The sequence below is a fragment of the Chenopodium quinoa genome, unplaced genomic scaffold (assembly GCF_001683475.1).
Source record: "Chenopodium quinoa cultivar QQ74 unplaced genomic scaffold, ASM168347v1, whole genome shotgun sequence".
In the NCBI taxonomy this organism is placed as follows: Eukaryota; Viridiplantae; Streptophyta; class Magnoliopsida; order Caryophyllales; family Amaranthaceae; genus Chenopodium; species Chenopodium quinoa.
In genome coordinates this window covers 4,291,525-4,363,613 of record NW_018744268.1, presented here as the reverse complement: position 1 = coordinate 4,363,613, position 72,089 = coordinate 4,291,525, and the positions used below count along the sequence as shown (strand labels likewise).

General features: G+C 38.4%; 4 protein-coding genes and 1 long non-coding RNA gene across 10 annotated transcripts; 4 read left to right on the top strand and 1 right to left on the bottom strand.

Moving 5' to 3' along the window:
• Positions 1 to 14,525: 14,525 nt before the first annotated feature.
• LOC110694894 (kinesin-like protein NACK1) lies at positions 14,526 to 20,231 on the bottom strand. 2 transcript variants are annotated; one of them, XM_021872096.1, is made up of 15 exons: positions 20,037 to 20,188; positions 19,135 to 19,421; positions 18,958 to 19,047; positions 18,738 to 18,838; positions 18,521 to 18,637; positions 18,335 to 18,416; positions 18,178 to 18,245; positions 18,039 to 18,098; positions 17,828 to 17,952; positions 17,390 to 17,591; positions 17,170 to 17,277; positions 16,992 to 17,081; positions 15,946 to 16,887; positions 15,513 to 15,844; positions 14,526 to 15,393 (listed from the first exon to the last, which is right to left on the bottom strand). In XM_021872096.1, the coding sequence occupies exons 2-15, from the start codon at positions 19,412 to 19,414 to the stop codon at positions 15,069 to 15,071; spliced, it is 2,922 nt and encodes a 973-aa protein (XP_021727788.1). In that variant the 5' UTR covers positions 19,415 to 19,421; positions 20,037 to 20,188; the 3' UTR covers positions 14,526 to 15,068. The 2 variants fall into 2 exon arrangements, with proteins under 2 accessions (XP_021727788.1, XP_021727786.1); XM_021872094.1 differs by having other exon boundaries at positions 14,528 to 15,393; positions 19,135 to 19,425; positions 20,037 to 20,231.
• A 3,933-nt stretch (positions 20,232 to 24,164) lies between these two features.
• On the top strand, positions 24,165 to 27,691 carry LOC110694893. Of its 5 annotated transcripts, none has more exons than XR_002505972.1 (3): positions 24,179 to 24,641; positions 25,707 to 27,132; positions 27,393 to 27,691. It is a non-coding gene; the product is annotated as an uncharacterized LOC110694893 (long non-coding RNA). The 5 variants fall into 5 exon arrangements; XR_002505970.1 differs by having other exon boundaries at positions 24,183 to 24,641; positions 25,707 to 25,985; positions 27,026 to 27,691; XR_002505969.1 differs by having other exon boundaries at positions 24,165 to 24,641; positions 25,719 to 27,691.
• Positions 27,692 to 37,987: 10,296 nt separating this feature from the next.
• On the top strand, positions 37,988 to 58,836 carry LOC110694856. Its single transcript, XM_021872021.1, has 15 exons — positions 37,988 to 38,503; positions 38,602 to 38,672; positions 42,941 to 43,226; positions 43,336 to 43,542; positions 54,709 to 54,801; positions 54,895 to 55,032; positions 55,155 to 55,830; positions 55,915 to 56,099; positions 56,262 to 56,519; positions 56,740 to 57,047; positions 57,135 to 57,320; positions 57,415 to 57,525; positions 57,632 to 57,716; positions 57,833 to 57,931; positions 58,259 to 58,836. The coding sequence occupies exons 3-15, from the start codon at positions 42,945 to 42,947 to the stop codon at positions 58,391 to 58,393; spliced, it is 2,763 nt and encodes a 920-aa protein (XP_021727713.1). The 5' UTR covers positions 37,988 to 38,503; positions 38,602 to 38,672; positions 42,941 to 42,944; the 3' UTR covers positions 58,394 to 58,836.
• LOC110694858 lies at positions 39,495 to 40,385 on the top strand. The gene has a single exon (XM_021872023.1). The coding sequence runs from the start codon at positions 39,495 to 39,497 to the stop codon at positions 40,383 to 40,385; it is 891 nt and encodes a 296-aa protein (XP_021727715.1).
• On the top strand, positions 40,671 to 42,716 carry LOC110694857. Its single transcript, XM_021872022.1, has one exon. The coding sequence runs from the start codon at positions 40,671 to 40,673 to the stop codon at positions 42,714 to 42,716; it is 2,046 nt and encodes a 681-aa protein (XP_021727714.1).
• Positions 58,837 to 72,089: the final 13,253 nt, after the last annotated feature.

The window sequence follows — 72,089 nt, the reverse complement described above, 5'->3', positions numbered from 1 at the left end:
AGGGCAGGTGGCTCCCGCTTCCTAGATTTAGGATGAGGAGTCGCCTCTCGCCCTTAAACTGGCTTCCTCTTCTGTGAAGTGGAGGGTTTCTTAGCCGACTGCTCCTTGTCCAGAGCAGGCGGCTTCTTGTTGATCAACTCTTGAATTTCTCCCTTGAAGTCCCTCATGAAGGTCATGAGTTCGTTCCTTGTGATGGGAGCAGACCCATCAATCGGCTGCCGCCGAACAGGCGGTGCGCCTGCTGGCTCGCTTCCAGTTTGAAGATGTTCCCGTTCCCTCCTTTCGATATGACGGGTACGTCGGGCCCTTAGGGTCCCGTCTGAAGCTGTGTGAGCTTCAACTTCAAACTCATTCTCAGTATCCTGGTCCGACTGAACTTGAGGGTCGTCTAGGGGAAGCCTCTCTTCAGGATTCGGTACAGACTTGGATGCCATCTCAGAAGTACTCTCCCCACAGACGGCGCCAAATGTTTCGGGGTTTTCTGATGTCCTGCGGGAGAGTTACAATTCCGAGACTGGAACCGGACGCCTGTACCTGCAAAACAACGGAGACTCCTGGTGGTGGGAGCTCCGCCTCCAACGGTCAAGTTAGTACTTGATTAAGGAGTAATTAATGCGGAAATTAAAGTGATTGGGTCTCTCTAGATGAGAGTGTTTAATGTGAGTTTTTAGTGTAATCCCCCTCAATGAGGATTAAGGGAGGTATTTATAACCTTGGGAAACGTGCCCATCCTAGGTTTAGGTTAACCTAGGGCTGATTGGGCTTCCCTCGGAAGTTGGGCCTGGGTGGCCGGTTTCTCCATTAGGCATGGAGTATGCCACATGTCATGACATAATAGGTCCAAGGTGGACAAATAAGCGTGTGCCACGTGGCAAGCCCTGACAGTTCCAACTGGGGGACACTTGGCAGGACCTGATTGGCCCACGTGGCGCATTCCGATTGGTGGGAGCAAAATCCCCTAATCACATATCATTGACAAACTAAACTAGAATTCACGTATTTCATAAATAAGGTAAGAAAAGAAATATTTTCAAAAACAGAAAGAAGAGATATTTTAATAAAAACATCCTCATCACTAGAATTTTCACACTTTCGTTTCGTTCGATAATCAAATGACATGAAAAGTATTCATCACTGGGTTTGGTTTTGGGGAGACACATTTGGGTGTCTACAGTTACTAATGCTAATTTATTTGTAACCTGCATCAACTATGTCAGTTACTAATACTCTTTTAGTAACTTACGCTAGTTACTAATAGGGCGTTACTAATGAGGTTTTTTTCTACTAGTGATGAAACCTTATTATGTGCATCTTGTTTTCCTGTACATTGAGCTGCAATCTTGTAGTTGATGAACAACTTGAACTCATCAACTAGTCCCACAAGAGGGTTCCCTTGGTTGTAATTGCCATCGTCTGGGTTAACACCAGGAAAATTGTCCAACCCATAATTTAATACACACTCCTCAGCCGAATTCATAATCACCCTGCCTTTGTTAATGTTTGAAGCAGCTGCTTCGCGTTTCAATTGTCTCTGCCTTTGCTTCTCAATGGACCAGTTCTGAAGCATGATTTTCCTAAGGTTTCTTTAATGATTTTTAAAGAAAAAAGTCAATTCGATTCTACATATTAAAGTTATCGATGCCACCACATTGCAAATCAAGCACAATGCTCACCGAATTGTATTTCAGGTTACCCCGGTCAGTAATTGGGCTTGACTTCATCTTATCTGCACAATATAATTTAATTATAAAATAATTATAATCGCTGAACTGTAACAGATCGTGGTTGACAATAAATCCGTTAAGCGCAGCTCAAAAAGAAAGCATAAATTCAATTAAAATTGGCTGCTACAAAAATTAAAACGACACAAAACTTCAAAAAAAAATCCATAACAAAAACCCTACACTGCATTACAAAAACCCTACACTAAATTACAAACAATAATCCAGGACAAACATAACATCAAAAAAGTGAACGGAAATGGAAGGTGAACAACTGGAGGACAAAAACATGTACCTCACAAATAACTCAACAGAGATGGAAGGAGGACCGAAGAAGCTAAAAAACATATTAACTCTTTACCTCGGTGACTTCAAATAAAGCAATAAAAAATAGACAGATGTTCGTTCAATTTATACCCTTGAGTCAATGAGTAAGTATATTCTACATTTGACAACACTGTGCATGTCAACAATGCAAATCAGTATACCAACAATAAGACGGTGATTAAGAAGTATATCACCAATGCTAATCAGTATACCAACATAATACACAAAAATACAAACAATAACAGGGATAAAACCACAATAATGCGCATTCAAATTCATATGACAATGTTAAAAACTGCAGTTTAGTACATATTTCTAAATTCACTTAGTGATCCTTAAATACGAAAAGAGATCAGAAAAAAAAAACAATGAACATCATTGACAACAGCAAGCGTTTCACAACAGCTAATTTCCCCCGAATATCCACCACTGAGTTCGCTATTGGAACCAGCCCAGCCTCAACGATGTAGGGAGAGAAATAGAGATAAATACATTTAATGATGTAGTGAGAGAAACAGAGTTAAATGAGAAAAATAAATCTAATGAAAGGTGATTGATAAATTAGAGAGAGAAAGAGAGGAGATGTCATTTCTAGACAGGGTTTTTTTTTTATTATTATTAATCATATTTGACGAAATGACACGAGGTAAGGTTTACCAAGTAAAATGTAATGCACCTATTAATTTGTAAGGAGTCATGCCACTTTGACTTTAACCCAACAATTACGAAAAACAGGCCAACTTCTGTACCATTTTTGAGAGAGGAAGTATGTCCATATTGAGGTGTCATAAATTAATTCATAAAATGGAATTTGCAAAAAAAAAAAAAAAAAAAAACAACTTTTTAATTAGTTTTACGAAGTATATTACTCTAAAAAATGTAAAAATCATAAAAATGGGTAGGTAAATGGTATATATCACGTAATAAATAGTACAAAATTGAGAGTTCCCATGTAAAATCTGATCCCTCTACCAAATGTAATCATGAATCATGACCATTGAAGTGAAAATCACGAAATATTTTCACTAAATGTTCTATAAATACTCATCACTCTTCCCAATTCTTTCACTCATGTATTTATTATCTTAAATTTTTTTGTTTTCCTTCGTTTTCCTCGTAAAAAAAAGTTAAAAATAACCAACTTAATGGCGGAACAATCCAACACCGTCGCCGCTCCACCACCACCACCAGGCGATGATGAAACAAACCCCATCATCATTCCTGATGATGCGGAGGAGGCCCCACCCCCACCCCTGCCTCCGGTTCAGGAGTCGAAGTCGTCAGAATCCTCCTCCAACTCTTCCAAGTCGTCCAACTGCAAGTCTTCCTCATCATCCACCTCGAACTCTTGCCCACCCCTTGACTCAGGCAGCCCTGGAATGTCCTTGACTACATCTGGTGATCCTGGTGGCTACGACAACGATGTCAGCGACGGGGCTTGTTCGGAGAAGAGCACGGACACGTGGAACCTGGAGGACTGGACGATGATGTTAGGGTAGGAAGTCCCTGAATCCGCTGTCAGGAAGTCGTTGTTTTAATAATTTGTTTATAGGATTATATATGTATTAAGATATTACGTTTAAGTTTATAAGTTTATGTTAGACTGTGCTAGATTGGGAGTTTTTTATGTAAATTTTTAATTATGAATTATGTGAAGGTTTAAATTGGAACTTTTGGTTTTAATTGTTGAATTATTTCAAAATCTTAGTGTTGGATTATAGTACTTCTTTTGGCAATGTCAATGAACATTACGGTTGTTGTTTTTGCATGTTTTGGTAATGTTAAAGTATATTTTAATGTAAGTTTTTGCTTGTTTGTTTTGCGTACATTTTAATGTAAGTTTTCGTGACTTTGATCTATGCGAATTGTTCACATTCGAATGTTGTTGAATTAGTTAATTCGTATGTCACGTTCATGTTGTATTAATGATTTTAAGTGAAAAAGTCGAATCCTAATAACTACAATGTGTCCTACGTTATTTGCGTCAATTATGCTACACTTGTGTAAAGTATACAATACTATACTACTATCTCACCAATTGATATGAAAAAAAAAGATCCACCAATTCATCTAAAAAAAAATGGATTGTTCTTGTAACAAAACCACAATGTAGAATTTGTTGGGGTGACGGGTATGTTTTTTTAGTACAACAAACCACTCAGGGGTCATCGTTTCAATATCTCAACTAACAATTGGCTTACAAAAACAAACAAGGATAGAGTCCCATTTAAATACCAACATGTGTCCATAATAAACCAACTTGAGAGAATGCAATGCCTAAATTACAAAGATGGGGACATCGTCTCTTCTAACACATCTAGGGGGTCTTCATCTTCATTCAAAATGGAACCTTCAGTCTCCTTTTTTCCGCCCTTCATTCCAGCAACACCTCCTCCACCAGCTGCTTTAGTTTTGGTGCTAATAGACAAATAACCTGCAACCATTTACCCATCAAAGCCACTCACATAATTCATGTACTTATCATGTAGACTTGGGTATTGACTTAGAGAAACACCTTTTCTGTAAGTTGATCTACCGTAGTCATGTGGTCACATTCTCTAGGAATCAATGGATGATACTTCCCATACGCAATATTTAATGACCGCAAATCACATTAAGAAAAAGTTGTGAGAGACTCACATTACTACCCCCTAATCAAACCAAGATGTGAAACAAAACTTATCATACCAGCATGTTACCTCACAAATCATCGCCCTTCCTGTCCTACAACACAACATTTTTCACTTTGTCTTGGGTCCAGACGACCAGTCTTGGGTAGACACCCCATTTAACAGGAACACACTTCCAATAATCCAAGTAGAAGACCTGTAACCAACAAAACAAAGAAGTGAACAGAACACAGCTTAATAAAACAAGGATGAATCTCAGTTGAAATCAGATATGACAACAGACCAGCAGAAACAAGATACAACCACCACAACCAGCACGGTGTCCATTTTTTTTAAAACTTCATTGAAACCCTTTTTCTGTGTCAAGAACCCAGTCAAATACGAAAGAACACCAATCATATTGCGTAGTTTCCCCACCAAGACTTAAGCAGTGAAGTAAAGCAGTCGCAAGCTTCAATTCATTTGTTGTTGTGCATAATAAGTGACCAAGAGCAACTACTAGGAACGTGTCCCTGAATTTCTCCTTATCTTGTGCAGTGATCAGCTCCAGCACCTCACCCTCTTCATTATCTTTCTTGAAGGTCAGCAAAGCATCAACTGCAACAGTGACAGGGATACCATCACTTTTACTATCGCCAAATCGAGCAGCAACCTGACGAATCTTACGCACCACTGCACTGTTGCCGGCATCGATAAGCCTAGGGCAGGCTTACAACCCATAGGAATACCAAGTACACATTGTATTTGTTCCGGACACAAGGCCAGCATCTGCCCATCGCCAAACGACATCGTCCCATCACCACAGACCCTCGTCATCAGCAAGTAACAAAACTGACGGGGTAAATGAGTTAACTTCAGATCAAGCAACCCTTCAAACCCCATAGTTTTCACAACCTCCCTCCTGGACTCATCAAACTTGCTGACCAATTTGGAAAAAGCATCAACCTTACAAACCAAATGTGGTTGCTTTCTAGTCTTCTCCCAATGACTCCTCATACTCCCTACCACACCATCTTGGGTCGGGACATGCTCCCCTTCAGTCAAGACATCCTACAAGTGCAAAATATACTACGTTGCTGACAATGGTAAATCAAACAAAGACACATAAAGAAGACTGGCATTTAATGAAACCTTATTATGTGCAGCTTGTTTTCCAGTACATTGAGCTACAATCTTGTGGTTGATGAACAACTTGAACTCATCAACTAGTCCCACAAGAGGGTTCCCTTGGTTGTAATTGCCATCGTCTGGGTTAACACTAGGGAAATTGTCCAACCCATAATTCAGTACACACTCCTCAGCCGAATTCATAATCACCCTGCCTTTGTTGATGTTTGAAGCAGCTGCTTCACGTTTCAATTGTCTCTTCCTTTGCTTCTCAATGGACCAGTTCTGAAGCATGATTTTCCTGAGGTTTCCCTAATGATTTTTAAACAAAAAACGTCAATTTGATTCTGCATATTAAAGTTATCGATGCCACCACATTGCAAATCAAGCACAATACTCATCGAATTGTATTTCAGGTTACCCCAGTCAGTAATTGGGCCTAACTTCATCTTATCTGAGCAATATAACTTAATTCGGAAAACCGTACATCTGAAAGAGTAGAGACATAGAATGGGCATTGATATTTTCTGCTCAAACCGGGACATTTGATTCAATGTGACTTGTAAATTTGTATTTTTGTTTTTGTCACTGAGATTCAATTGTGTTCATATACGGTTTAAGTCAATTATGCTGTTTCAGGGTTTGGACAGTCCATTCAACCAATTTTTCATTTTGAGATTTCATGTATGCCATTTCCTTTTTATAGTCAGCTGAAATCTCAAGGACGCGTTCAAAATTTAGTATCAAAAGTTTAAATTTTTGGCAATAGGAAGGGAAAGGCGGGATTTCTACCGCGGCGTTTAAAATTTAAATATGACATGCTCAACTTTGATAACTAACGACAACGGTATACCAAACACATATACTTTAAAACTAACAACAACTTTTATATATCAAAGGGTATATTGATATATACTGTTGGTTCGAAAAATACACCAACAAGATACTTTAGTATACCAAACGTATACGGATTTGCCTTATATGTTGGATGGCTTTGACTTCCATCTATATCAATGGACTCTCCATTGCCTAATGTGTGATTGAATTTGACTTTCACCTATATCGAAGGACTCTCAATGGTTGAATTTGACTTTAATCTATAACAATGGATTCTCCAATGCCTATTTTGTGAATGAAGTTGACTTTTATCTATATCAATGCCTAATGGGTGATTGAAGTTAACTTTGATCTATATCAATGGACTCTCCAATGCCTAATTTGTGATTGAAGTTGACTTTGATCTATATAAATGGACTCACCAATTCCTAATGTGTGATTGAATTTGACTTTGATCTATATCAATGGACTCTCCAATGCCTAATGTGTGATTGAAGTTGACTTTGATCTTTATCAATGGACTCTTCACTAACTAATGTGTGATTGAATTTGACTTTGATCTATATCAGCGGACTATCCAATGCCTATTATGTGATTAAAGTTGCCTTTGATCTATATCAATGGACCCTCCAATGCCTAATGTGACCTATATAAATGGACTCTTCAATTCCTAATGTGTGATTGAATTTGACTTTGATCTATATCAATGGACTCTCCAATTCCTAATGTATGATTGAAGTTGACTTTAATCTTTATCAATGGACTCTCCAATCCCTAATGCATGTGTGATTGAATTTGACTTTGATCTATATCAATGGACTCTCCAATGCCTATTGTGTGATTGAAGTTGACTTTGATCTATATCAATGAACTCTCCAATGCCTATTGTGTGATTGAAGTTGCCTTTGATCTATATCAACGGACTCTCCAATGCCTAATGTGATCTATATAAATGGACTCTCCAATGCCTATGTGTGATTAAATTTGACTTTGATCTATATCAATGGACTCTCCGATGCCTAATGTGTGATTGAAGTTGACTTTGATCTATATAAATGTACTCTCCAAGGCCTAATGTGTGATTGAAGTTGACTTTGATTTATATCAATGGACTCTCCAATGCCTATTGTGTGATTGAAGTTGACTTTAATCTATATAAATGAACTCTCCAATGCCTAATGTGTGATTGAATTTGACTTTGATCTATATCAATGGACTCTCCAATGCCTATTGTGTGATTGAAGTTGACTTTAATCCACATTAATGCCCTATTATGTGATTGAAGTTGACTTTCCTCTACATCAATGGACTTTTCAATGCCTAATGTGTGATTGAAGTTGACTTTCCTCTACATCAATGACTAATGTGTGATTAAATTTGACTTTAATCTATGTCAATGGACTCTCCAATGCCTATTGTGTGATTGAATTTCACTTTCATCTATATCAATGCCTATTGTGTGACTGCGGTTGACTAACATCTATATCAATGGACTCCGTTGCCTAATTTGATTGAGTTTGACTTTTTTCAATATCAATGTCTATTGTATAATTGTAGTTGACTTTCCTCTATATCAATGCCTATTGTGTGATTGAATTTGGTTTTCATCTATATAAATGCCTAATGTGTGAATGAATTTGACTTTCATCTATATCAATGGATTCCATTGATTATATTTCAATGATTTTGTTTTTTCTACTTGAATTGAATCCATTGCGTGTGTGTGAATAAATTTGATTGTCATCTACATCAATTGAATCCATGACTTCTGAGTTCCCCCCTACTTCAATCGATTATATTGCGTATATGTGTTGACTTAGGTATTACATAATTGATGACTTTTCACAAAACATTGAATCTTCGTTTATATGTGTGATGAGTGAATTTGAATTTTCCATCTACAACACAACAAGTAATCGAATTACGGAGGTCTGTTTTTGAATTTGACTTATCCGTCAAATTCTACTTTGGTGCTATTAGTGTGACTTGAGTTATGACAAAATTTGTAATTGAAAAGATCGATATCCATCTAATTGAAAAATCGAATTATGTCAACATTTGTAATTGAAAAGATCGATTACGAAACATTAACAAATAGTTTAACCAAATTAATGTCAAACTTAAAACTATTAAATCACAATAACCCACCAATCACACACAACAAGCATAATTTTCAGAGAATAACCCATTCATTTAAGATTAGAACCAACCATTTATGCTTGTTTTTTGGTTACTCGGTCCATTATGTACTGTAATTTGATTTCTTTAAGTCATGAATACCCGCCCAAATTTCAATTAGGAATACATTTTCAATTTAGGAGGGAAAAATCCCGCCCAAATACCCATCACTGTCATGGGTCAAATCACACGTACTGTTAACTACGATGTTTAGCTCCCTACCAAAGTCATACGATTTTAAACCAACAAATGGTGATTCAGGTTCTCAGTGGTTATCACTTGTCTAGTGAATTTGGTAGCGATTTGTAGAAGTGAATTTTGTCTATATTAATATCATTTCCATGGTTTTATTTACCAAATGAGATACACAAACAAAATTACAAATCTTGAAGTCATAGTTGTATCAAAAATATTTTTGAAATGCCTTTAGCATGTGTTCTCTTTTTAAAACATGGTTACTTGATTACCATGATAACCTTATTTGTTTTTTTTTTTCGCACTTAAATTGTAAATTGGGGTTACGAGTTCAATAAGTGTCATCAAATAAGTCAATTCATTAAACCCGTCAATTCATTAAACCCCTTACATTCATATAATTTCCCTAAAGACGAGCAATAATAACATTGCCTTAAAGTATTACATTCCCTTTTGTTTTGTTTTTTTTTTTTCTAATTAAGGAAAATCAGAAAATTAAAAAATCGTTAACATTTGGATTCTTTTAATGTGTGAAAATTTGAAACTAATAGATGGTTATGGTTTGAATTAGGTGGGAAAATTCCCGCCCACTCCTTCGCCAGTACAAATCACTGTCACGGTCTCATCAGTGGTACGAATTCCTCGTTTCTCCCATCCTATTCCCCATCTGTAATTTTACAAAATTAAGTCCCAACGTTGGTTTCTAACATACCATCTAAAGGTTTTACATCAAATATGGTATATGTTGTCATTGTTTTGGTATATATATCACACAAAACGTTAAGCACTTAAACTGTCCTGTCTTCAAACACACTCTTCGATGGTAAGTATATAGTCAGGTACATCATATACACTTTAACCTTCCCCCACCACAGTGTAAAATAATCTCTCAGCCACTGTAAAAAGTAAAAATGGCTAGGAAGCCAATGTCCATTACCCACCGTCTTTTCGCCCGACAAATTAATAGCAACAAATTCGTGACGCTGAAACTACATCCGAAAAACTGCTGCTACTTCCAAACAATCAATCCAAATAACCCAAAGCTCGACTACACAAAGTGTAAGTACTACGTTAGCGAAGCTGCAGCGACGTTGGATGACGCCATTCCAAATGAACTTGTGCGTGATGAAATATTGGCGTCGCGGGAGGTTAAGGATTTGTTAAGGTGGTTTGGAACGACGGCCAGGTTCATGAATGCAGGAGATGATAAGGTCGAACCTTCCCATGTACCACACATGGAGGACCTAGGCGATTATACAGGAAAACTTGTCGATTTTTTCAAATTGGTGCTTTGCAAATAGTGTGGAGGACACAGTGGTTCCTGGATTCTTACTTCCCTTGGTTGATCTAGAGCCCATAGTTCAGCCGGAATTGACTACTTGCTACAGGTTACCTCAGGCGCCCGCCTACCTATTCATAGGATCATTTATAGATACGTTGCACGTAATGGTTGTGGACACCGAGGTTTATAATATGTACATCAAAGTAGAATCACTTGAACTGAGCAAGAGAAAAAGAAGGTACTTTGCCTTGAAGGTCAGTTCTATTTCACTTGTTGCAGATAACAGAGACCCTTTTGAAATTGAATACCACATTGTGTTCTGGAATGCAAGAGTCTTAACTAGACGGTCTTTCATGGACAATTTTTGGAAAATAGATGACTACTTCAACCTAGTAGTCATTATAATCACGGAAAGCCGCTTTCTAAATTCACTTACCAACTGGTTGTGGCAACAATTACCTCGTTTCTACGCAGTAAAAGCGTATGGAGATGACGGACCTAGAGGTGTTGTTATGGTATGGAATGCAACTGGGTTTAAGCCACGATACATGCACCAAGATATAGGAGTGAGATTTGGTCTGCCGCTGGAAGTGGAGTTTAAGGTAATATTTTGTTCAGTTAATCAAAAACTTTTTGTAATCCCTACCAATAAAAGTAACTATCTTCCTTATTTATTTTAAATCATTCGAAAACTCATATTCAGCCTTTAAGATGAGTTCATAGTACAAATTCATTATATGTTACCTGTTGTTAGTCGTATGCATTAATAAGTTGGTACAGGAAAATTAAACTGGAATACCGTGATGTGATTATCTTTTTTATGATCGTTTATGGTATTGTTATCGTACTTGTTTATTCTGGCTTATCATATGATGGTAACGTGCTATTGAGATTATTCTGGTATTGTTATCGTACTTGTTTATTCTGGTTTATCACACTGCTATGTTGGTATCGTGATATGTTAGCTTATTTACGATCGTTTTTGGTATTGTTATCGTACTCGTTTATTCTGGTGTATCACATAGATAAGTTGGTATCTAGTCCTACAATGTCTACTAAAGTTTGATTATCACATTTCGTTAAACTACTTTCATTTTTTTAATATTTTCTAGTCTTCCTTAAATACAGACATACAAGAATGATGGCACTGAGAACTACAAGCCAGAGCAAGATGATGTAACAGAGATTATGCAAGAATTAGAGGAAGAACAACAGAGTGGGTACGACCCAATGGAATAATTGTTTGAGAACACCGGATTGTTTGACGAGGAAACTAATCTGTTTGAACATGACCTTTGAATCTGTGAATGTAATTCGTATTTTAATTAGTGTATCCGCTATCCTCTACAGTTCTAAATTGTTACTACTAATTTATATACAGCTTAAGTTTCTTCTGTGTAATTGACCAACAATTTATATAACTATATATATAACTATTACTGTTGATCCATTGACTCATTAACTAAATATACATTTTACACTATAAAACTGCATTGTTTTTCCTCTACTAAAACATTGTACAACTACAATTTAGTTCATCTGCTAAAATTAATAGTAAAATATTAAAGTGTGGTTGTGTTCGATATTTGAATTCCTCCCACGGATGAATAATTTATTGGAGGGGGACCTTGAACATTGTTATAGGGGACTTGAACATTGTTATGGGGGCCTTGAACATCGGGGGTAAAAAAATGCGTTGGTTACAGTTACCACGAGCTGTTGGATTAGGTTGGCTGGGACCAATAAACATATCTACTGGGCCAGTTACTCCACCACAATCCCGCTGCTTCTTGCTTACCACCTGGTGGTTGTTGTGTTGTTGATGGGAAAATAGTTGTTGTTCAAATAGCTAGCTGCTGCTGTTGGCTCTGTTGTTGATAGACAAATAGATGCTGCTGTTGGCTTTGTTGTTGATAGACAAATAGCTGCTGCTGTTGGATCTGTTGGTTGCTCTGTTGTTGGCTCTGTTGTTGACCAAAGAAGTGCTGATGGTTCTGCTGCCCAAATTGCTGTTGTTGGTTCTACTACCACAACAGTTGTTGTTGGTTCTGCTTCCTTTGCTCTTTATTTTGCTTCCTCAGTGTATTAAAGAGTGACTGAAACTCCGTTTCCCATTCTCATCACGTGACTCCTTTTCCTTTTCCATCATTTTGCTTTATTTTTTATTAACAGGAGAAATTACATTGATACCCCCGGCTAGAGACATACTTGTATCTAGCTGCTAGAGGCTGAGAAGCGGTGAACTTCGTAAAGGTTCATCACCAACCCTTTGATGCAATATTACTAGGAGTATATTACTTCCTATAATACTACTACAAAAAACTATTTTTTCTCCGGATTGTTCAATTATACCATACTAAAGGAGCTTATACTAAAGTTGACGTAATGAATAAACTAGAGTGCGAGCAAACCGCGGAGAAATGGAGGTTGAATTGCCAAACTTTGTCAAGATGACGACAAGAATAGTATAATATCTAGATAATTAAGTAAAGGAGATAGAAACGATGGCGATGGTCGGCGTCAGAATTGGGGAAAATTGTCGGGGAAATCGCCCTTAATGGAGGAGAGAGAAAGTAACAGAGAAAAGTATTGTTTGGGAGGGGATAACAATGAAAGGTGGGTACCGCCGTACGAAGTATTGGGTAAGACTTGCCTGAGCGAATACTTTTATGTTTCAAAAACAATATCTATTTTCAATTAATTAATGAAATCTAAGATGTATTTCTTCGTTTCAAGTCTCTGTTTTTAAAAGTCTTACGTTATCACGTGGCGGTAATACTCCTAAGTTACTATCTTATCACGTTTTATAATCATTATTATTAGTGAGTAATTTGGCGGTGTTACAAGAAATAAGTCATGGAATCACATTCGCTCATATTGGCCTCTTCTTGATTCTTATTGTTAAAAATATTTCCTGCAATCTCAAAGGCATACAAACAAATATTCAATTCGCTCCAAACTATTATTAAACTAATTTGGTTGAATATTAATGCAACATATAATTCTAAAATATTGTGATCACTTCAATTAATAACAAGATTAAAAAGGAACCTAAACCGGTCGTCCAAATTATCTTATTAGGCGTGATCTTCGATTACATATTCCCTTAATTATGTAATATGGTGATCATAATAACAATAGAGTAAACATTAATATTGGAAGAAATTTAACTATAATATCGTTAGTCAAAATCAAATAATAATAAACCTAATCATGATATTATCAATATTAAAATAAAATAAGTAATTAAATTAATTAATTACTCACATTTCGCGCACTCCTTTAAATTGCTACATCACGAATGAATTGTTAGTAACTTCAATAAAAATTTAAATCAATTAAATTAAATTAAAAGTAGAGTTGATTTGGTCCAAACCCTCAACTATACCTTTCACGCCTTGGTTTAAGGACGGAACCTCGGGTCAAGTATGAACTCCTTGGAGTGCTTAAGGAATGTATGGTGGAAAAATAGGGAAGGCTAGAAATTAGGTTTAAGCAAGAGAGAGAATAGAGAAGGTTTTCATGTACAAGAGAGGAAGAGAGAATGATTTGGTCCCCCAAATTGATGACATTAGGTTCGTATTTATAGAGAAAATGCGTAGTGTGAAAAACGAAACCCTAGAAGTGAAGCGCCATGAAGATAAAACCTTAGAAAAACACCGTGTCACAGGGAAAAATACCGTGACACAGTATAGAGTGCCGTGACACGACACAGAACATCGTGGCGCGACATTTATGCCGCGACGCGGCAAATCCACTTTTTTACACGTTTTTAAAACTATGATAATTTTTTATCTGTAATCGGAATAAATCATATAATATATTGTTGGAAAGCTTATCAACTCTCTTTCCAACCCAATTAGAATCAGGTCAAAACCATTTGTAGATTTAAAGATATGGCCGTATTAGTGAAAGGGTATCGATTTTGGGCGGAGTTTAGCATTTTGCTCATACCTTTTTCGTTTTAAATCGGAATTGAGCTTATGATATACCATTGAAAAGCTTATTGAAATGCCTATCCAACCAAATAATATTTGGATCAAAATTATAGGGCCACAAAATCTGTTTAGATCGGTTTTATAGTGTGGACACGAAAAGAAGAAAATAAGGAAAATGAGCTAAGAATTAGGTTGGTTTATTGAATGGAAATATGGATTAAGCACTCCAAAGATTAAATACTCAACCAGACAATGGTGGTGAAAGGTTGTTCATCATCGGGTTCGGATTTGTGGAAACATTTTTAGGTGTCTACAAGTACACTCTAGTTATCAAGAATTAGAAAGAATTATCTAAGGTAAGAGAACAAGTAACCGACATTCTAAATCTATATACAATGTAAGAAGAGCATGATTCAAATAATAAAAAATTACACTAAATTCATATACTTTGCATTCCTCCCATAAAAACAAAAGCCCACCAACTTCCATAATTTCTATTTTCTAACATATTCTTCTTCTTTTTCTTACAAAAATAATATTAACTAATTGTGAAGGGGAGAATATCCCAACATTCTCATCATTTAGATTCTAGTTGAGAGGTGAAACGCTAAAAAGTTGTAACCAAGTGTTATATCTAAGATTGAGGAATAATAAACACAATTTAAGAACAAAATGTTTTTTATTTTTGCAAAATGGCAATTCCAAAACTGGCTATAGCAGTAACAGTTATCTCAATAACCAAAAAAAGAATGAAAGAATTGAACAAGTCGTGGAGAGAACTCCAAAACTTCTTTAAGTACATTTACAAAAGAGATGATTTCTTGTAACAAATATATAAAACCTCTCAAATCTCTCACAAAAGCAGGTTGGAGATTTGATTCCAGCCTGCCATCCATGGTCTTTTATCACTTGGGAGTGCAAAGTTTAGCTCAAACATTTCCCTTGCTGCCTTTCCACTTTCGCAAAATCCAACAAGCTTAGCCACAATTTCCGCGCTTTCATGTACATGAAGCGAGTCATGGGGATTTGTCCAAAGCTTACTCACAAATTGCAATCTCCTATGTTTTCCTTCTAGAGAGACTCCCCATTTTATGTACAATGCTTCTCTTTCCTCAGCACTTAGGCGTGAGCTTACCCTCCTTGCAAGGAACTCCCTTTCGCGCTTCAATGCTCTGATACTACATTATGGATAGAAATAGAAAAGGCGGTCATAATTAACTTCTGACATTACTTATAGTGAAAAAAGATTAGATTGTGTAGGAATAAAGATGTAAGCAGAAGTTGATTAAGAAAGTACCTGGAAGAAATAGAAACTGTGGGTTCATCTCCACCAGGTCCACAATGAGCTGGACTTGCATCTCCGGTTTCTGCCAAGTGCTGGTGCAACCAAGTTAACCGCCTAAGCTCAACTTCGAAGTAAATTTGGTCAGCTGGGTCTCCTTTAAATAGCAGATAGAATTGAGTTCTGTGAATGATGGAAACATAGCAAACATCCCATAGTTCAATTATTTGCTGTCTTTGCTCCTTGAAAGTTACTTGCCATGAAACCTCAGGTTCATTTTCCTCGTAATCATCTTCATCATTCTCAATATCATAACCAGCGGCTTCATTTGCTTCCAACTCAAGCACCTGGTGAATTAATATTTTTTTTTTAAACAAGTATATTATAAATGCACATTACAATAAGATCTGTTTACAGTAACGCTATATGGAAGGAGTATTATAACTACCTGGCAAACAAGCAACTGCTTCTGATATTGCAGCTTTGCGACACGTTCTTTCAGTTCTGTAACATAAGCTCTTATGTTTCTCACATTCTCTTCTGCTGCATTCTGAAACATCTGTTTCATTTTCTTCATGTTAACTGAACTCGATCTTCTGTATCCTGAACCTTCCTTCGATGAAACATCACTAACAGCTTCTGTTTTTGTATGTGTTCCTTTCTCGACACCTTGTGCAGCTTCAGTAACAACAATGTTATCATTTACTGGATTCCTATTTTCAATGCCAGTCTCCACAACTTGGTCAGCAGCATACAAATGGGAGCATGGAGATCGTAAGAGATTCTGCCTGTTGGCACCATTGCTTGAACTTAAAGGAAGCAACTTTTTCTTTTTCGATTGGGATTTTGAGTTCTGAGTTACTTCACCATTAGGTTCATCGTTATTTGGAAGAGACAGTACTAGTTTGTCTATAGACTTTTGTACATTTTCAAGCTGCTCTTCAAGATCAGCTATTGTACTCCCTTGAGTATGAAGTCTAGTAATTTCTTCCTTCAGGTTGGCGCTCACACTTTTATTTGTGGCAACAACTGCTCCAGCCTCATCCACCGTGAGATCTGGCCTAACAGTACGCATTTCCCTTATCTCTGCCTGCAGCTTAGCAATTGTCTCAGCGGCATCTTGATTACCTAGCCTATGACAAGCAACCTCTTTTTGCAGCACTTCTAGAGCTCGATTGGCTTCATCTCCAAGCTGCTCCTGCAGTTGCTCAAGTTTCCTAATTTCGTGCATGAGGGTGAATGGAGCAGTAGATGACTTCCTCATAGATTGCCTGATAATTTTATTTTGTGTCTGATATCCCTGTTGCTTCCCATTTAAGTTGAAAGGCAATGTGCCAGAGAAGGAAAGACATTTTACAACTGGTCGAGGTGATTCATAGGGACCAATAACCTGAAATAGTCATCAGAAAATAGTTAGGAAAAAAAAAAAAAAAAAACTTGATTGGACAGAAGAGGGTAGGAGGGTGGAGAAGGATCAAAGATAAAGTTGAAAACCTTTTCCTCCTGCACCTTTTGTCGAAGCTCTTCTACTTCGGATAAGGCAAGATCTCTTTGACGTCTCAACTCTTCAATCTCCTTTTCCATCTAGAATGTAAGAAGAAAAATAATTTAGACAACAATTCATCAGCACCCAATGCCTTAAGCATCCCAATGAAGCAGAAAAAATAGTCACCTGGTGAATCTTCTGGTCCTTGTCTGATGCATCAGGGACACGTAACTCTGCTTCTAGTCTGGCAACCTCCTTCTGCAACTGTTTCACTAATTGCTTATCAGAGACAACCTGAAAATCAAATAGGATATATTATTAAGCCTTTGTCCAAGGAATTAAGATAGTTAAATGTTCATGAGTACATTATTTATATAGGTTCATAAAGCTTTAATCTCATCCATACCATGTTCACTTGAGCATTGTTGGTCACCTCCTTAGCTCGAGTAGCAAAATATAATGTGTTCCTTGTCTGCTCAACATGACTCGTTGCTGGACTCAACGTACAAATGATAGCAGTACGAGCATTCCCACCAAGAGAGTGTTGTAAAATTCTCGTAAGCTTAGAGTCACGGTAAGGTATGTGACCAGCACGCTTTGCTCCAGCACTGCATTGCAATATGAATGCCAAGCAATATCAGCAGTAGATCAATTACCTGGCACCCATCCTAGAGTCCCATTATGGCCAAAAAGCCAGGAAAGTTCTACGATTGTTACCATGTTTAAGAAGCAATTTTACTAGTGAAAAATTTAGGAGAGGAGGACATAATTTTTGACACACTAATGTATCAATCTGCGCAAAAAATGAACCAACTAAATGCATATGGGAGGAAAACCCCTTTACCTAAGCTTCCGAATCACTGTTGTCAGAGTCATCAGGCTCAGATTAATATGACAGCCTTCCCTGAGTCTGGCACCATCAGCATGTGTTTGTGCAGCTCTCTCACTTCCAGCAAGGTCGACAAAATTCTGCAAAAGCAAAAACAAATTCATAACACTACAGCAGTGAACATTACTGAAGAATGCCATAAAATAAATCTATGTAAGGTATTTACCAGGCTTGCAATGAAGGATCGGATACAGCCTGAATTTTCACGCTGTGTACTTTGTATTGTCTGCATTGTTAGGCACGTAATTAGTTAGAATCTGTCATTAAAATCCTGTCAGAGCCAATGAAAGATTCTTGAAACTAACCAGCCTAATAATTTGGTGAGATCGTGAACTATTATCATTGAGTGCAGTTTCACCCACTTGTCTTTGAGCTGAGCAAAAAAAAAAGAGTGTTTTCTATGGTAAGATTTTTAGTAAAACAATCACAAGCTGAAACAAGCTTTTCGAGCAGTTATCTTACCCTCGCATATGCTAATCAAGTGTCTCAGATGCCGGTCATCAGTAGCAGTTTCTTCAACTAGCTTCTCAACAACAGTACCTTTCTGCAGAGAAAAATAAAAACAGAATAAGAATAATACATATATTTTAGCAATCTAATGCGAGGAATCACTTTTAATGAACTAGTTTTGTTATAGTGAACACATACTTCTGGATCATCCAATAGCTTAAGGTTGCGACCAGACTCAGAATTCAGAAGATCCCTGACATTTTCATTATAGATTTCTAATCCAGAAATCCTAATAGTGAATTCTCTTTCCGGGGTCTGTATTCATGGAGCAAGTGTTTAGTTTTATAGCATATCAGCAGCTAGAAACATACTAATCTTAAACTGAACTTGTACATGATATAACCAAATATCTTACATTCATTATGTGGTTGTAAATATCTGTTACAGCTTTTTCTGTGATTCCTCGCATTGTATATGTCTTGCCACTACTTGTCTGTCCATAAGCAAATATAGTTGCTGCAAACAGAATTAAAGTTTAAATTTTCAAACCACCGCCAAAAAGAACCACACAATTGAAAACAATTAAAGCAATGCAAATGAAAACTACTCGTATTAATCAATAAGTAATGCATTACCATTGATACCCATCAAAGAGGACAAAGCCACATTTTTCACCCCATCCTCATACACAGTCTCAGTGATGGAGGCAGGACCAAAGACTTTATCTGAAAAGGTACACAATTTTCGACTCAGTCAACGAAAAACAATTGGTTTTATGAATCCGATTACTTGGATAAAAGGGATAAGTATACCGAATGTAAATGAAGATTGCTGCAAAGAACGATCATTATTAACAGTAGGCTTATGAAAAATTGTGTGTTCATCAACACATTCCCAAGCCACTTGGTCTTTAGCTGCCTGCTCTCGTCTGCTTAAAGGCCTCAACCTTACAGTCACGACGATTTTGTCTTCCTTGGCACCAGCTCTTGGTCCACCTGGTGTCGATGCAGGCGTTCTAGGTCCACCAGGTGTTGATGCAGGCGTTCTGGGCCCACCTGGTGTTGATGGTGTTGAGGTACCCTTTACTGTCATAATGTTTCTGCCTTTCAAATCAATCCAAAACAAATTCTTCAGTAATACTTAGTATATGATGATCACTTTAACCTAGTAATACATACATACTTATCCTATTAATTCATATATCCCATCAATAAATTTAAGTAGCGACATATCAGAAAATCTAATGATAAAAAACTACGACAGTAGCGATGATTACGCCAACTTCCAACTTCATTAATCTCAAGCTATAGTCATACTTGTTCTCTTATTTATATATCCCATAAATTAATTTAAGTTGTTAAATGGGGACACATATTAGAAAATCTGACATACAAATACAACTATGACAGTAGCAAGGATGAGTCCGATTTCCCAACTTCTTAAAAGTTATTTAGTATGATCTCCCATCAATTAATTTAACTTTGAGATTTAATCTATATCATTGATTAACATAAATTATGCAAATTGCTTACCCTTTACCTAAATTAAACAAATAATAACGTTCCAAATAAAGAAGTTGATCGGTTTGAATTATCCTCTTCCAAAATCAGAAATTGTACAAAACTTCTATTATTGAAATTTGACGCAACAAAAACTGAATTGAGTATTTGAGTAATCAAAATCAAAACAATAAAATTATAAATAATTAACTTACTGCGTCAACAATGGAAAATAGCAGCGGCAGAGAAGGAGAGGTGGTCGGAACTGAAGATGGTGGTTTTGTTGAAGGAGAGAGAAAGAGTAGTAAGGGTTTTTAATCAGATAAACAAAGAGTTTGAGAGAATGAACATCAAAGGAGAAAATACACTAAACAGATACAACGGCTCTTTTTCAGCGCTTCTGATATTTAATCGTTTTAAACACACAAACGGCCATTTTAAATTGTAACGGTTGTATTAATAATAAACGGTAATATGTGTATAAGACTATAACTCTATCAATTATATTTTAACTTTGTTGACCTTCATTTCGCAATTGCCTACATGCGGAATGTATATTATGTTGTATCATAATGTATATGGCTGTAGAAAGAACATATTGTTCAATTCTAATGTACACGAGTTATATTGAGTTTTTTTTTTTTTTTTTTTTTTTTTTTTTTTTTTTTTTTTTTTTGTTAAAATGGCAAAAAGATAAATAGTAAATATTTTTTTACCTTACAGTAATTTCAAATAATTTTATTTTTCTCTCTCTACAAGATTTAACTCCCAAAAAAGAAAAAACTGAAAACCACTTTACGTTCATCAAACCTTAATAAAGAAATAGTTAATTTCAAACTTCTTGGTGCAAAATTGTTCAAGATGGCTGACGAAAACAAAAGATAAGTACAATTTCGACATGCGTAGTTGTTCAATTTGAATTCGATTGGTAGTTTTTTTTTGCAAGTTCTTGGTGTAAATTTGTGATTTATGTGGTTTTGGTATTGGAATGAGAAAATATATGAAGTTCTTGAAGAAAACCGACCAATTATTACATTTTGAAAAAAAGAAAGCAAAAGCAAATTCAAAAAAAGTTGTAGATCTAAATAATACAATGTACATCAAAATATAGTAAAATGTTCTTTTCAATATTTATAAAGCGGATGTACATATTATAGAAACAAAATGAACATATCTATATTGTTACAATGAAAAGAACATACTATTAAAATACAATTAACATATACCTTAAGTGAAAAGAACCTACTATTAAAAAATAATGAATATATACCTAGAGTGAAAAGAACATGGGGCTATTTAATAATTTTCTTTATCTTCATGTTCTTTGATTGTCAGTATAATGTACAATTATTTGTGACATAAAATTAATTGTTTATTTTGAAATGTGCTTTAAATTTTTTTTTTAGATTATGGCGGTTGAATACAAATAATATTCATTACATTATATTATCATGTTCTTTAATAATATTACAAATGTTCTTTAGATATATATAAAGAACATATAGCTATGTTCTATACAAAACAAGTATATGTTCATTACAAAACAATTATATGTGATGTTCTTTATAAGATAAATATATGTTCTTTGCAAAACTACTAAATGTTCTAAACTGAACAACTATATGTTCATTCCGCCTTTTTTTTTAAAAATAAAACTGGATGCACGAAGCATCGTGCATTCGCCTGCAGGGAAAAATTTTCATTCTTCTTGTTCTTTTTCTGCACCTTTTACTTCAGCTGTTAATTTTGTCTCTCAGTTCTCACTAAACAAACCATCCATTTATAAAATAATTAGTTATAAGTATTTATTTCTTGAATCCTTTCGTCATATTTTTTTTCAAACGAGGGGCTAGGAAAACAAAACAAAATAAAAAAAAAACTAAGGGGGAAAACACCTACTAGATCATTATGTAAAATACGCCCTAGAGCTCTAGGGGAGACTTGAATAAATTCAAATTTGTTGTTCTAATGGACTCCTTGGTTTGCTAATCAATTAGCAACATGATTTGCTTCTCGATAAATATGCTTGACTTCTACTTCCCATGCTTGACTAGCAACAAGCTTCTTGCAATGAGCGATATCATGAAGGCATTCACCATTATAGTCACTCGTTTTGGCAAAAATCTGAACAACAGCTTGATTGTCCAATTAGACTTGTAATTTTTTTAATTCCCATTTTTTTTTGCCAACTCCAACCCATGTGCCACTGCCGAAACTTCTGCCTTAAAGGCAACACGGCTACCTAACCTTAGAGAATAAGCACAGCACAACACAACTTTCTTGTAGCATCCCTTATTAAGCCACTACCACCCCTTCAGGACCCGGGGCTCCCTTAGCCTCTCCATCAACATTCAATGCGTACCAATTTGTAGGAGGTGCATTATTCCATTTAATAAAGGTCTCTCTTCTTACGGGAGTTGAGAGAAACTAGTTATGCCATCACTAAGCACGCGCCAGACCTCCTCAAATCTGTCTAAAAATATTGTTTTATCCACTGAGATTTCACCTGAATGATTGAAAACAACCGCACTTTAATGTTCCTATTGATCCATTGTCTAAGAGACCCTCTTCTAAAATAAGTAGCATGAGCTGCTAGACCTGCAAGGATCATTAGTGAGTGATGATCGTTTAAAACGGTTTGCATTACACATGATTTTATCATGTAATACAAGCCATAAAAACACTCTAACACATTGCTGCACTCTCAAATGCCAAATCAAGTTCCAAGAACCATCTTTTTGCTCACCATTATCTTGTCTTATGATTTGTAAGGCATAATCAAACGATAGCCGACCCTTTGAACCCCCAGCCCAATGAATGAAGTCACCTTTATCTGGGGTTTTCAATCAAAGCATGAGCTTCAGTTTCTCGCAGAAAAAAAAAAAAAAAACCCACTTCCGCTCTTCAATCGCGTCCCACATTTTAGCCAGGGTGTCTCCTTCAATGTCCAATGGAATAAATGCAATAGCCACATCGCGCAACGTCTTCAAATTTACCCACCGATGGTCCCAGAACATAATATTTGTGCCATCAGTAACCGTTGTACGAGCCCCTTGATAAAGAATATAAGCATTCTCCTGGATACCCTTCTAAACATTAGACATATTAGACTTCGTTTTGAACATGTCCACATCACATCATCCTTTAGAATACTTACTTGTAAGTACTCCTGACCATAGAGCATTTGGTTCGGTAAGTAGACACCATATGAGCTTTGTTAAGAAGGCTGAGTTTGCTTATCTTGACAAACGAATACCCAAACCTCTCATCTCTTTCAGCTTCTGTAGGTTCTCCCAAGAAATAAGATGAATTCTTCTTTTTTCATCATCCCCTCCCCAAATGAATCTCCTAGTTCTTTTATCAATGTCGTCACAAGTAGTCCTCGGGATTCCAGCTGTTTGCATAGCATACGAATGAAGCCATTATGGTTAAGATAGTTTAATAAAGGGTAATACGGGTGGGCAAGCGAAAGGTGTATTGATTTCCACCCTGCCAAACGTCTATCAACTCTTTCACACATGTACCCAAAGGTTGCTCTTGTTACACGACTTGTTCAGGCTGGCATTCCCAAATACGTTCCCAAATGTTGGCCCGGTGTTACCAAGCAACCCAATAAACCTAGGGTATAGCCAAACACTCAAAAATACATCAAGAAGCAAGCAGCATCCTGATTGATACAAGTATAGCAAAGAAGATCATAAGCTCAATTAAGAAGATACTTGCCAAGAATACCCCTACTGATCAAGGAAAAGAATAAAATCAAGAAGATCTCCCACGTTCGAATATATTGTGTTATCTTTGTAACCTTAGCTATTCCTAGGTATATATAGCATAATTAGACATTATAATACTCATGTGCGCACACTCATACATTAATAGAAACGGATTACTCTACTTATTCTCTCGGGACCGTGACGTGTCCTTGCTGAACAAGGAAGCCTGTCCTTTCTCAATATTGTATCTCTAAACTTAATATTCTTTAATATAATCATTTACTTATTGCTTTATTGTTTCTCTTGGTTATAGTATTTGATATTTGTGGCTTGATTGTTATTACCCCTAAATCCCCAAGCAAATTCCTAGATGCCTTTCTTAAGATTTGCCTAAACACCAAATTTTTCGTTGCTTCAATCTCTAAGGTCCTGGCGATTTCAGAGGTGGCTGCATCATTCATGTTTTGAGAAAAATACACCCTAGACTTCGATCAACTAACTTTTTGGCCAGAAGAGTCACAAAAACGAGCTAAACATTGATTGATATTAGCTGCTTGGTCAATAGAAGTCTCTGCGAAACACTATAAGAAAATAGATCAAAGAGGACGATTTTATTCTGACAAAGAGGGCGACTTTAATTTGCCTTCTTAAACACCATCAAATAGAGCATATAGAGTTCGCCCTATTATATTGTTATCAAAAAGGGCGAAAATTTAGTCGTTGTCTTAGAGCTGATCAATAAGGGCGACTAAATTAAATTCGCCCTCTTTGATCAAACAATAAGGGCGACTTAAACAATCGCCCTCTTTGATAAACAATAAGGGGGCGAATTAAAAGAAGTTTTCGTCCTTGCTTGCACAAATAAACAAATACTTCTACTGTACTCCGTAAAACAAACCCCAAAACAAAAAATTGTAAAACCCCTCTCTCTCCTCACAATGCGATAACTACACTTCGAATTCTCCATTGAAGCAAGTTTGAGCTTTCTCGATCCTCCATTGAAGCGAATTTGAGCTTTCTCGATCCTCCATTGAAGCGAATTTGAGCTTTCTCGATCCTCCATTGAAGCAACTTTGAACTTTCTCCTTCATTGAAGCGACTTCTCAGGTAGTATTAAATTATGGACTATCAATTTCACAATCTAGGGTTTATTGCTAGTTAATTGCTCGAATGTTTTTGTTATTGAAATTTAAATTGTGTTTTGGATTCGAAATTTGTTGTATAACATGCTACTTTTGTCGAGTCAAGCAATCTTTCGATTTTTCCTGTTAAAAAATTGATGAAATACCTATAATAATCGTACTTAAATAATCCGGAATGGTGCAAATATAGTGTTTGATGAAATGCCTTAAAGAATCTGGGAAAAAAGAAAAGATTATAGTTTTCAAGTAGTGCAGATAAAGTGTTTGATGAAACGCCTCAAAGACTGTTGATTAAAAAAAAAATTGTTTTGTATGAACAAGTGTTTATGATGCATGATCATTGGAGATAAGTATATGATTAATTAACTCATTATCTGATTTCAAAATGTAATGTATAAGAGTAGTTGATTGCAGTTTGATTACAGATTACTTATTGATTGTGAAGGTATTCATGTTATGTTCAGAGCTGGTTTATGATTTGGTACTTTTCATAAATAAACTCATAATCATTAACCTGTAATCTTTAAGCGTTCCTGTCTTAAGTTTATTGGACTAAATTAGTTTTCGGTTTTGAAGATTGTGAATTATTTAGTATTATCCAACTTTTGGATTTTAATGGACTAGATTATAATTTTTTTTCAAACACATTGTGATTCTTATTTATTTAGAAAGGATAGACAGGCATTGATTATGCTGTGAGTCGGTGAAAGGTCTATCAGTGATAGATTCTCTGTCATTTGAGGGATAGAAAAACATAGGAAGTTGTGCTGAAGATGATCATATAGTCATGGTGTACGAGTTTGTAGAAGGCAGAAGCTTAGCTGCATTATTAGATGATAAAAATTCCAGTTAAACTGATCTATGAGAGCTTCTATATGTCTTGGCATTGCTTGTGGTCTTGAATGTGTTAATGTTTTTTTTGTTGCATTGCGACCTTAGGCCTAGCAATGTACTTCTTGACAATAGTTTCTATTCTAATTAAAGTTGTTGGATTTTGGGATTGCACATGTATTTACTGACTATGCATCAGATGCTATGACAGAATATTCCCAAATAGCATAGGTTATATTGATCCGAAATACATGTTTACTAGACGTTTGAGCTCGGCAATTTGGTCAAGATGGTAGGTTTCTGGAGATAGTTGATCCCACTTTATCTGAATTTTCAGAAGAGGATATGAAATGCTTTTGTGTCTGAGGTTTCACTTTTGCTCTCCGAGTCTCCAGATGGCTGTGGTTTCAATTCGGTGCAAACACTCAAAACATTCCTAGTCCAGCACTTCAAATGAAGTCAAACAGTTGCCATCTTGGTGAGCATTTTCAGCAATTACTTCATTTTTTATTCCCCTTTTTGATCAGTGATGATGCTTTGAGTAATCTCTTAATTGCCTTTGTGGATTCTGAAGGTGCCAATGAACATAATTAACTCATATATACTACGTATTTGATTAAGAATAAGCTTGCTTTATGTGCATATTGTCAATGCTATAAAAGAAAAATTGTGGACAGATTACTTGTATGAAATGATTTTTGACAGAAGAGTTGCAATCCACTTCTGCCTATTTTTCGTAACAATTACGGAGTACGAGTACATGCAAGCATATTTATCTTGATGTTTTTGACAGTCTTGTAATTGGCTTCCGTGTTTTAATTGTGTCCACATGTATGCAATTGATCATGGTAGATTTTTAAAACCATAGAGCTTACTCTTTAATGTATGTTTGAAGTGTCTCACTGTGCTTATTAGAAGATAAACATGTGATCTCTGTAGGACCTTGTTTTTGAACACTAGTGTGTGACAACTAGAACAGATATACAGAAAATTACAAGAACCCCTATTAGAAATTCAACTAAGAAAAATCGAAAAATCAAATTAAATATTCAGAAGAGATCCTCAATCAAGATTTTTTGTCATTTGATTATGCAGTGAGTGGCATAGAATTATAGCCCATGTTTGCGTTCCCAGGTTGTCCGTTGAGGCACCTATTTTAGGGTATACTTCTGTATTGCTCGATTACCGGGTAGGTTGGGACATCTTACGACATACTCCCCTCAAAAAGTTAAAAAGCTACTCTTTGGCCATATGAAATCTGATGATAGTGTGCACATCATGAATGTTTAGGCACTGCGTTTACTTTAAGGGCATGTTATATAGATTATCTGATTAGCTTGAGACTTATTAACTTTATGTAATTATGAATTATGATGCTTATGCCGAGAATTGTAGTGTTTAGTTACATTCCTGAAGCATATTGTAGTCAGTCCTTGATTTCTCCCAAAAAGCTTGGTTGCACTTTCCTGTTAGTTTTTGAGTTTAAATGTTTTTGGTGCCAATAATTGCATTATCTAGTATTTTACATTGCGAGCTGAATTGGAAGTTTCTAAGAAGAAACAAGATGACCTAGACCAAAAACTTCGGTTAGTCGTGGAGAAGATTGGCCTTGATGCTTGATAGAGGTAATATTTTCTAGCTTACTCTTTTCATAAAATTGTCATGTGGATGCATTATCATGCCATGGTTATGTTAGCTTATGTAATTCAGTAGGTATAAGGCATGGTGCTCAGAATGATGCCTTTCTACATGCTGTTATTTTGGCAGTAGTCGATTAGTCAATCAAACATTCCATTTTAGTATCTTATTCTTGAACTTGACTTTTGTGAATTGTAACGTTCCCTTTCTTCTTGAAGAAGATTAACAGTTACATTAAAACCTGCAGGACTCTAAACCGTTTCTTACCTGTTTCTATCAAGTTTGCAGTCAGGGGATCAAGTCAATGTGCTGATGTTTTGGAGATGGACACCAAAAGGCGGGTTGCATTATAGATGGAAAAAAAGGGGATGCTAGAAGCTGCAAGAATGAGAAGATTGCTTGATAGTTCATATCCTAGAAAAAACATTATTAAATTTTAGTACTCTTTGGCTTAGCTATTTGCTATTTAGAAAAACTTGGTTAATACTTTTGTATATATAATGACAAAATTAGAATTTATGCCTATTAAGACCTTTTTTTTTTTCCCTAAATGTACCCTTCTAGAATTCTTTTTTAAAAAAAAACTAAAAATTGAACAAAGAGGGCGACTTTAATTTTGCCCTTAGATTTTAATTAAAGAGGGAAAAATTTTTTGTCCTCTTAGATTTTGATCAAAGAGCGCTAAAATTTTTGTCCTCTTAGATTTTGATCAAAGAGGGCGAAAAGCTTTGTCCTCCTTGATTTATTTTGATCAAAGAGGGCGAAATTTTTTGCCTTCTTTGATCTTAAACAAAGAGGGCGAAATTTTTTGCCTTCTTTGATCTTTAACAAAGAGGGCGAAAGATTATAGTTGCCCTTTGAAGCTAATAGGACGAAGCTAAAAGGGCAACTTAGGGGTGATTTTAAAATCGCCCTCTTTGCCTAATAGGGCGAAATTTTAACCTAAGAGGGGGATTTAAATCGCCCTCTTTGATCTTATTTGTTGTAGTGAAAAGTATTATGTCATCAGCAAAGGCTAAGTTTGAAAGGCTTGGCCCGTTATGACTATATATCCTTAATTTTTTTCCATGTATCAAGAATTATGGATCCTCAATAATATTGTTCAACCTTTCCATACAAAGCACAAAATTAAATGTAAGGTGATAATGAGTCTCCTTGACGCATGGCTCTACTTGGGTTGAAAACTTGAATTGGTTCTTTGTTCCACAACACTCTCATCAAGGAAGAAGAGATACATTCCATTATGACATCCACCAACAAAATTGGAAAATTAATTTCCATCAAAGTGTCCTGGATAAAATCTCATCTAAGCCGATCACAGGCCTTTTCAAAATCAATCTTAATAGCCATATAACCCTTAGAATCTTTCTTATTCCTCATAGAACATGAATAACTTCTTACACAATTACAATGTTATCAGTAATCTATCAGCCAAGCACAAAACTTGTTTGCTAAGAAGAAGTGAGATGCGGCATCATAGGCTTATTCGATTAATAATAGCCTTAGTAATAATTTTATACACAACATTGCACAGACTAATTGGCCGAAATTGAGATGCAAGTTCTGAGTTATCAACTTTTGGGATTAGCACAAGAAAAGTGTCATTTAGATGGCGAGGCAGCCCTTTACTCATCAAAACTTCAAGCACTAATGAATAAACGTTGTTATCTACCAAGTCCCAATTCTTTTGGAAAAATAAGGCTTGAAAGCCATCTAGGCCAGGGGCCTTAATGGAGCCCATTTCCTTAACAACTCTCTCTATTGTTAAACTATTTTAATCCCTAGTGGTAAATTCAGAGAATATGTCCCTTGGTAGGTCCCTCTTGAAAAAGGGTATTATCACTCTCAAAAAGATTTTTGAAATAACTTACAATATTTAATTTTCTTGGACCTCATCCTTCTCAATTAGCCAAGCTCCATCATATTCTGATTTAATAGCCCTAATAAGGTGGAAAAAGTAGTATTACGATATATTTTTGGTAGTTTCCTAATCCTATCAAATTAGGGTTAGCTTGTATTTTTTATATTGGGGTTGAGGCCATTAATAACATTCAAGTCATTCTATTCTATTTTCTCTCTAATTCATCATGGTATTAGAGCCTAAGTTTGTTGGGCCGTTTATAACTTGGCATTTGTCAAGCCACTAGTTAAGGGGCCTCTATTGGATGTTATTCCCAAACAGGATTTATATTGTACCTTCTGGTGTGCTCTAAGTTCTAAAAACACTCACAAGTGAGGGGGAGTGTTGAAACCCATTATAGCCCACTTGTGAATGTCCCACATTGTAGAAAGAAGAGAGGTGGTTCCACTTTATAAGGTAGAGGAGTTACTCCTACTAGTGTCAATTGGTTTTAGTATGGAAGCTCCAAAGCCTTGTTTGTGAACCAAACTCTCCTCCTTATTGTTCAGGTTGCCTACGCCCATTTCATATTGTTTCAAAATTTATCATGGTATCAGAGCAGGTTAATTTTTTTTTTTTCACAATCATGACCAGTTTTCTAGGTAATACAATAATTCCAGAAATCCGTCTTAATGGTAAATTTAACAACACTTGTTGGATTATTGATATCAGTGCAACTCATCATGTCACCGGAAATAAATCTTGGCTATTTGACTCTTACAACATTGAATGCCCGATTGGTTTGCCAAATGGTGATAGTGTACTTGCAACTTTGGTCGGATCTGTTTGTTTGTCTGATAAAATTAGTATATCTGGAGTTCTTTTTGTCCCAAATTTTAATTGCAATTTAATTTCCGTCTTTTAACTCAGTGATCAATTGAAAGATGTTGTACAATTTAACTCGCATATGTGTGCTATACAAGATCCAATGAAGGAGCTAATTGGCACGTGTCTTAGGCAAGACGGACTCTATTATCTTAGCAAACTGGATGGGGTGCAACGTGTGTTGGTGGTTGGAGCGACTTTGGAGTTGGATCTTTGGCATAGAAGAATGGGTCATCCTTCTGAAAAGGTAGTTAAGTACTTCCTCATATTAGCAAAAATAACACTAGTTTAGCAAAAGATCGTGAAGTATGTTTTCGTGCTTAACATTCTAGAGACAAATTTCCTTTGAGTGACAATAAAGCTTCTAGAATTTTTGAAAAAATACACTGTGATTTATGGGGTCCATATCGTCATGTTTCCTCGTGTGGGGCTTGTTATTTCTTGACTATTTCGATCTATTTGCTGCTTGATAAAACTGAGGTTTTTCGGATGTTTATAGCTTTTGTTGCTATGGTTGATAGACAATTTAATCAAAAAATTAAAATTGTCCAGTGTGATAATGGGACTGAATTTAATTGTTTGAACGATTATTTTGTTGCAACTGGTATTCTCTTTCAAACCTCTTGTATTGGGACTCCTCAACAAAATGGGAGGGTAGAGAGAAAACACAAACACATTCTTAATGTTAGTAGGGCCTTGAGATTCCAAGCAAATCTTCCTATTTATTTTTGGGGTGAGTGTGTTTTAGTCGCGACTCATTTGATTAATCATACTCCTACTCCTATTCTACCAAACAAATCTCCTTTCGAAATTCTTTTCAATAAACCTCCTTCTTTTGGTGCTATTCATATTTTTGGTTGTTTGTGTTTTGCACACAATCAAAAGACGAGGGGGGATAAGTTTTCTAATAGGAGTCGTAAATGTGTTTTTGTGGGGTATCCATTCGGGAAAAAGGGATGGAAGCTATTAAATCTTGAAACAAAGGAATTTTTTTTTTCTCGTGATGTGAAATTTGTTAAAGCAATGTTCCCTTTTGGAAGTCCGGATGATGTAAATATTGATGTCAATTTGGGAAATACGGAGGATGAGGTTCATGTGGATTTTGATGATCATAATTTAAGCTATGATGACAATGCTACGGCTGTACATGAAACATATAATAATTTTGTTGACCAAAGTGCATTTACATCTCAAGAAAGGGAGGAAACAATTTCCTCCGCACCCCACCCGCGGCATAATGCTGTTGGCCGCAGGGGGGTGCAGAGTCCCTGCAAATGCCTCTGCTCCGCCATTTCAAGAGAAACATCAGCACGTTGAAGTGCAGCAGCCACCTGCGGCAGAACTTGTACAGTAGCAGCACAAAGGGTAGCTGCCACCTAAGGTAGAAACTGCCCAGTAAGTGCGGTCAGAGCAGCACTCCCTAGGTCCAAAAACTGCCACGGACCAACACAGTGAGTCCGAGCAGCCCTCCCCCCAAGCAGTTTCTAAGGCACAGCAGTCTTCTCGTGAGTTGGGTCGTGGTTTTTGGGATAAATATCCCTTGGTTTTGCTCCGTGATTTTGTTACACACACAGTTGTTGCTAAGAGTCCGTCTCCTAATTCCAATCAGACTCCAGGTACTCTATATCCCCTGGCAAACTACATAAACTGTGACATATTTTCTGTGAATTATCGCAAATTTCTTGCAGTTGTTGTTTTGGGAAAGGATCCAAAATTCTTTAGAGAAGCCATGAAATCTGAAGATTGGCAATGTTTTGTGAAAGAAGAAATACGAGCATTAGAAGACAATGGGACTTGGACTTTAGTGTATCTTCCTCCCGGTAAGAAGGCTCTAGCCAGTCAATGGGTGTACAAGATGAAATTTTTGTCCAATGGTGATGTTGAACGTCTCAAGTCTCGCTTGGTAGTTTTTGGCAATCATCAGCAGGAAGGTATAAATTACAGTGAGACTTTCGCTTCGGTTCCAAAAATGACTACAGTTCGGGCTTTTCTTACTATAGCCGCTACTAAAAATTGGGAGCTTCATTAGATGGATGTTCATAATGCTTTTCTACTTGGTGATATAGAAGAGGAGGTGTACATGAAATTACCTCCGGGTTTTGAGAACTCGAATCCAAACTTGGAGTGTCATTTGAGAAAGTCTTTGTATGGGTTGAAACAGGCTCCAAGGTGTTGGTTTGCAAAACTCACTACGGCTCTGAAAGGGTAAGGTTTTATTCAATCTTACTCTGATAATTCTCTTTTCACATACACTAAAGGCAATGTTAAGATTAATGTCTTAGTTTATGTTGATGATCTTATTATATCTGGGAATAATTCTGATGCATTAACTTTGTTCAAGGCTTATCTTGGTGATTGTTTCAAGATGAAGGATCTTGGTCCTTTGAAGTATTTTTTGGGAATTGAGGTAGCTCATAGTAAATCTGGATTTTTTTGTGTCAACGCAAATATACTTTGGATATTATTTCAGAAGCAGGGTTGTTAGGGGCAAAGCCAAGAGGCTTTCCGATTGAGCAAAATCATAAGCTTAGCTTTGCTAGTGGTGAGCTACTTGCTAATCCTGAGTCTTATCGTAGACTGGTAAGACGGTTAATTTATCTCTTGGTTACTAGACCAGATTTGGTGTTTTCTGTTCATATTATCTCACAATTTATGCAAGAACCTCGCATTGAGCACTTGGAGGCGGCTCTGAGGGTAGTTCGTTATTTGAAGGGAACCCTAGGATAGGGTATTTTATTGAGTGTAAATAGTGACCTGACTTCGCAAGGTTGGTGTGATTCAGATTGGGCGGCATGTTCTCTTACTCGTCGTTCGTTGACAGGTTGGCTTGTGTTTCTTGGTAAATCCCCTATTTCTTGGAAAACCAAGAAACAACCTACAGTTTCCTATTCTTCCTCAGAATCTGAGTATCAATCAATGGCGTCGATTACACACGAGTTGAAATGGTTGAAGGCTTTACTCTTAAGTTTGGGGGTTCAACACCATAAATCAATCAAATTGTTTTGTGATAGTCAATCGGCACTCCATATAGCAAGAAATCCAGTTTTCCATGAATAAAAAAAGCACATTGAGATTGATTGTCATATTGTTCGTGATGCTATTACACAAGGACTAATTGCTCCATCTTATGTTTCCACTAAGGAGCAATTGGTGAATATTTTCACTAAAGCGCTTGGGAAGACTCAATTTAATCATCTCCTTTCCAAGTTGGGCATCTTTGATCCACATGCTCCAACTTGGGGGGGGGGGCTTATTGGGGGATATTTTTGGGAATATTTTAGGATATATTTTGTTCCATATTTTATGCCTAGAATATCTTTAAGATATATTTTTAGTAGTTTTCTAATCCTATCAAATTAGGGTTAGCTTGTATTTTATATATTGGGGTTGAAGCCATCAATAAGATTCAAGTCAATCTCTTCTATTTTCTCTCTAATTTATCATTAACTGATGCATTTGGAAACCGAAGATTCCAATCTCCATTACACATTGCTTCATCAACTCTCGCGCTACGCCATGTATTAACGTTTGCTTAATGTTTGAGGTTTGTAATTCACTTGCATAAACTTTTTATTCGAATTTTCCATAATATCCTTAATAAGACAATTTTTTATTCAAATGAGGAAAAGAGTTCCAAGGAAAAACAAAAAAACAAAAGAAAGCAAATACGTAGTAAACCAAATCAAACAACACAAAAATTAAAAACTACTTAAGGAGGGACAAGCTGTGGAAAGCCATGCTCCAAGGATCCTCCTCTAAGACTCTACCAAGATCTATAGGAACAACATCATAAATGTTGAGACGATCGTCTTCGGAAACCTCGCGATCAGGCAACCAATCCGCCCTTCGATTGCCTTCTCTGTGCACATGTGAAACTTGAACCTTCCAACTAGCATTGTTAAGCATGTTTAGGCATTAATGAGGCAACGTGATATTAAAATTTGTACAACTAATACAATAGTGTGTATATATATATGTACATCAACAAGATAAATTAAACAAACGAATGTACTGTGATTACCTTCGAGGTGCTTCTGGGTTAATGAATGGAGCTAAAACAGCAGGATTAGAACTCCTCCACAACTCGATAAATGTTCATTAACAAGGGGTGGTTGTGGGAATTCTCCAACAGAATAAGAAGGGTCATCTAAGAAGGTGTGCAAGGTGGGCCGTAGCATAGGGCCCAAAAATTAAAAGGGCCTCCGATATATGTATATATATATATATATATATTTATATATAAAATACACTACAATATAATTTTAATATTGGTGAATATTATAGTGGTTGAACCCAAGTATTTAGAGTAACCTTATTGCAATTTGATCGCATGATCGATTCGTATAAGTATATATTTTTTTTCCTAAAGCATCTTCTAATTAAATCTTCTCTTTGTAAAATTTTCAACCTCTCAAGCAAACTTTAACTATTGGTTTTATTTTTGGAGGTTTATTTAATCATCCATATGCAAGGTTGTAATTTTGCTTTAAAAATCAAAATAGTTAATAATTTATCTTCATTGTAAGGTTCAAATTTGATAAAAGCCTTCCAAGAAAAACTTATCTAAAGGTTTTTATTTTTGTATGCAAGGTTGCAATTTCTCATTAAGCCAATTGTCACGGTCCGAGTGTTCTAACACTAGATCGTGCGGCGCGCTCTTGTCTATTGGTGACAATGACACAAGATTAGAAGGAGAGAGGTTCGTGAGCACACAGCAACACGTACCAAAGGTATCCAAGAAAGCACACGTTAACAACGGGTGCGGAGTCGGGGCTTGTGACGGCCGATACTTTGAAGCGGGCACAAGCGGAACCGACGAGATGAAGGAGTCTTTGAGGGTCTCTTGGTTTGGTGTGGATGCTCTAAAACAAGGCAAACAAAATATCTATAAAGGCTTAATACAACACACAAGTCTTAAAGTAATAGCAACGGGGTAGGGACCCTGATGTTAGAATCCGCCTCTTTCTCTATATATCCCCTTCCCTTTTCCTTGTATTTTCCCTTAAGTAGTATCTTTTAAGTCTTTATTTTTTTTCTTTCTAGGTTCTAGGGAGAATTATTGTGTTACTGTCATTTCAGCGTTCACTTGTAATTATCTCCTTATTTAATATAAAACTCTTTAGGGAGTGACGGTTAATTAATGAATCAAAGCTTCCTACCCCGTTGCTATTTGGTAGAGGAATAAATCGGTTGTTGGACTATCACCCTAAACCAAAACAATATTTCTACCTAAACCAACCTAAGACTCTAGGGCAAGTGAGGATCGTATCCACAGGGAATGGTTAAAGAACACCAAGAATATGAAACGGTTGTAAGCTAATTCAGTCACAAATAAGGTTTTTATTAGTTAACTACTGTATAAAGGAACGCTAGGGGAAACGAGATTCAACACCAACCAAACCAAAGAATCAATAACAAGGATAAATCATGAGCGCATATGGAAGATAAAATAGGAACTTAACATTGTCTTCTTTCAAAATTACAACATAAGTATTTCCTAGATTAGGCACCAAAATAACAAGGATTAAGCATCAAGGATAGGAAGTGGGTTTCTAGCTCGAGTTTGTCCCTCGATCATTCCGAACTAGCATGAAGCAAAAATAATTGAGATTTCTCACCTAATTACCAAACTAAGTCATCCTACAAAATGAAACCAAACATCCATAGTCTTGAAGGTAGCATAATCTAATTGCACAAGAAAGGACTCACTCCAAATCCCCATCTTTCGATGTGAGAAGAGGGATGAACACAGGAGTATAAAGTGGCCATCAAAATACACATGTATTAATTCAAGCACAAAAAACTAAAAATCCAAGGTAGAACATGAATAAATCCAGTTCAATCAACCATAGCTTGGTTGGGTTTCCACCCAATCCCTATCTAAGAAACTACTCACTAAACATGGTGGAAAGCAACCTAACAATTAAATCTAGGGCTCACATGAATTCAATTAAACTAGAAGAGAGATTACACAAGGATGATTAAGAATGCAAGAACAATTAACAAAGATTAAGCAAGACCTAAGATTAATCAAAGATAAAATTAGAAAATTAAATAGCAAAGGAGAGAGAAAGATATTACTTAATAAGCTTCAACGTTGAGAAAATGTTGAAATTGATGGAACAAATTTCCAATAATTCTTTCAAATATTGAGTTTGAGAAGATCTAAGCTAATTAATGAGAGTTTTAAAGATATTAAGAGACTAAGAAGACTAAAGGGAAGAAGCCCAAAAAACTGAAGTCAAGCACCCTATTTATATGCCCCAAAAATCACATTGTAAAGTCCGTAAAAAAATCGGGTTCAGAACAGTAGGAGCGCCCGTTCCTTGTCTCTCTGTGCACCCCCTCTTGTCTGCAACATCGAAGCCAGAATACTGGAATTCAGTTAGGAGCGCCCGCTCCTTAAAGGCTGCGCGCCCGCTCCTAGTAATGCAGAGGATGGAAAAATGTTGGAATTTAGGGAGGAGCGCTCACTCCTACTTAGGTGTGCGCCCGCTCCTCTAATAACATGTCTAAGGCAGATTGGAGGAGATCAGGAGGAGCGCTCTCTCCTTAGGGGTTGCTCGCCCTCTCCTCTTATGCTTTGCTTCCAATATACTTCATATTCATGCTATTTGACCAATTTCTCCTTACATTTACAAACACAAACACACACATAAAAAGGATCGAGGAGGCCAAAAGCTATAGATGCGCACAAAAAGAGTTAGAAAAAGGGATTAAAGTAGGGGAAAGAGTACAAAAACGTGTTTAAAGTGCCATGTTAAGTGGACAAATAAAACACTTATCACTATTGCTTTAAAACTTGTGTGTTGTTTTAAGCCTTTATAGATATTGTGCTTGCCTTGTTTTAAAGCATCCCCACCAAACCAAGAGATCCTCAAAAGACATCTTCATCTCGTTGGTTCCGCTTGTGCCCGCTTTGAAGTATCGACCGTCACAAGCCCCGACTCCGCACCCGTTGTTGACATGTGCTTTCTTGAGATACCTTTGGTCCATTTTGTTGTGTGCTCAAGAACCTCTCTCGTTCTAGGCTTGCGTCATTGTTGCCAATAGACAAGAGTGTGTCGCACGATCCGGTGTTAGAACACTCAGATAATGACAATTGGTATTAGAGCCGAGGCTCGTTCTAAAAGTCGCCCAGCATGGTGATGCCTGAACATGGCGATACGTGGGAAGAAAAAATTGCCTGGATCGAAGGCAAGTCAGAATTTTGGGCAGTACTCGAAAAAATAGTACCCAAGCTCAAAGATATAGTAATAAAGCAAGCTGAGCAAATAGAAAAGCTTGAGTCAACGGTGAATGGGTTGACGGAGCAGCTAAATTTCGTTCAAGGAAAGCTCAAGACAAATGTGCTACCTTCATGCGTGCCCAAAGAGGATGAAGTGGAAGTAAGATAAAACCTCCTAAACCTCAGACCTTTAATGGCACGAGAGACTCAAAGGAAGTTGATAACTTCATCTTTGATATGGAACAATACTTCCGTATATGTCAATTGGAAGATGATCTTTAGATCGACACGGCCACGATGTACTTAGTGGATGATGCAAAACTCTTGTGGCGAACCAAGTATGCCAACATATAAGCAAAAAGGACATCGGTAGATACTTGGGAGGTTCTAAAGAAGGAGTTCATATGTGGCCCGTACCAAGCTGGCAAGCTTGTAACACAAAAACTCTATTTGGAAGTATGTGAAGGAATACTCTGCGTGCATGTTGGAGATTCATGACATGTTAGAGAAAGACCGACTATTCAACTTCGTGCGAGGTCTAAAGGATTGGGCCCAAAGGGAGATGTGGCGCTAGAAAATTGATACATTGTCAGGTGCTATAGCGGCAGCTAAAAGGCTGATGGATTACTCCTCAGAGCGGGCGCCTAACCAGAAGAAGGGAAACATTGGGTCAGCTTCAAGTACCCCGAAGAGCACTCACTACTACAAATATGGGAAAAGGGATCTATCTAAAGAGACTTGTTACAAGACTTAACAGGTCTCTTTGGTCAAAAAGACCTGTTGTCATTGATAACAGGTCTCTAAAGAGCGATTTGTTGGCGGGAAAAAAACAAAGAGACCTATTGTTAGTGTTAACAGGTCTCTTTATTTTTATTATTTTTTTAATCTAAATTTTTTTTATGATTACTTATATCCTAGTATCACGTGTACATACACTAGTATCAAATAACTAAGAAGCAAAAAAGAAATATTGTGTTTTCTTCAAAAAAAAAAAAATATTAAGTAATTTTTTTTTATTAAAAAAAATAAAAAAAAAGTTAAGACTACTTCACGTGTACTACTAACTTGAGGAAACGTGTACTATACTACTAACTTAGAGTTTTAGACTAACACATCCTCATTAAAAAAATAAAAAATTAAACTAAGGGGCTAAAAGGGGTTTCTACTTGGTAGTAGCAGTTCATAGTTTCATCTTCTTCCTCCAATAATCCAAACCCTTGAAATTCCATGGCTTCCTTCCCAAGTTTTTCACTACCTTATTAGAGGCGGTCATTTTCAAGATTGTGTTCACCATCATTTACTTTGTAAGGCCGTCACTATCGTGAAGTTTACAAAGCCACCACCATCTGAAGAGTACTCGGGCCACGACTATCAACCACTCCGTTTGTTCAGGCGATTGTACGAGGTAAGCCGTTCGATTTCCGGGCCTCGTCTCCCAACCACAATTTCGTTCTTCTTTCATTGTTAACTATCAATTAATGATAAATATTTTTCAATTTTCAGCCATAATACAAGGAATTGCACTACTTTGATCGATTTCCCGCCACAACCATAAACCCCTTATTCTTTTTAAGGTATTTTTCATTCACCTTCCTTACCCAGACAAATAATTGATACTAAGGTTAAAATTGATTTCTTAATTAAACCTATACTACTCATTAGTTTCAATTTTTATATGTCGTATATATATACTAACTTGTCTTGCTTTTAAAGTGTATTGTACTGTAAATGGATTTTATGTTTCTTTTTATTATTCTCTAATTGAATACAATGTTCTAAATTGATATGATATTTAAATTCAGATGATTCATGTTTAGTTTATAGGTGTAAAGATTCTTCTTGCATATATGGTGGTTGTTTGGGTTATGGTTTCAAATTTGATTTTCCCGTGAAAAGTTCGGTTTTGTCGTATTTCGGTTGATAAAAATATTTTGTTTAATCTAGTAAAATATTTGTTGTATTCTCTAATTTAATATCTTTGTCACCCCCTTACATACATTACAAGGATGCTACTATTTTTATGTTCACTGCCACACATCTCTTTTTGTTGTTCCTCATGAATCTTTATATTGTAGGAATGCAATTAATCTGAAACATTAGTGTCTTTATTATAATTGACCTAGTCATTTAGGATTTACACATTATTCGGTTAAATATATTGATACTAATAGTAATCAACATAGTGTATGCGGAGAACTCTAAGGAAATGCCACCAATTTTTTTTTTTAAGTGATAAGTGAGTATGCATTCACTAGTGAGATTTATTAAACAATTCAAGTTAGGTTGGAGTGATAAGGATCCAAGACTTACATGTACATATATGTGAAGACATTATCTCTTTCGAAATTATTATGATTATTATGAATTAGTCTTGAATTGCTATTGGTGCATATAGAATGGATCGAAGTTGGATATCAACAAAACAACCGGGTGACCCAGAATATCGAGCAGGTGTTAGAGAGTTCATTAATTTTGCAGTTACTAATAGTGGAGGTCGTCCCAAGCTACCATGTCCTTGTTATATGTGCCACAATTTGCTGCTTAAGAGGCCAGACGAAATACTCAATCACTTGAGTAAGTGGGCATTTGATAAAACATATACCAATTGGATTTGGCATGGAGAATGTAGGGAAAAACCTCTTGTTAGTAATGTAGAGGGTAGTGGGTGTGAAGGTGATAGAATAAATGAGGCTGATAATTTGGAAGATTTGTTGCATTCAGTGAAGGATAACTTTGATGATAATCGTACCATGTTTGAGAACATTTTAAATGACTCTGAAAAGCCTTTGTATGATGGTTGCACTAAGTATACTAGATTGTCTGCGATAATCAAGTTATACAACTTGAAGGCAGGTCATGGTTGGACTGATACAAGCTTCAGCATGCTACTAGAAGTTGTCAAATACATGCTTCCAGAAGACAATGTCCTTCCATCAGGTACTTATGAGGCAAAAAAGAGTTTAAGCTCTATGGGTTTACCTTACGAGAAAATCCATGCGTGTCCTAACAATTGCATGTTGTATCGAAATGAAAATGAATCTTTACAGAGCTTCTCAATTTGTAATGCCTCGCGTTATAAGAAAGATGATGGCACAGTCCCAGCTAAGGTATTATGGTATTTTCCAATAATACCACGGTTTAGGCGGTTGTTCTCAAATGCAGGGTATGCAGAGAAATTAACATGGCATCATTATGGTCGATTAGATGATGGAATGCTTAGAAACCCCGCCGATTCTCCACAATGGAGGTTTATTGATGGAAAATACCCGGACTTTGCAAAAGAGTAGCGTAATCAAAGGCTTGCATTGTCTACTGATGGGTTCAATCCATTTGGGAACTTGAGTAGCACATATAGTACATGGCCCGTTATATTGGCTACTTAGAACTTACCCCCTTCGTTGTGCATGAAACCACGTTATATGTTTTTAGCATTGCTAATTTCTGGGCCTAAACAACCTGGCAATGACATTGATGTGTATTTGGAACCTCTCATTGATGATTTGATTATTCTTTGGGAGGATGGTATATAGGTGTTTGATGCACATTGTAATGAGAACTTTATCATGAAAGCAATGTTGTTTAACACCATCCAAGATTTTCCTGCTTACGGTAATCTTTCTAGGTATACCGTGAAAGGGAAAGCACCTTGTCCCATAAGCATGGAGGATTGCGGGGGAGAATGGTTGAGCGCATCACGCAAGCATGTGTTCCCTTTACATCGGCAATATCTTCCATCGAGTCATCCATTTCGTAAAAGGAAAAATACCTTTAATGGAAAACAAGATTTTAAAGATCGCCTAAGAGTTCTATCAAGTGAAGAGGTGTACGAAAAGGTTAAAGATATTCAAATTACCTATGGGAAAAAACATAGGTCTTCTCTTCCTACGCAAGGCTTTAAGAAGTGTTCATATTTATGGCGCCTACCTTATTGGAGATTCCTTTTTGTGAGACATTTGCTTGACGTGATGCATATTGAAAAGAATGTGTGTGATAGTTTGATTGGTACTTTATTGAATATTCATGGGAAGACTAAAGATGGCACGAAAGCTAGAGATGACTTACAGACCATGGGGATTAGAAGTGAACTCCATGCTGTTGTTAATGACAAAGGTCGAGCATACCTACCTCCAGCAGCTTACACATTGTCAAGAAAAGAGAAAATTGAATTTTGTGAGAGCTTGGCTGGTGTAAAAGTGCCAGAGGGTTATTCTTCAAATATTCGCAACCTTGTGAATATGGAAAACTTGAAACTTGTGGGCCTTAAATTTCATGATTGCCATGTTCTAATGCAACATCTGTTACCAGTGGCTATTCATTCAATTTTGCCTAAAAATGTTCGATTTGTCATAACCAAACTTTGTTTATTTTTTAATGCAATTTATAGCAAGGTCTTTGATCCAAAAGAGTTGACTCCATTGGAAGATGGAATCGTTGTAACTTTGTGCCAGTTAGAAATGTACTTTCCACCATCGTTTTTTGATGTCATGATTCATTTACCAGTTCACTTGGTAAGAGAGGTGCGATTTTGTGGGCCTGTGTACTTGAGAAATCAGTGGCCTTTTGAAAGGCAAATGAAAACATATGGCGGTTATGTCAAGAACCCTTTTCACCCAGAAGGTTGTATAGCTGAACGAATTTTTTATGAAGAAGTTCTTGCATATACTAGTGAATTTATATCAAATTCAATGAAGATAGGGCTTCCTGTTTCTCGACATATGGGAAGAATGGGTGGTCAAGGGACCCTAGGGCGCAAACAACTTGACATGTCGTATGACGATTGGCATAAGGCCCATTCGTATATTCTTCACAATGAGGATGAGGTGATGCCATATATTCAAAAACACATGAGAGACTTGAGGAAACACAATAGAAGGGCAAATGAGAAATCAATAGCTGATGAACACAATAGATCGTTCATTAGGTGGTTCAAAGATCAAGTTTTCAGGGAGCTTCAGGATTCTCCAAGTTCTATTTCTGATCGACTTAAGAGTTTGGCATATGGACCTAATTTCAACGCTACTTACTATTCAGGTTATGTTATCAATGGTTTCACATTTCACACAAGGTTGCAAGATGATAATAGTACAATGCAAAATAGTGGGGTTACTTTAGAGGCTGAAGCTATTCATTTTGCTAGTGCAAAAGACAAGCATCCTGTTTCTGGCACAATGCGCTACTATGGATTTATTGAAGAGATTTGTGAGTTGCATTACTCTAACTTTTCAATTCCATTTTTCAAATGTCAATGGGTTGATAATAACAACGGGGTTGATCACAGTAGCCTTGGAATGACTTTTGTTAATCTTAATAAGATTGGTCACAAGGAAGATCCTTTCATTTTATCTAGTCAAGCTAAACAAGTGTTTTATATGACCGATCCATCAAATAAGAGAATGTCAGCTGTTATTACACCGAGACCGCAACATGTCATAGATGATTGGGGCGATGATAGTGTTTTGGAAGGTAGTTCGTTGTTGGAAAAGGGACTAGTTGATGATGATGTAGCTGATGATTCTTCGATCTACGCAAGAGATGACCACAATGAAGGTTTGTGGGAAGATAATGTTAACAATAATAAAGTAAAGCGAAAGCGAAAGCGTAGTCATAAAAACTCTTAAGGAAATCAAGGTGAATTTTGCTTTTAGATATCTACTTTTATTACAAAAAAGAATGTTTCCTCTTGAATACTAATAACTTAGAATTTAGTAGGGTTATGCATGATTTTTCAGATCATATACTCTTACGTACCATACTAGCTATCTTTTACTCAAAGTAATTTAATGATAGGTTGTATTCTTTTATATAACTAACAAAGTGAATTTAACTTGTCGAATTTATGTAGGTACATGGCCAGAAAGAATAAGAAAGTACAACCGAATGATGATTCTGAAGAGTCAAGTTGTGAGGAGAGAGGTCGTACTGTACTTAAGAAGGTGGGGAAGACTATCCATGCTGGCACCCAAATCCCATTGCAATGGCATCCAAGTAAAAGAATTCCCACAGGTGAACACAAGACTCATTTTTCCACCTACATCGGTGTAATGGCACGTGAAAGAATAAGCATTTCCTACAAAGATTGGAATGAAGTTCCAACAGGAGTGTTAGATGAAGTTTATGGATTTATATCGGTAAGATATACTAATCTTGTATTCGAATGGCAAAATCTTTTAATATTTAAGTTTTTTTTTTTTTTGGTGTGTGTGTACTAACTTTTATATTGGTTTTGAATGAACATAGAAGGGGTTTTATGTTCCTGAGAATCGCAAAGGTTATGTACTATCACGAGCATCGATTCGATGGAAAGCTTTCAAGACTAGATTAAGAACCAAGTGGTTGTATAAAAAAGATAAAACACTTCGTCAAAAGCCACCACACAAGTATCCTTTTATACATGAATCGGATTGGGATACCTTTGTTCAAATCTGCACTTCTGATGAATTCAAGGTATACTTTGTGATTAGGGGATTTTGCTCCCACCAATCGGAATGCGCCACGTGGGCCAATCAGGTCCTGCCAAGTGTCCCCCAGTTGGAACTGTCAGGGCTTGCCATGTGGCACACGCTTATTCGTCCACCCTGGACCTATTAAGTCATGACACGTGGCATACTCCATGCCTAATGGAGAAACCGGCCACCCAGGCCCAACTTCCGAGGGAAGCCCAATCAGCCCTAGGTTAACCTAAACCTAGGATTGGCACGTTTCCCAAGGTTATAAATACCTCCCTTAATCCTCATTAAGGGAGATTACACACATTAAACACTCTCACCTAGAGAGACCCAATCACTTTAATTTCCGCATTAATTACTCCTTAATCAAGTACTAACTTGACCGTCGGAGGCGGATCTCCAATCATCCGGAGCATTCGTTTGTTTTGCAGGTACAGGCGTCCAGTTCCAGTCTCGGAATTGATACTCTCCCGCAGGACATCAGAAAACCCCCAAACATTTTGGCGCCGTCTATGGGGAGAGTACTTCTGAGATGGCATCCACGTCTGTACCGACTCCTGAAGAGAGGCGTCCCCTAGACGACCCTCAAGTTCAGTCGGACCACGATACTGAGAATGAATTTGAAGTTGAAGCTCACACAGCCTCAGACGGGACCCTAAGGGCCCGACGCACCCGTCATACCGAAAGGAGGGAACGGGAACATCTTCAAACTGGACTCAGTGATCCAGCAGGCGCACTGCCTGTTCAGCAGCAGCCGGCTGATGGGTCTGCTCCCATTACAAGGAACGAACTCATGACCTTCATGAGGGGCTTCAAGGGAGAGATGCAATAGTTGCTCAACAAGAAGCCTGCTCTGGCCAAGGAACAGTCGGCTAAGAAGCCTTCCACTTCAGGGAAGAAGAAGCCAGTTCAAGGGCGAGAGGCGACCCCTCATCCTAACTCTAGGAAGTGGGAGCCGCCTGCCCTTGATTTCACAAAGTACCGCTTTCCAACTCCAGGAAAGAGGAAACCTGTTTGTCATATTCAGGCGGACGGGTTGAAGAAAACATACACAGATGCTCGGCTATTGCTAGAGCAGAAAAAGAATGACCGATTGTCAAAGTCGGCCTCTACTTCAAACTTCCAAGACAGTCTGCGCAATACCTTGATGGGGCATACTCAGTCGCATCATGAGAGTCAGTCAGGCGGTACCTCCCGTCAGTCCGGCTTTCATAGTGACCAAGCGGTACCAAACTTACCATTTGTACCGCAACAAAATATTTTTTGCAGCCACCACTGTTTGGTGGGCATGCAGCAAAGAATGTCCAACCTATGGACTGGCAGCTACACTTGCTTAGACTTAGGGAACAGCCGTCGGCCTTCTCCAAGGAAATTGCTGAAGCCGCTCAGCCGACCAAAGTGAAAAATATATTAGTAGGCGCCTATGACGACACTACTAACCCAGAAGACAATTTGATGGCATTCACCAACCTGATGTACCTTCAAGGGTTGGATGATCCCACTTGGTGCAAGTGTTTCCCAGCGACTCTCAAAGGAATCGCACAACAATGGTTTGACCACCTACCGACTGGTTGTGTGAATAACTTCAGGACGCTTGCTTACTTATTCACCTCCAACTTTGCCATGAACATACCTGCAAAGAAGACGACCCTTGATTTAGGAACGATTCAGCAGGGCGAGAAGGAGGGGCTTCGTTCTTACATCAGGCGGTTTAACCTGATGAGAATACAGATTCAAGGGTTACCGGATGAGGTAGCCTATACTGACTTTTTCAGAGGCCTCAAAGACGGATCGACATTCAAATTTGATTTGGTCCGAAAGAGGGTGGCGACCCTTCAAGAGGCCTTGATTGAAGCGGAAGCCTATATACAAGCGACTGATCTTTGTAGTACAAAACAGTCGGACGGGAAAAGGTTTGACAAAAAAGAAGGGCGACAGAAACAGTTGTCGAACAAAGATGAGAAGAAAAGAAAAGAGGTCTGGGCGGCTGATTCCTCTAAACAGCCGGCCCAGAAGAAGAAAAAAGAATTCAAACCATACTCCCCGAAGTATGCGTTTAACAAGGATAGCCAAGCTATCCTAAAGGAAATCAAGGGACGGATCTCAATTGAGAAGCCGGTCCCCATGAAGGGTTCTGCAAGCATCCGGAACCAAGAAAAATTTTGTGACTATCATGAAGATGTTGGTCATCACACCAACGAATGCATCAGTCTCATGCGGTATCTGGACCGCCTGGCTGAGCAAGGCGATCTTGACTCTTATGTCAAGAAATCCACGGGGAACACTTCCTTGAAAAAGCAGTCGGCCAAAAAGAGTCAACAGGCCGACAACTCTGATACAGATGATGCAGTCGTCTACACCATTGCAGGCGGCTTCGCAGGAGGCGGTCCCACTATTAGGGGCAACAAAGACAATATCAGGTGGTTAGATGTAAATTCCGTTCACCAAGAACGGCCCTCCAAATATTCATTTCCTGAGATTGTCATCACTGAAGAAGATCTAGGAGGGGTAAGGGGGCCGCATGACGACCCTATCGTTATTGAGTGTAAAGTGGCCAACCAGAGAGTTGGCCGAATCCTTATAGATACTGGAAGCTCCTCAGATCTAATCAGTAGCAAATGTTTGTCAAAATTAAAATATCAGACTGATTGCATACATCCGGCATCCCACCCTTTAGTAGGGTTTGGAGGAGGAGTCGTCCACCTAGTGGGACGAGTGGATTTACCCATCCGCCTGGGTGAAAAAGGGGAAGGACGACACATGGTAGTCCGGTTTCTGGTAGTAGAAGAACTCTCGGCCTACAACATGATTCTGGGACGACCAACCCTGAATAATTCCAAGGCTGTTATAATCCCATCTCTTATGTTGCTCAAGTGTGAGAGGGATAATGGAATAGTCGGGTCCCTAAGGGGAGATCAGAGGATGGCCCGAGAGTGCTATCTCTCGGATATCAAGCCCACTGTTATGACCGCTAGATCAAGTGGTGGAGAAATAGACCTTGACAATGTCAAGGAGAGTGCGCCTGTTCAAGAAGCAAGCGGCAAGAAGAGAAAGGCTGCCCAGACGGGGGCCGCAAGAAAAGACAAAAAATAGCAATCATTGGCAGAGGAGCGGTCGGACGAATTCCGCCCTCAGCTGGCTGGTGAGCATACGGACCTGATCTTAGATGACTCACGTCCTGACCGAACAGTCAAAGTTGGGACGACTGCTCTGAAAGTCCTGGGTGACGATTTTCACAAACTATTGAAAGAATACAAGGACATCTTTGCATTCGAAGTCCACGAAATGCCAGGCATTAGTCCTGAGCTGGCGGTACATAAACTGGTTGTGGATCCGAAAAAGAAGCCGGTAAGGCAGAAAAAGCGGAACCATGGCGAAGAAAGAAGTCAGGCGGCAGCCGCCGAAGTCAAAAAACTGCTTGATGCAGGGTTCATTCGGCAATGTTACTTCCCAGACTGGATTGCAAATGTGGTGCTTGTTAAAAAGCCGAATGGCACCTGGCGAATGTGTGTAGACTACACAGACTTAAACAAAGCATGCCCCAAAGACAGTTACCCTCTGCCTAAAATTGATAACCTGGTCGACTCAACAGCCGGCCATGCTTTAATGAGCTTTATGGACGCCTACTCTGGTTTCCATCAAATTCCTTTATGGAAGAAAGATCAGGAGAAGACGGCCTTCGTCACTGATCAAGGGTTATACTGTTACACGGTTATGCCGTTCGGTCTTAAGAATGCCCCGACCACCTTCCAGCGAATGATAAACACTGTGTTCTTTGATCAAATCGGGAGAAACGTCGAGGCATACATTGATGATATGATTGTCAAGTCTAAGCTTCATACAGATCATCTGTCGGACCTCCGAGAAACTTTCGCCACACTCAGGCGGCACCATGTCATGCTCAATCCCAAGAAATGTGTATTTGGAGTTAAGTCTGGGAAATTTCTCGGATTCCTTATCAATCAGAGAGGAATAGAGGCGAACCCTGAGAAGGTGCAGGCGGTCATCGACATGCAGTTGCCTCGTACCGTCCGAGAGGTTCAGAAGTTAACAGGTTGTCTGGCGGCCTTGGGAAGATTTCTAAGCCGATTAGGCGACAAATGCTTATACTTCTTCCAGGCCATTAAGAAGAAGGCAAGGTTTGAATGGGGGCCGGATGCTGAGGCGGCCTTCCAGAAATTGAAAGTTCACTTGCATTCCTTTCCAAGGCTGGTCAGCCCTTTGCCCAAAGAAGTACTCTACATGTACCTGGCCGTCTCTGATCATGCGTTAAGCGCTGTTCTTCTTGCTGAAAGAGACGGTTTTCAGCTCCCGGTCTACTTTGTCAGTCATGTATTGAAAAATGCCGAGTTGAGGTATCCCTTAGTGGAGAAATTTGGTCTTGCACTCTTCATGGCTGTTAAAAAATTGAAGCCCTACTTTTTGGCACATGCAGTCGTCGTGTATACAGATCAACCTATCAAGCGGCCACTGACCACCATGGAGTCGTCAGGCCGGATGATCAAATGGGCCATAGAAATACAGAGCCTCGAAGTTACTTTCGAGCCTAGAAAAGCAGTGAAGGGGCAAGCCTTTGCTGACTTTATTGTTGAGATGACTCGTCCCCCTGATTCTCGAGATCCAGACCAAGTCTGGAAGGTATATGTGGATGGAAGCTCTACTTCAAATGGTTGTGGAGCAGGCGTCATATGTCAGTTGCCAGAAGGCGACAGGTACGAATATGCTCTACGCTTCAGTTTTCAGGCCTCAAACAATGAGGCAGAATATGAAGCTTTACTAGCCGGAATTCGCATGTGCAAGGCGGCAGGGGCACGAAAGATAAACGTTTCCGATTCACAATTGATAGTGAGTCAGTTTAATGGCGAATACGAAGCAACCCATCCGGCCATGATCAAGTATTTACAGGCGGTACGACAGGCAGTCGGTTCCCTTGAAGATTTTCATCTGATTCAAGTGCCGAGATTAGAAAACAACCAGGCGGATGCACTTTCAAAATTAGCATCGTCCGCCTCTTGTGATACTCCTCGAACTGTTTTTTGGGAAGTAATGGAGAAGAGAAGCATCGAGGAAGACCCTATTGGAATCCTAGACAAAAGCTCAACCTGGATGGATCCAATCAGGGCATATCTGACAAACGGTACCCTGCCGGATGATCATCACCAGGCGGCAGCGCTGAAAAAACGGGCAGCCAGTTTTGAAATGATAAAGGGAGAATTTCACAAAAGAGGGTACCTTCAACCCTACTTAAAGTGTGTTACTCCAGAAAAGGGGCGAGAGATACTAGACGATCTTCACTCTGGTTACTGCACTTCCCATATAGGCGGTAGGACGCTTGCTCAATGGGCAAGGCGGCAGGGCTACTTTTGGCCTACTTTAGAAGCAGATGCAATGGAGATGGTGAAAAAATGTGACAAGTGCCAAAGGTTTGGCAAACTAATTCACCGTCCGGCTACTGACCTCACTACCATTCATAGCCCACTAGCGTTTGCTAAGTGGGGCATGGATATTCTGGGTCCCTATACGCCTGCTACAGGCGGAAGGAGGTACATACTTGTTGCAGTCGACTACTTCACTAAATGGGTGGAGGCGGAGGCTGTAAAGGGAATCAAGATGAAGGATGTAATTTCATTCATCTGGAAAAATGTCATCACTCGGTTCGGGTATCCCATGTCTATGGTCTTTGATAATGGTCCCCAATTTGAGACGCCTGTTCTCAAAAGCTGGTTTGGTGACCAAGGAATTGCACACCACTTTGCATCAGTCGGCCGTCCACAAGCAAACGGCCAGGTAGAAGCTTTTAATAAAATCATCTCAGACAGTCTCAAGAAAACGATTGAACGAGCAGGCGGCCTATGGGCGGATGAATTGCCACATGTTCTCTGGGCCGTTCGGACGACTGAAAAAGGGGCGACTGGAGAAACTCCATTCCTCCTAACTTATGGTGCGGAAGCTGTTCTTCCAATAGAACACTACGAGCCGACTCTTCGAGTAATGCTATATGACGAAGAGGCAAATTGGGAAGCCATGCGCTTGGCATTAGACTCACTCCCAGAAAGGAGGGGCAATGCTGTCTTGCGCCATGAAATTTACCGCCTAAGAATGACTAGATCATACAACAAAAAAGTACACAGGCGTCCACTCAAAGTGGGAGACTTTGTACTAAGAAAAATGGAAGCAGTTGGTAGGGCTAATGAGTTTGGCAAATTAACTCTCAACTGGGAAGGACCCTACCGAATCTATGAAGAGGTCAGGTACGGTACCTACCGTCTGGAAACACCAGACGGCCAACCGTTGCCTCGAACCTGGAATGTAGATAATCTTAAGAAATATTTCTTTTGAATGATGTAAATAGTCGAGGGCTACTTAATAAAAGTTTGATGTTTCATTCAATTTTGTACTAAGAGGGGCATGCCTACTGACAAACAGTCGGCTACTCTCCATGCTTAATTTTCATTTTTACCTAAGAGGGGCACGCCTACTGACAAACAGTCGGCTACTCTCCATGTTTAATTTTTATTCTTACTTAGGAGGGGCACGCCGCTTGTTCCACACAACCGGTTACTCTCCCATAACACAGTTCACCAAGAACTATCAAAGGCTCATGGCTAAAATGATCAGCCCAGGCGCCAAGCAAACTGATCCAAATATAAATTCAATTCGACCTGTCCCAACATTATAGCAGGCGTCCGACGGCATCCATCCGGATGAAATTCGTCGTAGAGAGCAGCTCCCTTTTGGGTGGAACATTGTTCTATAAAATCATTACACGGCACCTATACGACTGTCTAACCAAGACAACCACGTAGTCGTTTCCCGGACAAGGATACCTCTCGCTTAACTAACTAATCAGGTCAAACAAGTGTTCGTAGTAACCATCCGTGTCAACCAACCGACTGAACTACTTGGGATAAGAACAGTTGGTATCTTATGAGTTAATAGCCAACAAACATTGGCGAATAAAGGGGAACAACCGGTACCCACTGCTTGATACCTCTACTACTCAGTCACTTGGCGACTAGTAACAATTATGTTTCCATGGTCACTCCTTAAAAAATTTAGTATGAAGCTAAAAAGGTGTTCATACAGCGCCTGTTCACACTAGATTAAAAGTGGCGGGGAACAGTCGGCCTGGACCAACTAGAGTCTCTAGCTTAAAAAACAAAGAAACAAACAAGGCAGGTAGGAAACCACCTTCCTACTTGGTTGAAGGAAATCCATTCTTTAAAGTGGCCGACTGGTCGCTTAGCCTGGAAACAGACAACCAGTCGTCCAGGGGCATAGGTGGCGTGACTAACTATCTCGTACCTGTCCGCAACTATCGGCCATGCAAAACAGTCGGTATAGTGTGCAATTGGATATCAGAATATTCGATACTTAAACAAATTTGAAACAAAACAAAAGCAAAATATTTCGGCATAAAAAAGAAGCTGGTCATTAAAGACCGGCCAAATATTCAGAACCCCGGCCCCCTGGCCGGGTAAATAGAAACAAACGGCACGCAGGCCGTGAAAAGAAGACATAAAACTTAAGAAGGGGGCAGATCTTCAATAATAGCAGTTGTCGCCTGGTCAGCACTCTTTTTGCTGGACTCGGCTTCAGCTGCATCTTTCTTCGATGCATTACCCCCAAGCGAAACAAGCGCCACTACCGGCTCCTCCTCCTCCAACGCCTTGTCCTCAGCAGCTGCCAGGATCTCTTGATTATATCTATCAGAACACTGGCGGTACGTTTTTTCCCAGGAGGAAAAGTCGGCATTGGGGAAGAGGCGGCCCCAGGTCATGCGCTGGATTTGAGCAGAGTCTTCCATCATCTCCCGGACCAGCTCTTTCTTTTCTTGCTCGACCTTTGCCGAGAGCTCCTGAGTAAGACTCTTCTCCTGGGTCACCAGGCGTTCCTTAACGTGCGCCAAGGATTTCTCCAAGGTGTCGTATGAGGACATTTTTTTGGCGAAGAGGTCTCAGCTCGGCCTTGAGATTGTTGATGGTCGCCTCTAGCTCGCTATTTTTCTTCTGGGCCGCCTCTAACTGAGCCCGGACAGCAGAAGTAGCCTGCGCCTGATAATAAAGAATGTCAATTGTCAGAACCTCATTTTGGGCAATTTGAAACATTGCCTTATCACAGTCAGAGGCGGCCATAGCTTTTGCAGCCTTTACCTCTTTGTTCTTCCTGTCAAGCGGCTTGCGAAGGCCGTTCACTCGGAGCAGGGCCTAAGTAAAAGGGAACAGGCGTAAGTTTTCAAACAAAAAACAGGCGTCCTGGAATTTAAATAACCAAAAATATGCTAAGTATACCTCAGCAAGGACCCCTGCAATCCCGTCTAGGTCAAGGCTGCCGACACCCCTGACCGCCTCCCTCTCAGCCGGAGGGACGGCCTTGATCATAGACTTGGCCACCTCGACCAAGTCAGGCTCCTGAGGGCCGGCTGCATCAACCATAAACAAACGAGTTAGACCTAGTAAAGAAAGGAACAAGTCTAAATTCACAAAGACAGCTTCATACTTCTAGGCGACCCGATTGGAGTTTTAGAAGGAGTGGTCGGCTGTTTCTCAGCCGCCGCATGTTTCCTGGCAGAACCAGGAGAGCTCGCAACAGTCGTCCTCCGGGTCTTGGAGTCCGGCTGTTGGGAAGAAGAAGCTCTTGGAGCGCCCGTCTAAAAAAAAAACAAAAACAAAACAACACTCGGTCAGTATAAGCATAAACCCAACTCCAAAAAGAGAGTGAAAGGTTCGAAGCTCACCAAGGGCGCCCCCTTGTTGGGGGAGTCGGTTGAGGACTGTTGCATGATGGAGGCCCGCAACATGGCCGCCGCAGTCTTGGAAAAAACAAATAGCAAAGTTAATAAAAAGTCATAACAGTAATGCATGGAAAAACAGAGTATTCGACAGGCCGACTACCTCTTGAGCACCGACTGTTGAGGCCACAGGCGGCCAAAAAGTACTCGTCGTAGAGCCATTTGAAGCTCGGGACGCAGTGCAAGGGTACTTTCTCTCGTACCCCTGAAGTAGAGTCGACCCTCGACTCTACTTTAAAGAGTCCTCTATCCAGGATCTCTTTCTTAGCTTTGGGGGGAACAGGCGGCATGCTGCGGCCGCCTACAAAAAGATGCGGATTCCTGTTCCACCTGTTGTAGCGCTTGTTCAGCTCTATGTCTGAACTCTCAATGATAAGGAAGGTGCTTCGCCAGTCCTTCCACTTTTTTGCTTTACCTCTTGTCATGAGGTAGCCTCTGTGGCTTTTCAATTGATACCAGCCGGTACCGCCTGCCTTAGGAGTCCGGCTGAGGTAGTTCATGTGGGCGAAAGCCTCAAAGTTTGGCTTCACCCCGTGCAGTTCGCACCCGGCCACATAGCCGAGTACGTTGACCCAGGAGTTCGGGGCTAACTGCCATAACCCCAACTCATACCCATCCAAGATCCGCTGAACAGCCGGATGTAGTGGGAAGCGCAGCCCAGCCTTGATGGCCGCCTCGTAGCAGCCAAAGAAGGCGCCATCATAGCTAGTACCAGCCGGCCAGACGACTGTGTCTTCTGGATCCGGCACGAACACTAAAAAGACGAGGCCCATTGTGTGGTTCGCAATAAATCTCCCCACTTTCTCTTACATGGCCGTGATCCGGCCCCGTGGGACAGTGCAGTAGTAGGGGGTATTTTTCTCTCGGTAAGAGGCGGATGGCTCCGCCCAATTGTCCCCCTTCTCAACTGCGTGAGAAAGCCTCGCCTCTTGTAGGCGACTGTTTTTCTCTTCTGTGTCCAGAGAAGCATGACCAGAAGAGCTAGACTCGGATTCGTCCTCTGACGAGTCCGAAGAGGACGACTCCTCCCCTATCCCAGAGGGGCCCGCCTCCTCTCCTTTAAAAGGAGCAGGAGAGAATGTAGACTTGTCAACTGTAAAATTGGAAGGGGTCACTTTGACTCCTCCCTCAGAACTGTCGGCTTTCAAGCCGCTTTGGTTCACTTCCACATCTGGCGCCTGGTCAGATGTTTCACTAATCGGCACCCTGTGGGAAGAGCCGTCTGAGTTCGAAATCCTAGCAGTTCTTTTTGTTCTGGCCATCATGTTCTGCATAGACACAGAGACAGTCGGACTTTGTATAAAGGGCAAAGATGGGTCCGGAAAAGGGCAGGCGGCACTCCTAGTCCTAGATTCAGCCGTCCCCGGTGACCGACTGATCACTAACCTAGGTCGTGTCGTGTGCTTCCGTGGTGCCATTTCAAAAAAGAATAAAATAAAGAGAAAATTAAGAGTAAGAGAACCGACGGTTACTTGAACGAGTGACGTTGATGGAGTTCTGAAAATCCTTTGCAGTCGGCTTGTCAGAGCAGGCGGTAGGCAGAAAGGGTCCAAAATGTCAGAGCAAGTTCAGGGGTCCGAATGTTCTCTCAAAAAGTTCTCAAGTGTGAAAATGACTGAAGTCAACACTTCCTTATATAGGCGAAGGGTCACTTCCAGAATTCAAAATTTGGGCGGGAGAATCTCTCGGCCTTTCGCCGAGTGACACCTGTACCAGGCCGTCGCCTGTTACAGTGCAACACCTGTCACAGGTAACACGTGACCAGTCACGTGCCACCTGTGAGGGGCAAATGATTAGGGGATTTTGCTCCCACCAATCGGAATGCGCCACGTGGGCCAATCAGGTCCTGCGAAGTGTCCCCCAGTTGGAACTGTCAGGGCTTGCCACGTGGCACACGCTTATTCGTCCACCCTGGACCTATTATGTCATGACACGTGGCATACTCCATGCCTAATGGAGAAACCGGCCACCCAGGCCCAACTTCCGAGGGAAGCCCAATCAGCCCTAGGCTAACCTAAACCTAGGATTGACACGTTTCCCAAGGTTATAAATACCTCCCTTAATCCTCATTAAGGGAGATTACGCACATTAAACACTCTCACCTAGAGAGACCCAATCACTTTAATTTCCGCATTAATTACTCCTTAATCAAGTACTAATTTGACCGTCGAAGGCGGATCTCCAATCATCCGGAGCATCCGTTTGTTTTGCAGGTACAGGCGTCCGGTTCCAGTCTCGGAATTGTAACTCTCCCGCAGGACATCAGAAAACCTCGAAACACTTTGATTTATCGTATCATTTAAACAATAATGTGAATATATATGTACTTGTATACTGTTTTATCAATTGACTTTGAACTATAAAAATATGTAGGAATTGAGTGAAAAGAATCGTGAAAAAGCAAAGAAGAAGTCCTCAAGTTATCGTGGTGGTAGACTTGGGTACCAATATTTTCAAGAGGAGATTGTAAGTGTTAATTACATGATGTTCGCTTACTTTGATTTTTAACAATTTTAATAGTATTAACTAAATATTCAATTTTGTTTTCTGTACTATTAGGAAAAAGAACTTGAAAAGCAAGGAGTCCATGTGTCACAAGTGCCGCAGCATCTAACATGGATTAAAGCTCATTCTCATGTCAAAGATGGAGTTATAACATTTGATAATCTTGCTGATAAAGAAATCCATGATGCAATAGTAAGAGAGTATCTTTAATCTTCTTAAATGTTTTACTTTTCAAGCATTTAAAAATTTTCTTTTCATAATAATAATGTATGCAATTGATTTATATTAAACTTGATCTTTTGTATGTTTCTCAGATAGCATTAGAGGGTCAAGTTCAAAGAGGTGAATTCATTGCTAAGGGTCGAGATGATATCTTAGCCAAAGCAATGCATAAGCGTGAGCATGGTGGTTCAGTGAGAGCTGTTGGTTCAGGCATTACGGTGAAGGATTATTTTGGTTATAACAAACCTGCTCCACCCATCCAATTACATGCTGAAATAGGCATGATGAAATCAAAACTTGTATCCATGGATAATAGACAAAATTTTATGATGTCCTTCTTGATTTCATGTTGCAGCCAAGAGCAAATAAAATCTTTCATGGCAGTTGGAGCTCAACAGGTTGGTGTAGGTGGATTATTTGGAGGCAACAATACTTTTGGTAGTTTGAATGCTCGGTTTGGTGGCCTGACAGCTGGGCTACATGGGTTTTGTGGCCTGACAGGTGGGTTAGGTGGTTTTAGTGGCTTGACAGGTAGCTTGGCTGGTGGGTCTGTTAGCTTGGCTGGTGGGTCTAGTGGCCTGGGTGTTGGCTTGACAGGTGGGTTTGGTGGCCTGACAGGTGGGTTTGGTGGCCAGGCTAGTGGGTCTAATGGCCCGGAGGGTGGGTCTAGTGGTCTGGCAGGTGGGCTGGAGGGTGGGTCTAGTGGTCTGGCAGGTGATGGGTCACGTGCTTCCCAATTGGATGATACTTTTGGTCAGGGGCTTCAAGGTATCCCTCTAACTCAACTATTAACAAGCAAAATTTTCGAGCAAGGGAGCAAAGGGCATGGGCTTACCTCTGATTCATTAGCAGGGGCTGATATTTATGGTACACAAGGTAATAGAGAAGAAGATATTTGCACAAAAACGCAATCTCATATGGAAAACCTAGAGACTGAGGCATATCATGTTCCCTGGCCTCAAACAGATCGTAACAATCGACTTGAGCCTACAACTAACCTTGTGCATCAGAGTTGTGATTTGAAAGAATTTCTCGAGGTATGCCTTTTCATTCTAATTAAGTCCTCATAACTGAATTATTTAAACCAATATAGAGGAAATGAACTTAATATATAAAAAATGGTGATTAGCTGCAAAAATTTAAACGTTATAGTCCTGTAAGTTTTCCCTTTTAATTAAAATGGGTGTATTTATGTTAAGGGATGGAGTGAATGTTCTTTAGCAATTGAAGGAAACAACAAAGAGTTGCAAATTGTTGCAAACGGAAAAGTAGAGAAAATAACAGATGTCAGAGTTACTCATTCTAGAGAAATGCCGCCTGGTCATGCTCGAGTCACAATTATAGAAGATATTGTGCCGACTGCTCTCTTGCCATGTCCTAATGATGAACTAGTCTATGTTTTTCATGCAAAGAACAGCTACACACCTTGGCCGATTAACTTGATTTTTCCAAGAAAGGTATGAAATTTAATTAATGATTGGTATACGTTTGCATTGTAATATTTTTCAGCATGTGTTATCAACGGGCATTTTCTTATGTATACGAATTCTTTAAAAAAAAATTCAGCTTAATCCATCCACATATCTAGGAAATGTCACAACATATAAAGTACTTAAAATTTTACCATATGTATTTACTAAATTCATGTTATAATGTTTCTTATTCATCATGCTATAGACCATTACCCACCAAGAAAAAGTGTTGAATGTAACAACACCATCTCCACATTCAACAACATCTCAAGTAGCCACGACTCTTAAGTACGTTATCACCGAAAAGGATCGTGAAATGGTGACTTCGACATGGTTACGTGTGTTAAATACTCATGCTATGGTATTGAAAAAAAGGGGTGTGACACTCTCCATACCAATTCCAAAATGCATGTTTCTTAATGAAGACGTGGGTGTGACGCTTGACTACGAGGACTTGTTGGATTGGTGTTTTAAAAGAGAGGTTGGAGAATCCCAAATGAACGTTTTCATAAAGTGAGCGTCTTTTTTTACCAATTATTCCTTTACCCTTAAATTTATTAGTGTATTAACTTCAACATACACAACTTTTGATGAGGCAAGGTACTTGGAAGGTCATTGTCAAAATGAAGGTGTCTCGGGTATGTATGGATTCTGTGACACAAATGTTTTATCTCCAATGACACCAACTACAGATGAGGAGGTTCGATCCGACTATCTTTCTCGTGTTTTTGGATGCAACGAGGGAAAGAACGTCAATCAACTCTTCTTTGCTCCTTTTAATGACAAGTAAGTGTACGTAGTATGCATATTTTATACAATCACTATTCAATAATATTCACCATTGATTTTGCTAATATAATCACATCATCATTATGTGTAGTATGCATTGGAGGTTAGCTGTTATTAGTCCTTGGAATGGACTAATGTGCTGGTTAGATCCGGCTGGGGAAGAAAATGAGATCAATGAGTTTGTTAAAAAGATCATAAATGAGTACGAGTTCGAGTAATTATCCAACATTTTTGTTTTTGTATTATATATGCTCTATTATTAATTATTCAATTCATTGTTTTTGTCAAACAATGTCACAATTATATAGGGGATTAAAAAAATTCAGCATGGTCCATCGAAAGGACATCAAGAAGATAAAAAAGAATCCATATATTGAGTGGAAGCAACCTAAGGTACGTCATTTTAGTTTATACTCTTGATATTAAAAGAATAATGTGTTATTTAAATGCTTGTGTTATTATAATGCCAAATTTTCATGCATTTATAATTTGAATGTCTTTTTTAATAGTGTCCTCGACAGCCTCAATACTCAAAAGTTTGTGGATACTATGTTTGTCGCTATATGCTTGAGATTATACAGAAAAGGGTATTGTGGGTTTCTGATAAGGTATGTTTAATTTGATTTATGCACACAAGTAGATTCTAGTTACTAAAATCAATATCATTTATGCATAATAAATTTTATAATAGGGTTCTAGATATTTTTACACTTAATTTGACTAAGTGAAGGTTGTTCAAGGCTTATTTGAAAAATGCGGGTGCAAATTACCCTCAAATGGCTGATTTTAATCCTACCATTGCATATTTCAACCCATATCATTATATTCATTTGTTTGTATGTGTAATTATTTTTTAACATAGTTATAATGTAGCATCATCTTCCATTATGAATGAGTTATGACTATATATGGCGATTTATTGTTTATCTTGCAGGTTTTTTCAAGAGGACCCCTGTACATATTCAAATGAAAATATTGACGAAATTAGAGACTTGTGGGCTAAGTATGTTCTAGAGCTTGAACAAGATGATGTTAATGAAGGAAATGAAGATGGTATGGACATTGCGTGAGTTTAATTTGTCCATTACTTTTGGGAAAAGTATTGCGAATTTTAGAATTTTTTGTATAAAACTTTTGGAGGTTATCTAAGATGGCATGAAAATTAAAAGAGTTTGGTTTATATTTTTGGGGAATTGAATACTAGATTTTGTTTTGCAGATGTTGATGTATAGTATTTTTGGAGTTATATTGTAATTAATGGATATTTGTAAAGTGTTTATCAACTTTTATATTATTATATGCTTCATGAATATTATATAATTATGGAGTAATATATATGATGTGCATATATATAGCAGGTGTAAAATATAGGTACAAATATCCTACAGGTGCCATACAGAAAAAAATACAGCTCATATACCATACAAGAACAAATTTAATACTATAATTGATTTTTTGGCAAAAAAAAAAAAAATTGAAAAAATAAAATAAAATAACAAAGAGACCTGTTGTCGTTACTAACAGGTCTCTTAAATAATAAATAAGAGACCTGTTGGCCATGGTAACAGGTCTCTTTGCTTTCTGAAATTTAAAAAATAATCACGCGCAAAGAGACATGTTGTCTTACTTCTTAGGTCTCTTATTAATACCAAAGAGACCTGTTCTATTGACCAGGTCTCTTAACCAAAGAGACCTGTGAGCTAGAGACCTCCTAAGAAGAGGTCTCTTATGTCTATTTAAACAGGTCTCTAAGGCATATTTTGTAGTAGTGACTAGTGGTAATTCTCAAGCTAGCTCAAATAGTGTAAGGAACAAATATAGAATTTGGGGAGAGGACTCGCGGAAGAACGGAGTCGCTGCATCCACAAACAGAGGTGGGACTTCCAGCTCATCATCATTGAAAAAAACCCCTCACTTGCATGCTCTGTCATGGACCACATAAATAGTTCGAGTGCCAGCACAAGTCGAAAATATACAGCGTCCAGAAGAAACTCTCCTCAATGTCCTCAGAACCTACTAAGAGGGATGACAAAAAAGAGGAGGTAGTCAATGAAGAAGAAACCTCTAAGTTGGGAGCAATGTACTATATGTGTGCAATGGGAAAAGAGACGCCAGGAGATACGGAGGAGATAAGAGTCAAGCCACTAGCCTGATGTATGTGGATGTCTTGATCAATGGGAAGAAAGCCCGAGCGATGGTTGATACGGGAGCTACTCGTAATTTTGTCATAAAGCATGAGGCAAGCAGATTAAGCCTGAAAGCCATGCATAGGGGAGGTCGAATGAAAACCGTGGTCTCTGAAGCACAACCGACTTGCGGGGTGGCAAGGAATGTGAACACTAAGATTAGGGAGTGGAGTGGAACTCTAGAATTTATGGTGGCAACAATGGATGATTTTGAACTGGTTCTCGGGATAGACTTCTTACACACCATTAAGGTTGTCCCGATGCCCCACCTAGGGTCCTTACTTGTGACAAGCCACTAACCATGCCTCTTACGGACACATGCTCAAGCAGAAGAAGGAAAATAAATGAAAGGTCCTCTCCTCTCGGCAATGCAACTCAAGCTAAGAAGGGGATTAGGAGAAATGAGACTACGTTGCTCGCTACTCTCTCGATGAAGGATGAAGAGGACGAGAGGGACATCCCTAAGGTCATAAGAGAGTTACTTGGGGAATACTCAGATATCCTTCCCAAGGAGCTCCCAAAATCTCTATGTAACGCCCCGTATTTTCAAACCATTACTTTATGTGTGTTTCAACCCACAAAGCCTAATTTCTAATTTTAATCTCAATTTCTAAATTGAATTGTTAATTTAATTATTAAGACTGTTATTTGTTTTAAAGGTCATCCCAACCTTCTTAGACCCTAATTATAGTATTTTGACATAACGTTTGAAAGTTATTATTTAAAATGTTCTATATTTGAGTTTTAATCATTTCGAATTGTATTTGACTTGTCTGAATTGATATTAGCCTTAAAGGGTGATTCCTTTAGTTTAAGCATTAATTCAGTAAGTGATACTAAATTATATATAATTTTGATATTTAACCTATTGCGATTGATACGGGTCATCATGGGTGATTCCTTGACTGAAGTACCAATCTAATAGGTATAAAAAGATTATGGAGTTTTAAAAACGTTTTACGTGCAATCGTATCAATAAAGATAAATAAAGTTGTATTGGGTGATTTCCGTCAACTCGTTTATCAAATTGGTATTGTTTATAAAGTATTCTTTAATTCTTTTATTTATAAAACTCATTATAATGTCTTTTTATTAATTAGGTCAAAATAAATGAATAATATTACTGATTTCACATTTCGTCTTTTATGTCGCTTTTCGGTACTTATGAACTTTATATATATATATTTTGTATTGTGATTTAAGTTATTATTTTCATTATTATTATTATTGATATTATTATTGTGATATCGATGATATAATCTTTATTATCGTTTTCAAACGCGTTTCAAATCGCCTCATGTTACATTCGTTCCCTAGTCTAGTTTTGGGCCAACTAGGATTAGCTCGGAATAGAATTTGGACTAGTAATGAACCGTTCAATAGGGCTTGTATAGTTTTATACCCTTCTTTATTTTCCCTCCTTAAGCCCATGTTACTCCTTAGTTAACCCTCTTAAACTAATCCAATTAACATCCTTAATATAGGGCTTTGCATTCTAATCACATGTGTTGCTTGAGCCCATCTTCTCCTATTTCTCATGGCTATACAAGGGCCTGTTACTGCCCATTTTTCCACCATAGTAACCCCCCTCCCATTTACATCCACAATCAATCCCATTCAATCACCAATTAAATGCTGTCCAAAACCACTTGATATTCCCTATCATTCACATACAAAAACAACGCTTCTTGTGCGTGAGGTTGCTGCACCATCACAACACTTTTCTCCTCTCAATTTCCCTCAAATCTTCTGGTAATTATCAAGGGATAGTCGTGGGTCATTGATGCTGTATTTTACCCTCTTATTCAAGCACTCAAACACCATAGAACCTCATCGATCAAGGCTAGCAAGAGGCGTAACTTTGAAGCGGCTCGGGCGGATTCAAATTACGATCTTTTCATCTATTCTAATCTGATTTTTCATGCTCTCCATTCAAGGTAACTAGCACTATTCCAAGCTTTAGAAATCATGGCTAGGATAGGTTAAGGCTAGGTGCAAATTAGAGTTGATTAGATTAGAAATTGTTGTAGTTTATCTCAAGGTTGTTTGCTGTTTTGTGTGTGAGGAATGAGGGTATTATATTCATGTTTATTCCTGGTTTTTATGTTGTTTAATCATGCCTAGGAGTACTGTATATATATAGGTTTGATACCATAGATTATTGTTGTGTTTTGTGGTGGTTTTCAAGCGTTAATTTTACTCTAATGTTCACGAATTTGCTGCTCTAATTGCTGTAATTGTTCAGTGGGTTTACAGCCTCATTTGGTCTTGATTAAGTTTGTTTTTATGCCTAAAATGGTATAGCATCATGTTAGGTTTATCCCTAAGATTATTTATCATGTTTTTGGGTAAGTTTGGGTGTGAATATTTGCCCAAACGTGAGTAGAGGTGCTGCTGCCATTTAACTTGAGGGGAGTATGATTTGAGTGTGTTTAAGTGATGCATTGCCTAATTTTTATGCCAAATATTGTGCCTATACTGAGCTATTATGTTTTTATATTATGTATGTTTATGGGATAAGATTAATTATGGGTTTTAAGGTTGGTTTTGGGTGAAATTGTTGTGCATTGTATTGCTGTAATTCTAATTAGGGGCTGCTGCATTGTCATGTAGTTTTTAGTATGTTAAAAGCATGAATTTAATCCTACCTTGTGTGTATATATTACCTAATATGTGGATTAATATGTCCTAGTTTTATTTTATCATTTTGGCATGCTTTGGGTGTGTTCATGAAGCATTTAAGATGTCGTATATTGGCTGCCATTTATTTTGGGTGTTAAGTGAGTTGTCGACGTCGTTGTGCTTTAAAGTAGAATAACACTGTTTTTAGCACTGCTTCGCCAAGGGTTGTGTACGGAGTGTATTGTGATATTTTATTATAATTAGCTTCGTACCCAAATCCAGACAATAAGAGTGACACCTTGTTATGATATATAAATGATTTTTGTACATTTTGAAAATTTTTGGAGTTAAACTCTTTTCAAGGATTTTTGATGAATTTTGGTCTTAGAAGTAAAGACTTGCAGTATTTTAAATTAGGGTTGATGATCCCAAAAATGTGTTTGGATGATTTTGAAGAAATATTTTTACTGTTTTATTTTATTCGTGAGTGTAAGACAACCATTGGGCTGCGGAATTCAATGGTTGGAACATGCCAACATCTTGGGCTGCGGAATTTGAGATGTAATTTTCTAGGTTAATTATTGTCGTCCGGAACTACTCGGGCTGCGGAATTTGAGTAGGAAAACTGGGAGATTGGCCATTCTCAGACGCAGACGGCTGCGGAATCGTCTGTAGGTTTGCCCTGACAAACCTTTGATGGTGGGCTGCGGAATTCACCGGCGTTCATATTTTATATGCTTACCTCACTATAGATCAGTTTTCGAAAAGTTAAAAATTCTCTATTTTAATGTTATTACGCTTTTGAGAAGGTCTTCTTAAGTCAAGTCAAGAATTTTCTAAATCTCTTTAAAGAACCTTTATAAGTGTTAATTATTGTTTTTATGAGTTTATTGCTTATGCTTTGGGTGCCATTTATTCTTACTCTATAATAATGTGGTAATATATTCATTTTGTTCAATATACATGTTTGTTTTGTATTGTATTGTAATCACGTTGCATGTTTTGACTTGTATTCCTATCTATGTATCTTATCATGTTTATCTTGAGTGTATTGTGAAGTAGTTGTTTATCTTGTCTATATGTTGTATTATTTTTATGTATGCTTCTATGCTTTACTCTATGCTTAGCTTTGTGTTTCTACAAGTTTTGGGAGAACTACTAGTTACTCCCCACCGATCGTGGAACCTTAATGTTATTTGCAGGTGAAGGGTAGCGTTTGTTGAGTCTGGGATGAGAGCAGAGTGTTTAGGTTGTCCCCAAGTACTTTTATCGATTATTCTTTGATGTCTTTACCTCTCTTTATGAGGTAGTTGAATTTGAGGTTGTTCTGCCTCGTTAAAGGTTTTCTTTGATCATTTGAGATTTCTTTCTCTTCATAATTTTTGTTTTAGTTATTTATTTAGTTTGTTTAGTTTTTAGTAACCCTTAGAGTGACATTCCGTCTTGACGTTATTTCCGCTAACGTCTCGCCTTCTATTTTAGACGGGGTGTTATACTCTACCCCCTCAAAGGGCCATAGATCACAACATTAAGCTAGTGCCTGATGCTACACAACCTGCGAGAAGTCCTTATTGAATGGCTCCTCTAGAGCTCGCAGGCATGCGTAGATAATTGGATGGGTTGTTGGAAGCCGGATTTATCTGACCTTCCAAAGCTCCCTATGGTACGCCGGTCCTTTTCCAGAAGAAGCAGGATAGGAGTTTGAGATTGTGCATCGACTACAGAGCCTGGAACAAGCTAATAGTGAGAAATCACTATCCGATTCCCTTAATGACAGACTTGTTTGACCAGCTAGGGCATGCTATATACTTCAACAAGCTTGATCTAAGGTCCGACTACAATCAGGTTCGAATTGCTTAAGGAGATGAACCAAAGACGGCCTGCATCACTAGACGACATCGTAATCTTTGGCAACACCCTCGAGGATCACTTAGAACACTCGAGGAAGGTGTTTGAAAAATTGAGACAGCATCATTTGTTCGTGAAGCGAGAGAAATGTGCTTTTGCGAAGAACGAAGTAAGATTTCTTGGACATTTCGTAGCAGGAGGCTACATAAGAATGGATCCTAAGAAAATCTAAGCCATTAGTGATTGGCAAGCTCCAAGGAACATCTCAGAATTAAGATCGTTCTTAGGGTTAGCTAATTACTATCGCCACTTCATTCAAGGGTACTCTGAAATAGCAAGCCTCCTCACGGAGTTGTTGAGGAAAGACAACAAATTGGATTAGTTAGAGAAACAACAAGGTGCTTTCCTCAAGCTCAAAGAATTAGTAATGAAGGAGTCGATTCTAGCGCTCTCTAACATCAACAAACCGTTTGAAGTTGAGACGGACGCATTTGATTATGCTTTGGGCGGGGTCTTACTCCAAGAAGGACACCCAATCGCTTACGAAAGCCAAATGTTGAGTGATGTAGAAAAGAGATATGTAGCACAAGAAAAAAAGCTTTTAGCTATTGTTCACTGCTTTGAAGGGGTGGAGACACTACTTGTTGGGCTTGAAATTTATTGTTTGCACCGATAACATGGAAGCTAGCTACTTCCTCACCCAACCAAAATTAATAGGAAAGCAGGCTCGTTGGCAAGAGGCACTTGCCGACTTTAATGTGGAGTTAACTTATAGACCGGGAGCAAGCAACAGAGTCGCTGATGCCCTGAGTAGGAGTCCCGATCTGGCCATAATGTAAAAGCTAGCACCAATCACCGCAAACAGTATTGCCACATCTGTTAAGGATCAAGTACGAGCTTACTTACCAGACGATCCGATGACTTAATTATTGAAGTATTGTATCATGTTTTTTAGGTTTTTTTTATTATTTTTTTTAAAAAGGGAGTAAAAACATATGTGATCATATATATAAACCTTGAGTTTTATTATGAAAAAAATAAATTTATAAAAAAGCCTTCAGTATAAGAGAAAGAAAAGTTGTTGAGTTAAGCTGTTGAAATTTAAAGAACAATTTTTAAATTAGCACAGGGATCCAAATATTACTAAGACAACCTTGAGAATTAAGGCAGCAAAGATTTTATTTTTATTTTTTACAAAGATTGTTGGTCCGGTGATGATTAGCACAGAGCGCCAAAGATAGCTTTGCCACAGTGAAACAAAAACAAATTAACTTGGTCTAATAATATATCAAGTATTATTTTGGGAAAATCAAATTAAGAACATGACTTTAACCCCCTCGGTTTCATACTACCAACACTTCCCTCCCAACGCTTCTGTTTGTTGCACTATTTACAAAATTATATGTATTATATATTACTTCATTAGTTTCATAAAAATAAACAATAAATAAATTAAAAGAATCATTTGCATAAGAAAATTGAAAGGGAAAACTGAGAGGGAAAGGAGGGGTACATGGTAAAAGTTATAGTCGCATGGATTTGTAAAATTTTAATTTTGAAAAAAATAAAATTCCAATAAATTATCCTAGCTAAGGCTGGAAAAAGTTGATTCTCGATTACAAACTTAAATAAACGAGTTTTGATTGAGATTTTCAACTCCGACCTTTGCATAATTTGGTCAATTCGAACCCAAGTTAAAATAAACGGGTAGGAATCAAATAAGTCATAGTTCATGTGATTTTGAGTACTGAATGATTTAGCATCTGATGGATCATAATGCTGAATGAATGCTAGAGATAAGTTTTAGGCCCCAGAAAGAAGGCCTAAAATCAAGGAAGGCTAGCTTTGAACAATTAAAGATAAATTCAAATGAAATGTTGGCGCCAAAAAAAAAATCAACAGAGTAGCCATTACAAAGAGATCATAAGAAGATTATCAAGGGATATCTGCCTTACATTACAAGCTTTAAAGACCTTTCAACCTTTGTGCATAGAGCTATGTGGATGTGAAGTTAGTTGTTTATCAATGCGAAGAATGATTTGACATATTTCTAGTTGACTATTAGGTTGAGTGCTTGCCTTTATAAACACACGATTCTTTTGAGTTTGAGAGGGAATTATTCACAATAAAAGGGTTGGATGGATAGTGATAGGATACATTTTATATCCGCAACTTAAAAAGTGAAGCGTGTGTGAGCATTAGTCATGAATTCCATACACGCCTGTGGTTTTCTTTGTTTGACGATTATTAGGGAGAATTAGTAATTGGATGGATTTGGTCGATTGACTTTGATGCTTATTTGTTGGATTTGCCTTGAATTGTTTATGCTTGGTTTTAGTTGATTTTGGGGTGAAGTATGTTTTATTTGTTCATTGATGAGATCTTTGATTTGGGACAAGCAAATGTTTTGCTTAGGGAGTTTAATATTTCCATTTTATATAGTGATTTACCCTGTCCCTTTGTCATATTTAGGAGTATTTTTTTTTATCTATGGAGCTATTTTTATTACTAACAAGCTAAGATATGCACGCCATGCGTGCACAAAATAAGAAAGACATATATAATACTTATTATTTGGATATCAAGAGTTGAAATTGTTTACACATATTAATTGTACATATTTGGAGATAATGCAATAAAAAATTACAAAATCAAAACCATGAATACAAACATCCTCAAGAGTATCATGAGATGTATTTCCTTCTATATATACAGTTTTGATGCTCAGTCGTTGTCTTTCATTACCCATATCTTGGTCCCTGATAAGAAGATAAAGAAGTTAATTAATTTCATAGATGATTATGACAATGGAAGCTATGCATGTATGCATGTATAGTTTAAATGATAATACCTAATAATTAGGGTTGTGGCAAATGAGGCAGGAGGACTTCTTTGTAAACTACATTATTTGTAAATACACCACATCTACCTCGAATATCTCCTTTGCTAACCAAAACTTTGGTTGTTTCTTGTGATGTCCCTCTCGATAGTGCAACGTATAATTATCCATGGCTAAAAACATGTTGTGGATGATGTATACCAATGAAAGGAATGGTGTCCTTCGAACAAGTGTACTATTCCGTTAGTGGGTTCAGAATTATTAGAAAGCTAATATATTCAGTGAGGTCAAGTGATCGGAATTCCTGGGTGGAGGCCGCTTCCGATCAGTAATATAAATGAATAATTAATATTACAGCTTAATCTTGACTGAACCCTTCGGGTCACACCCAAGCATTCAACAAACCGAACCGACGAATTAATTCGGAAGGAATTAATGAGTCGACCGAGAAGTATTTATTTGGACGTCGGAAATTCGAGCTTAGAGCGTCGGAAGTCGAGTCGAAAAATAGTGAAAGACGAGACGAGAAATAGTAATAAATCAACAAAAGACCAAAATACCCCTAGCATCGGAATACCCAAGTAAACCGAGTGCAAAGGGCGTATGGCCAAGCATGGTGGCTAGCATGCGCACCAAGCCGAGCCTTGGCTGGCTGGTGCGTGCTAGCACACCCATGCTAGCATCGCAAGGCTAGGCACTGCCTAGTGCGTGCTAGCATGCTAGGCACAGCCTTGTGCGCGCAATGGCTAGCAAGCCATGCCGCAACAAGCCGCAGCAGCTAGCACGCTAGGCGCGTCAGCTCGCCATAGCTAGCAGCAGCATTGCTAGGCCATTGCTTGCACATTCTGGACATTCAAATCCCGAGTTTCTACTCAAAGGGGATTTTGAGTAATGAGGCACATGAGGTATGGAGTGTGGATTGTAAAAGAGTTTCCAGACTCATGGCAAACTCCATCCCGGTACAATGGAAGGGGAAGTTCTCCAACTATTTTCCGGACATGATGCTCAAAGCTCTAGAAGATGTAGTCAATTTGAGAGTCACCAAAAGTACTAGAGGCAACTATGATGGACTTGTGGAAGATGTGACTAGGTCACTCTCGAACATGAGGATCACGCCACCGCAAGATGGGTGTCTCACGAAAGAGAGACAAGAAGTATGGGCTAAGGTCTATAATGCAAGACTTAGACCTGGGATGCCACTTCAAGCTCATGTGCTCAACATGACAAGGCTATTCACCCATCTAGAGCTAATTGGCAAACCAATGGACAATGAGAAAGCGGCTCTCATGCTACTAAGCTCACTCCATTCGAGGTATGTTGCATTAAAGATGCGACTTACAGCCAAGCGGAACAAACTGTCCTTGATGGAAGTTGTTCAAGAGCTCCAGAAAATATATTCTTGTAAGAAGGCTAAGGTTGCTCTGAGACCAAAGAAGAAGGAGTTCAAGAACAAAGCTAAGATTCGCTGCTTCTATTGTAGTAGACCCGGACACTACAAAAGAGAATGTAGCATGTATCTAGAAGATGAGACGAAAAGAAAAGTAACCTCAATCTCAAGTATCATCTTTACACTTGAACATAAGCCATTTATAAGGTATTAGATACCGGAAAATTGGCTCACTATATGCTCCTGTTTCAGGAACAAAGTGAGCGGTGCTTTTCAAGTGGATATGAGTACACAAGTGGAAGAAGAAGATAATCTTTCAAAGAAAGCTTGTAATCTCATATTTTGTCTAGATTTAAAACTTGTTTAGTTTTATCTACCATATTTTGATCTTGTGGCGTTGACTTCATTTTCAACTTGATCACAAGACATATCATCTTGTTTATATTTATGGAATGACACGTTTGTGTCTTTGGATAAATTGTTTATAATGATACCAAAAGAGCTAAGACCATAGAGTCAAATCAGACTTACTTGTGGCATTGTCTTCTTGGCCACATCAACATCAAACGCATCAAGAAACTTCTACAAGAAGGTGTTCTTGACTCTTTCGATTTAGAATCGTTTGAGAATTGCGAGGGATGTCTATTAGGCAAGATGATTAAACAGCCATTCTCCAAGTTGGGGGAAAGGGCAAGTGACTTATTGGGTCTTATACATACCGATGTATGTGGACCAATGAGCTCAACCATAAGAAATGAACATCGATATTTCATCACTTTCACAGACGACTATAGTAGATATGGCTATGTTTACCTCATGTCGCATAAATCTGAATCATTTGAAAAGTTCAAAGAATTTCAGAGTGAAGTTGAAAATCAGCTTGGCAAGAAAATCAAAGCCCTTTGATCGGATCGAGGTGGTGAATACTTGAGCTAAGAATTCGATGACCATCTGAAAGAAAAGGGTATACTTTCAGAATTGACACCTCCAGGAACTCCACAATGGAACGGAGTATCCGAAAGGAGAAATCGAACCTTGTTAGAGATGGTACGATCAACAATGGGTCTTAGTGATCTTCCTATCTCTTTCTGGGGACACGCACTTTTAACTGCGACACTAACACTGAACCGTGCTCCATCAAAAGCTGTAGAAAAGACTCCATATGAATTATGGACGAAGAAACCTCCTAGGTTATCTTTTCTAAAGATATGGGGATGCGAAGCATATGTCAAGAAATTGATTTCTGACAAACTTCATCCCAAATCTGACAAGGTTTACTTTGTGGGCTACCCAAAAGAAACCAAAGGGTATTACTTCTACAACAAATCGGAGAACAAAGTATTTGTTGCTCACGATGGTGTCTTTTTGGAGAAGGAGCACCTTTCCAAAATGACAAGTGGGAGGAAAATCGAACTCGACGAAGTTCGTGAGGATGAGCAACAAAATCATAATGACAGTCAAAGTGCTCAAACAACATCTGTTGACTCAAAATGATAAAAATGTGCAAAGTCGAACTGACAATGCAAATGCTCAATCCATTACCCTACGTAGGTCTCAGAGGCCGAGATCTCAACCTGATAGATATCTTGGTTTAGTATTAACCAAGAATCAGGACATCCTGATTATGGATGGAGATGAACCGGCAACCTACAAGCAAGCGATGGCAAGCACCGACTCTGATAAATTGCAAGAGGCCATGAGATCTGAAACGGATTCCATGTTTGAAAATCAAGTCTGGGACTTGGTTGACTTACCCGAAGGTTATACACCTATCGGATGTAAGTGGATTTTCAAGTTGAAAACTGACAAAGATGGAAATGTATTCATTTACAAAGCTAGATTGGTGGCAAAAGGTTACAGACAAGTTCATGGTATTGATTACGATGAAACCTTTTCACCAGTCGCAATGCTTAAATCCGTTCGGATCCTCCTAGCGATTGCTGCATATTACAATTATGAAATATGGCAGATGGACGTCAAAACCGCCTTCCTTAATGGTTATTTGGAAGAAACTGTGTATATGACACAGCCTGAAGGTTTTGTCGACCAAAACAATGCAAGGAAAGTTTGTAAGCTTAAGAAGTCCATTTATGGACTAAAGCAAGCAAGCAGAAGTTGGAATCTGCGATTCGATGAAGCCATCAGTAAGTTTGGTTTTATCAAGAATCCAGATGAATCTTGTGTTTACAAGAAGGTTAGTGGGAGTGACATCGCCTTCCTAGTCTTATATGTCGATGACATATTGCTCATTGGAAACAACATTCCGTTGTTAGAGTCTGTAATGGCCTGGCTTGGAAAGTGCTTCTCAATGAAAGACTTGGGAGAGGCTCAGTACATACTAGGCATCAAGATCTATAGGGATAGATCAAAAAGGATGATTGGATTGAGTCAGAGTACTTATATTGATAAGGTAATTGCTCGATTTGGCATGGAGGAGGCCAAGAGAGGTCACCTGCCAATGTCACATGGCATTACCCTAAGCAAGAAGCAGTGTGCACAGACACCTGATGAGCGGGTAAGAATGAATCAGATTCCATATGCTTCGCTTATTGGATCGATCATGTATGCCATGATATGTACTAGTCCAGATGTATCGTATGCCTTGAGTGCTACGAGCCGTTACCAATCAGACCCAGGAGAGGCGCATTGGACTGCGGCCAAAAATATTATAAAGTACCTGAAAAGGAACAAGGATATATTCCTGGTGTATGGTGGTGCAGAGGATTTAGTTGTGGAAGGTTATACTAACGCAAGCTTCCAGACATACAGAGACGATTCAAATCGCAATCTGGATATGTTTTCTGTCTAAATGGAGGGGCGTTTAGTTGGAAGAGTGCAAAGCAGAGTACAACTGCAGATTCTACAACTGAAGCCGAATACTTAGCAGCTGCTGAAGCAGCTAAGGAGGCTGTTTGGATTCGTAAGTTCGTTGGTGAACTTGATGTTATACCCTCTATAAAGGGTCCAATAGCCCTCTATTGTGACAACAATGGAGCTATTGCTCAGGCCAGAGAGGCTAGGGAACATCAGAAGGTCAAACATGTCAAGCGGTGATTTCACATGATTCGAGAATGGAAATCAGAGGGTGAAATCAGAATTTGCAAAGTTGGAACGGATGACATTGTAGCCGATTCACTTACTAAGCCTTTGCCTCAAGTGAAGCACAATAAGCACGTTGAGGCAATGTGAATCAAGCATGTAAGAGACTGGCTTTGATTTCCTTGTTTAGTGTTTTAGTTAATATTGAGAAAAATTAATGTAAGACGTTAAGGAAAACCATTCATGTTTTGGAGTAATGTAAAATTTCATGCAATATTTTATTACTCTGTTATGCTATTTAATTGTGGTTTAGGATTAAATAATGAACCATTCGATTATGAGAATATTCAAAATAGGGTATCAAGACCAGTCTTGGTAAGGAAACACCTATTAAGTGAACATTGAATATTATAATCGAAAATTATCCCTAATCAAGGTCATTTAAACGATGGACGATTAATGACCGATTGAGATTAGTGTGTAGTTTGATTTATAGCACCGTTTCATGTGCTACAAGGACATGATTGTCATAAATCATTTGCACAGGTATTGGTTTAGAACCATACTGGATCGACCTATGAGAATACTTTAAGAAATTAAAAAAATTGTCATAAGTATACTTCTCATTATGGCTATCGGAACCTATTTCCTCGACCATGAGTATTGTGAGTTCTCTTGTTTGAGTACTAGTTCGCTTTGATGTTGTCAAACGTCTGCCGTAATAGGGGATTATAACGGCAACACTTGGGCGACTAGGTCCTTTCAGTAAGAGGAGCTACATTACAAGACTGGGAATGTCCCCCTACTAAAATAGGGAAGATGTCTTTGTTGTATACAAGGCCTCT

Excerpts from the sequence above, each read along its gene's own strand:
- LOC110694858 (XM_021872023.1), top strand. The coding sequence starts at position 39,495 with ATGGATCGAAGTTGGATATCAACAAAACAACCGGGTGACCCAGAATAT.
- LOC110694894 (XM_021872094.1), bottom strand. The coding sequence starts at position 19,414 with ATGACAGTAAAGGGTACCTCAACACCATCAACACCAGGTGGGCCCAGA. Across the intron at positions 17,278-17,389 it reads ACAATGCTCAAGTGAACATG|GTTGTCTCTGATAAGCAATT; the intron begins GTATGGATGAGA and ends TTTGATTTTCAG. Across the intron at positions 15,845-15,945 it reads AGCAGTTGCTTGTTTGCCAG|GTGCTTGAGTTGGAAGCAAA; the intron begins GTAGTTATAATA and ends TTAATTCACCAG.
- LOC110694857 (XM_021872022.1), top strand. The coding sequence starts at position 40,671 with ATGTTGTTTAACACCATCCAAGATTTTCCTGCTTACGGTAATCTTTCT.
- LOC110694856 (XM_021872021.1), top strand. The coding sequence starts at position 42,945 with ATGGCCAGAAAGAATAAGAAAGTACAACCGAATGATGATTCTGAAGAG. Across the intron at positions 54,802-54,894 it reads AATATTTTCAAGAGGAGATT|GAAAAAGAACTTGAAAAGCA; the intron begins GTAAGTGTTAAT and ends CTGTACTATTAG. Across the intron at positions 55,033-55,154 it reads AAGAAATCCATGATGCAATA|ATAGCATTAGAGGGTCAAGT; the intron begins GTAAGAGAGTAT and ends TATGTTTCTCAG.